The sequence below is a fragment of the Eumetopias jubatus genome, unplaced genomic scaffold, assembly GCF_037043125.1.
Source record: "Eumetopias jubatus isolate StellerSeaLion01/CBP00866 unplaced genomic scaffold, mEumJub1_p1.0 scaffold_7, whole genome shotgun sequence".
Classification (NCBI taxonomy): domain Eukaryota; kingdom Metazoa; phylum Chordata; class Mammalia; order Carnivora; family Otariidae; genus Eumetopias; species Eumetopias jubatus.
The window spans coordinates 121,015,968-121,088,056 of NW_028274813.1; the positions used below are offsets into that span (position 1 = coordinate 121,015,968).

At 45.1% G+C, this 72,089-nt stretch overlaps 1 protein-coding gene across 1 annotated transcript; it reads left to right on the forward strand.

Moving 5' to 3' along the window:
* The first annotated feature begins 8,310 nt into the window (after window positions 1–8,310).
* Window positions 8,311–33,837, forward strand: BNC1 (basonuclin zinc finger protein 1). Its single transcript, XM_028089383.1, is given in 5 exon segments — window positions 8,311–8,409; window positions 23,378–23,477; window positions 24,832–25,067; window positions 26,859–28,720; window positions 33,156–33,837. Coding segments are annotated over 5 exon segments (2,979 nt in total).
* Window positions 33,838–72,089: the final 38,252 nt, after the last annotated feature.

Below are 72,089 nucleotides of genomic sequence, written 5' to 3' on the forward strand. Positions count from 1 at the left end.
TCAGCAATGAGTGAAGGGGGTGACAGGAAGGGACAGTCCCGCTGAGGGGCTGTTCGTGAAGGCAGAGACTGGGTCTGTTGTGTCCTCGGGCACCAGTACAGTGCCTGGCACCTAGAAGGCACTCAGTACTAATAGTTAGCTGTGGGATAAACAAATGACTCTAATCCTCAATTTACGGGTAAGAAAACTGGGGCTCCCAAAGGTTGAATGTGTTGCTCCAAGTTGCACCACTAGGGTTCAGCTAGCCAGAACTTCCTACCTCCTTACCAAACCACACTGTGGATTTCCTCCTCAACCCTCCAAGAGGTGGCTCATGATTTTATTATCTCAAAACTATTCAAATGGCATTTGTCATTCCTTGGGCACTGGGATGGAATATCCTGAAGTTGAATGAATACAGGGAGTGGTTTCATAAAAAAAAAAAAAAAGAAATCTTCCTTGAGGCCTAGAGGGATTTACTCACTTATTGGAAATACATCACATGTATTTTCCAGGCACATCCAAGGAAGCTGGTCCTGTAACCATATCCTTGCCAGTGGGCCAACATTTCATTATTCTCTCTTCTTCTGCGGTCATGGTCTCATCTTCTTTGTTAAGACTCAGAAAATCAGGGAGAAATACATACACGCATGAGAGCTGTCCACCCATAGTCACCATAGCTTTTTCCACAGACTCTGTAGGATTAAAGAAATTAATTAGCCTTCAGCCAAGCAGATCTGAGGCTGTTCAAGCCTTCCTATCATCCTTAAAGAAAAATGAAAACATCTCCCCAAAGGCTATTGTCCGTTATGGAATCCAACTTAAGAAGGAGGGTGGTGACATGCTCCTCTTTCCCACTGGACCAAAATTTCAAAGCTTCAAATGTGTGGTAAATCTAACCAAAGATAAAGATTTGCAGGTGTTTTTTGCATAAAAGCAAGAAGGGCAGATGTATCTGGAACGTGCTTCTAACCAAATGGGACATCTGCAATCCATTAGGGGTGTCCCGAAGAGAGAAAGTGAGAGGAGAGGTTCAAGCAGAAAGCCTGCTCTGTAGAAACACGAGCATGAAGATGCGTGTGGACCCAGCCGTCAGGATCTGAAGATCCTGGGCTTCCACAAAACATTACTTTCTAGGGGTAAACTCACATCTCTGCCAAATACCCCAGTTCCTTTTTTTTTCTCTCCTCCTCTCAAGCTATCTTTGAAATGTCAGTGCCTTCTCTTTACTCAAGTACACCTACATGTTTTAGTGTTTAAGACTTGGCAGTCACCTCAGATAAAGAGAACATTCCCCTTGGAACGCGCAAGACTTTCCTTTCCCAACACTCATGAAGAACGACCCATGTCCTGACTCGGCTTCTTGCACTCCAGCAGAACAAAGCAAAATTGTCACCAGGGGCATTACTTGCGGGTTACTCACTGGCTGTTATACACCTTGCTTCAGACTCCCAAGGAAACCACTAGCTTTTATTAAAGTGTGTGTAGCAAAGCCTGTTGCAAAATACCCATGGCTGTGAACATGATGGGAAGGTGTGTAACTCCAGAATGGGCATGAAGAAAGTCACTGGATTTTGTTCATATCAAGGATCATTGCCCAGGGCTTGCTTTTGGCCTCCTTTTCACGGCCTGGCGTTGAACTTCAGTGACTGGGCCCAAACAGAGTGTCACGTGGAACAAGGGGGCTCTTTAAATACGTTCCTTCACTGAGCACAGCAGGTCTGCTTCCTGTGGAACGGCTCCTTCGTGCTTACTGGCCTTTTGATAAACCATTAGTGCTGGGGCCTTTTGTTAATGACTAAACTCCTGGTGACAGGGGAAAAAAAACAAAACAAAAAAAAAAAAAAACAAAACCCGGCCTGTTGAAACTTGTGTTGTAATTTGAGGATTAAAAGCCACACCTCTGGGAAACATCAGTATCAAAGCTGATTCGGTGTCGAAGACAAGGTGTTAGAAGCCACAGTTTGACAAAGTGGATTTCCAAGTGCAGTTAGCAATTACATTTGTAGAAGTCCTCAATTATGCCATTTACAAGAAAGTACTTTTAAGAAGCTACAAGTCAGGAATGTGTTTTTAAATCTCTTCATTTATACATTTATAGGTAAAGCCCATATTTATGAAGCACCTACTGGTAAAGAACCCTGTGCTAGCTACCGTGAAAAGCAACAGAACTTACTCTCCAAAATCTCAAAAGCCAAGGAAGAAAAGTCTCTTTGAAAATTAAAATATGTAGTCAGTGCATTTCTGGAAAATACTTAAGATCAAGGAGAAAATCATGACTCCAGCATCAACGTGCTCTGATTGGAAGAACCTCCTCACTTGGCCCAGGGTTTGTGGATTGAGGGCCTGTGTTAGAAGAGTGCCTCCTGACCCTCTTAATCACCAGTGTCATCTAAAAGTGAAAGAACAAAGTCTGTTATGCCAGAGGACACTTGGTATTTCATTTATCCTTCATCCCCAAATAATCTTACAGTAAAACTTAATGTAAGTTTCTGTATCAGTTGAGAACCTTTCTACTCACAAAATGAACAACAACAACAAAAATCTCACATTGGCTTAAATGGTAAAAATGATTTAATTGTTCACAGATTTAAAAGGCCAAAGGCTTCAGGCATGGTTTGATCAGGGCTTCAGCTGACTTTACCCGCAATTCTCTCAACTCTACTCAACTCCATGTGTCAGTTCCATTCCCTTTCTGATTTTCCTTTATCATCACAAGATGCTGCCAGGAACAATAGGGCTCACATGGCTTTTTTCTTCACAACTGTAGGAAAAGAACAACTTGGCTTCTCATGACCACCAAACAAAAGTCCTGAGCTTTGAGCTGATTGGGCCACTCTGGAGCCAATCTCTGTGGCCAGAAAATATCTGGGTGCTGATTAGTTTATGCATGGGTTACCTACACCAATCACCTGTGGGATTGAGGTTGGGTACCTCCCCAGAGGATGTGTGGCTTCTACCTGCTAGGGAAGGAATAGAACAGAGGTTTGAGGAGGCAATCCCAGCATAGTGTCTGCTACACACAGAGTCTGGATCACTAACTGATTTTTATTCACTATCAGATACAAGCTCTGTAAAGAGAAATCTATTTCCTCTATAAACTTGCTAAGTCAGATATTTAAAGATGGCTTTACTTTTTCAAAAACATAGCTAAATGGGTTAACTCTAAGTTTGTTTTTTCATAGCTCTCTTTCCCTGAAGAATACACTGAAAACCCCAAAGAAATGTTTTTGAAGTTTGATGTAAGTTAGTAATTGAGAATGATTTAAAATCTGTCCTCTAGCCCATCTTCCCTAGCCCTTTCTTCCCAATTTCCAAAAGCAACATGAAACCAAGTTGGAATTCTCTGTTACAGAAACCCAAATATTTTCTCCTAAGGTCCGGATAATGGGTCATTAAAGGTGCAGGAGGCGCCACGTTCCAAGGAATGACGAACCTGAAAATTTTCCTTCCGATGCATGTTCACCAGCCTCCCAAAACTTATCAAAGCAGCGCCTGTCCTGTCCTCATAAAACTCCCCCCAAATTCATCAGCTCCACATGCCAAGTGCCGGTTGCAGGGATGTTCAACAATACTTCTTCTACGCTTCAGTTGGAAATAGAGCCCCTTAAGTTCAGAGATGTAATTGGAGTAGTCTATCAAGTGTCCAGGGAGGAGTCCGTCTGTGACCATTTCCTCCCACCACCTTGGTGAGGAGAGAATGAGCTATTTAGAGGGAAGATCACAGCCTTGAGTGTAGAAAGACACGCCAAAACAACGGTAGCCAAACTTGCAATGCTTTCCCCCAAGCCTTCCAGTTGGAAGAAGCATCATGAGCTTTCACCTTGTCCAGGCGGGAAATGAGTATTCTTTCCTGGTTACAGAGGGCGCCCCAACCTGCATCCCGGGCACGGGCATTCAGGGAAGCCCCTTGGTAGAATCAGGCTTAGGTTTGTTTTGAGCTTGGAATTGACGATTGTATCTATCACTTCCTCACGGACATCCCCTCCTGGAGATCTGGCGGGCTGGGCTACCGTAAGCCACAGTGCAACGCGCGGTGCCTTCCTCTCTCTATTGCAGCAGGACGCGCAGGACACTTTGGTCCCTTCGACCCCTTCCACTGTGTGGAAGATGAAGGAGCAGGAACAGTCCTCTGCCACCAAAGTCCTGCACCACCTCTGGAATGGCTTCATCTCTCTCTCAGTAGGAGCTAAGCAGCCCTGGGGCCGGAGGGAAGAACTTGCACAGCTGAGCCAGACCTGAGGCAGGCCAGCCTGCCCCCCAGCAGGCGGCTGGGGCTGGGGGCGGGGGGGAGGGCAGCTTGGCCCCAACACTGCTTAGTCAGGCTCCCATGCTGAGCTGAGCTGCAGATGTGCCCAGACCTGCCACCACCAGGTGTCTGCGTCTGGGCCGGGAGGTGACGGCACAAATGAGACTCTTGCCTCCTGCTGTTTCCCAACACTGTCCCCAGAGGAATGTGGAAGACTCAGGCAAGGCCATCTTTCACGGCCTCTGACACAGCCATAGCTCTCCAGCCACCCTGCCACGTCCAAAGCCTTGGCCCATCCTGTCACTTTGACCTCACACAGTGCTGCCCACAGCCCCAGGGCTGGCTCCTCCCCGAGCCACGGGGCAGCTACCCACCTGCTCTGCTCCAATACGAGGCTTTCATCACTAGTGCCCAAACCTCCCAAGCTAAAGGTGTTTCTTTTCTTTTTAATACAATGCTCCCATGATTAAAAATGCCCGTTGTTGTTGTTGTTGTTGTTGTTGTTGTTGTTGTTAAAAAAATCTTTTTTGATATTCACTTGTCCCCACTGGGGAAAAATTTCACACTTCCCAAGGAGAAGCTATTCTGTATTTAACGGAATTATTAATGACTAGAACAAGTCTTCCCCGAGTGTAAATATTGGAAAAGCACACCAGCCCATTAGTGGACTTTCGATGCAACACAAAAAGGTCGTTATTAATCTCTGTGTGGCTTCTGAGAATTCCATTTTAAGCTCAGGCAGGCTGTGAGCCATTTACCATCAAGACGTAATAGACACTCTACAGAAGTTCATTGCACACCTACTATGCACTAAGCCCAGGCCTCAGGAAGACCTCCCTGTACATAGCAGAAGGTGCAAATCAACAGCACATTGGCCAGATTCAGCCTGCAACCATATTTTGTTTGACTCACACCATATCTATCAAAAATTTGAATTAGTTGCCAACTTCTAAATATCAGAATATTTCCAGCTTCTCTTGAAAACTCAGGAAATCTGGCAAAACCGAGCTCACATTCCTGGCTAACAACTGCCCACTTCAGACAGGCACAGGCTCTCGGGTCACACGGCCCCCACCTGCCCTGCTTCCCTCCGACTCAACCTGCGCAGAGCCTGCAGCGTATGTCAGGGTGGGCAGTCACAGCACACCCCTCTACCCACCCGGCGAAAGGCCTCACTCAGACACAGAGCAACCCAACCTGGTCTCTCAGTTAAGAAGAGCTTGCTTCATGCCTCCAAAGAACAGCTCCCACAGTTTTTTTCTGATTTTGTGTCTTCTCAGCTTTTCCTCTTTTTAATAAAGATTTTTTTTAAGTCCCTGGTAATGTAAAGTTCGGGGAAACATTCTGTTTTTAGTGCTAAGACAAGAATTGAACACAAAAGGAAAATGACAAGCTGGAAGCTCAGAAAGCAACAAGTGAGGGCTTCGAGAGCGATCTCTGCCAGCTCCCTCAGGGAGGCCCCCGTTGGCCAGATGAAGAGGCTGAGGCCTAGAGAAGGCGAAGGTCATGCCCAGGTCCCGCTACTGAGCGGTGGGAGAACAGAAGCTTGATCTGAACAGTCTTTACCCAGCCGGTGACATGTTCTTTTTACACGGAGGGGTGGTTTCTCTGTCCCAGCTTCTGCTTCTGTGTTTCCAAGGAATGGCAGAGAAGCCCACCAGATCTGGAAATAAATGTGAGGATTGATTTCACAAGTCGCACGGTAACCTCAGATACAGGATTCTAAATGAACCTGCAGGAAATTAATTGGCAATTTTCATCTAGACCTACCGATTCCCTAGATAGGGGTCAAAATTGTCATATTTGAAGAAACGTGTCTGTTGATCCTGATGGTGTGTGTTGGGAGAGGCAGCCTGTTTGGATGTTTTTCAAATTCCATATTGCCAAAATCTTCCTTGTGTTTTTAACCAGGAATAGAGTTAAACAGGTTCATCTTAATATTTGTTGCTAGTGGAAAATTTTGCTAAAGCAAATACAATAATACAGTTGCAACTGACACGAAGATGCTGACCAAAGCTCTTCTATTGGACATATTCAAGGTACTAAAAGTGGACCACTGCCTGGGACTTCAAACATTTTGGTATATTTCTGATAAGCATATATGGCCATTCAATAATACTGCAGCCGAGAACTCCTCTGTAACAAACTTAATTCAAAAGCCAGCTTTATGTCCAGCAGAAAGGAGGGGAAGAGAGCAGCCTCTGTAGAACAGAGACGATCCTCCGTAGCTCCACCAGTCTTGGCCGGGGACACGGTTTCATGCCTACTTTTGTAGACAAGGACAGTGAGCCAAGAAAGCCGACTTCCTCGGCCAGTTTCCAATTGCTGGGAACTGGCCACACCTGGGTCGTTCTAACTCCAAACCCTGAGCTTTGTCGGCTACAGTGGCTCAGAGCACGGAAGCCACTGAGAGGAGCAAGGGGTTGGCGGGGCTGGGGAGGCTTCTGAGAAGCCGTGACATTTGAGAAAGACCTTGAAGGATACTTTGTGTCACAATGGTTAGAGAAGAGAGGAGCACAAAGGCCTCAAGGCTGCACCCCGGCAGGGAGGGGGAAGTACACCGAAAAACGGAAGGTGAGGAGTTTAGGTTTGGAATTCACAAAGCAAAACTTCATAATAAAGTTTCCAGGTGAAAAAACATGAATCCTCCCCAACAACCTGAAAGACAGGCGGCCTCACACCTACAAGGAAGGGCCCCACACGGCAGACCAGGATACTTAGGTGGCCAGAAGCCCAGGAATGTGGGTCCAGCCTGTGGAGAGGCAGCAGGGCCCTCTGGACCCCAAAGAGCCGGCGGACCACACTTTCTTCCACGTTACACCCTGGCGGCCCCTTTCCCTGCGCTTCCCCTCAGAAGTCTGCGCCTTTCAGAGGCAGAACCAGGCGCCGCTGTCTGCCTGACTGCAATGCGTCTCTTCCTCCCAACTCACATCTTCTCCCCCAGCCCGAGATTAAGGACGGGTTTTGTTTCCTGCCCTAGGATCGACACCCGCAGCAAGGTAGGTAGAATAAACGGCAGCACGAGGAAGCAGGACCCCCCTCCCCCACCCAGTCGGGCCTTTAGAGAATCTTTTCAGGGAACTGAAAAGGGAAGGGAGAGAAGGCCTGATTCTGCTCAGGTTCCGTGTCTGCCCGCCCAGGGGCGTTAGAAGAGCCGCGTCCTGCCTCAGCAGCTGTGGGCGATCTCTGCCAGCTCCTCGGCGGGGTGAAGCCTCTGGGTTCTCAGGCCCAGGAAGCCGGTTCTCCCAAAGGCTCCGCCCCATCTGCTCCTGGGGGCCAAGCTCCTGTTCGGTTTTTCCAGGACATTTAATTTCCCTTTATCCTTAGCGCCCTATAGGAGAGGTAAAAATAGAACCCCATTTTACAACGGAAGCAACTGAGGCTCAGAGAGCAAAGTCACTTGTCCTGGGACAGCGGTACAGCTGGGACTGGAACTCCCAGCACAAAGGGAAAGGAGAGGGGGGGGCTTTCTGAGTTCTTAGAGCCTCCTGGGGACCCCCTTTCTCCACCTCCTGGGACACGTGCCCACACTTCCTCTGGAAATAAACTTTCTGGGGGCGAGGGTGGCGCAGCCCTCTCCTTGGCCGCGGTGGGACCCCGAGGGCGCCCCCAGGGTAGGTAGGGCGGCAGAATCATCCCCCGAGACCCGAGCCAGGGAACTTCAGAGCGTTTCGCCCTTCCCCGGGAGAGGCAAACACGGACACGTCTGTGTCTTTGCCGACAAGTGCCTTCAAGCCCGGCGGGGGCAGACACCTCCGCGCCGGCCGCCGGCGAGGTCTCCGCTGTCTGCGGGGGCACGGCCTCGCATCAGCTGCGCCGATTTAGTGCGTTCGCCGGCCGCCGGAGCAGGAGGCGCTTCCCGGGCGGCGCAGCAGCGCCCGCGGCCTCGGGCGACGCGGCGGCCCGGCGCGGGGTGGGGGGAGGGCGGGGCGGGGCGGAGGGGGCACCCCCCGGGGCGCCAGGGGGCGGGCGTGCGGGCACACGCGGTGCGCGGCGGGCGGGGGCGGTCACCGCGCCGCGCGGCCGGGGCGCCCGGGGAGCCGCCCACTTCGCCGCAGCGGGCCCCGACGGCCGAAGCTTGGATGCGGCGGCGCCGGCCGAGCCGGGGCGGACGCGGGGCGGCCGGGGCCGGGGACACGCGCCGGTAGTCCCGGCGCTGCAGCGGCCGCAGGATGGCCGAGGTAAGCGCGGCTCTCCCCCGGCGCGGGGGGCCCCCTCTGCGCGCTGGGCGGGGCGGGGGGTGGTCGGGGGCGCAGCTCTGGCCGGGCTCTGTCGGCAGCTGGGGGCGCGCCCCGGGCCAACCTCCCGAGGCCACCTGCGCGGCGGCGCGGCCTGGGGCGCTGGGACCCGTCGCCGCCCGACGTCCCTGAGCCGCAGGCGCGCGCGCGGACCAGGCGGGTTCCAGGCGTCCCCGGGACGGCCTGGGCGCGTCCGAGGCGCGGAGTCCGGGCGAGCCTCGGGGCGCCCTCCCGCCGGGACTCCGGGCTCGGGCGGCCGCGGCGAGCGCGCCTCCCCCGCACCCCTCCCGGCCCCTCGGCGCCTGCGGTGAAAGTCCGAGGTCGTTCGCACGGGCTTGAACAGCTGCTATTCACAACTGGCCGTCTTTCTCCCGGGGTTTTGTTTCTGGAGAACTAAGCGCGCGGTAACCTCCGGTCTGAGAGATGCGGAACGAGCGCGTAGTAGGGCCGGGGGCTCCGGATCTTTTGTGAAGCGCTGCGGAGCGCGGTGCGGACGGGTCGCTCGGAAAGCCCCCCGAGACGCGAGGGCGCGGAGAGTGCGCGGCCACAGGGATGCCAGCGCTGCAGCCGCCGAGCGCGCGGGTGGAAGCCAGACCGGCCCGCGGCCGGCCCCTCCGTCGTGTTCATTTACCTGCGAGTGCCCGGCGCCGCCCGGGGCGCCGGGCACCCGGGCCTACGCGCTCGGGGCTGGAACTCCGGCCGGGAAGGGGGCCGCGTCGGGTCGGCTCCCAGGGCCGGGGCTTGGGGGCTTGGGGGCTAGGGGGTGGGATGGGGGCGCCTCCTGTCCCCTGCCCCCTCGGGCGCCCCCCGCCAAACCCCAGCCCCGCGGTCGCCTGGCTTTGCATCAGCCCCTACGGATTTGTCAGCCAGATGTGACAAGATTGTGGAGAGGCGAGGGAAGGAGGAGATCTGATATTAATCAGTGCATAGCTCGGAGCCAAACTTTCTCAAATGCGGTGTAGGAACACGCTCTTCTCATTTAAGGCATCCCTTGTGGCTCTGGGGCTGCCACCGGTCCTAGTTTGACAGTTAAATGGAATGCCAACGAGCAGCCTTAATTGTAGGAGTAAAATTGTGTGTGTTGGGGGGGGGGTGTTAGACACTCTAAGGTTCAGTTATGCCCCTTAGTTTTATGGCCATGCTCACCGCAGTTCTCTGAAGACAGGGCATTTAAATCGGGCCAGACGCCTGGTCGCAGCCAGGCCTGTGCTGTTAACACTTAAGGGGCCTAGAAGAGGCCCAGTGTCCTGGGAATCCTTGTCAGTGAGTGAGTGTGAGAGTGTGTGTGCGCGTGTGTATGCAGGGGAAGACGTGCGTTCCTGCAGCTTTGGGCTGCTGACACAGCAGAGCTAGCAACATTTTTTTTTTTAATATATTCTCATCAAAGTGACAAAGATTTCAGCTTGAAAGTGAATTGAAAACCAGCATTTGGCAGATCACCTTATTCCTTTTTTTCTGGCGCCTTTTCATTCCCAGTTTATCGTTTTAATTTGCAGAGTTCGTGGAACCTTTCTCTTAGACTCTTCGCTTGCAAATGCGTGCTTATGTGTTAAAACTTTTGTTCAGTGGTAAATACCCTGGCTTCTCACAACTGAGAAGTTGTCCCTTCCCAAATCCGTTGATATATGTTATGAAAGCCTCATTTGTAGTGTTAATATGTCCAAATAGCATTTTCGTGTGGTGTGTAAAACAACACGACTTCACAAACACGACCAGTTGTCCAGGATTTGATTTTCGCTTTCAGTGGGTGTGGAAAGATAACCACCACGTCTGCTATGATAAGTCTTGATAAATAACTTTATCCTTTCTGGCAGACCTAAAAGAATAAGATGTGAGTCATCATTTGATTTCTCATCCGATAGGTTTGCTAACTTGAATTTCACCAAGAAAGCATGAGGATTTCAACTCAGCTGTTGGTTTGAACGTGTTGGTGTTGCAGTTCAATGCCGAGGAAAGGTGGTGCGCTCTTCACTGAACGCAGGCACGGCTCGTGCTTTGGGAACTCATAATTATGTTCAGACATCTGCGTAATTTAATTTGGAAAATCATCTGTACCTGTAAATGCTATTGCATTCAGAATAGTAAGGATTGAGCCACACACCCCTCCTCCACTCAGAAAGTGGTTAGCTGGGAGGGGTTATATAGCCCTTGATATTCGCTAGGATGAGCAGACCTCTGTCTGCTCTAGTTATAATTCACATTAGAAATATTAACCAACATGAAGTAATTCCCGTGGAAGCATAAGGTTTGCATAGAGCGTGATTTTTGTTTATTCGTTCATTTTTACATCTCTGTCCTGAAACAGGTAGGCCCGCATCCCAGGCCCATATTCCATATTTCAGAACCATTAGCTTGGAAAGAAGAAAGATCCACACCAGTGGGTGAGAAAAACCATACAAGTTTCCCCATGGAACAACTAATAATTGTCTTTTAAGCATACCGTTATCATTTATGAATGTCTAGGGATAAATATAAACATTTTAAAAGTTCAGTTTGTCGGTAAAATTAAACCGCAGCATACGGGGTGAGGGGCAGAAGTGTCTTTTAGCCTTTGTATATGGCTTTAGAAGTTATTTTGACAGTGGCCATTAAAAAAGTTGCCCCGAAGGTTCCACAGGTAAATTACTTGCAGGAGGAGCATGTTTTACCCCAGGGTGAATTTTCACCTCTACAGATGTCACTTAGAGTGAGTTACTTTTGTCAGAAACAGCCCTGTTTAAAAAGAACTAGAAGTACCCCAGGTAAGATGAAATCTCATTGCTGAGCCACTCATTTTTTTTTTATATATCTAAAATCAAGATTTAGAGAACCAAGAAATTTTCTTTAATTACCTTACTCCAAATATCCTACTGTGGATTTTTTTAAATTGTATTTATTTATTTACCTATTTTATTTTTGATGTCTTATCTGAGAGATGTTAAAAGATAACTGGGTTCGGTGCAGAAGAGACATCTGGAAAGTTTTGTGGGTTTTTTTTTTTTTCTTTTAAATTGGTTTCCACCTGAAAACCTTATTTCCTCTTATCTTGTCATTCTTTGAAGCACTTTTTCTTAATTCTGAAAATTCTCAGTTTCCGGTGTAGCCCCCTTTCTCTGCATAGACACATGCCTATTTTATCCCAAAAAGGGTAAATCAAAACAAAGAGCAGACCCGTTTTGCCTCAGTCTGATTTGGGGCCTTCTCAAACTTCATATACGTGTAGCAGGAAAAAGGGCTCTCGCCATTCTCGTCCACGCTTGGGTTCATTACTATAAAGCAGCCTAACACATCATAGGAGAAGTTTGCCTTGGGGGGATGATAATTTCACTCCGCTAACGTGGAAGGGAATGATTGTCTCAGTTAAGGAAAACTTTAATTCAGGCTACTAACTTTTTCTTGCATATGGTTGTATTTGCTTGTCTCCTCTTACAGATTACTGGTATGATCCTCCCACACACTCAAACAAACATCACAATTATTTTCCAGCCCTCCACCAGCTCCCAGAAGCCTTGTCCAGGTCTTGCAGCCCTCTGTTTCTTGCATTATTCATTACAAAGGTAAAGTTTTTATACGGACCCCTCAAACATTTCATGATGCAGCATGCCTTATTTTAAGGCAGGGATCAGGAGGGCATAACTCGCTAACTCTGGTCTTTTCTCTTTAAAAATTTCATTTTGAAAATCTAGGGCTGCTTTTATTTATTTATTTATTTATTTTTTACACTTAGTTCTTAAACTCTAGTTCTCCTTAAGTCCTTAAAAGAAACATCTGCAAAATTTTCCTTAGAAATGTTCACAATTTCATTATATTGCCGCGGTGGGCGCCATACGCAAAGTCGCATTGCCTGTGTGACTGGCCACCTTATCCTAAATTATCCTAAAGTATAAGTGTCTTTTTTTGTGTGTTGGTTTTTGTTTTTTATTCCCCCTGACTCTGTTGCGTTCAGAAGTTCCTGCACATTCAGTGAACATCCCTCCGTTTTTTGTTACCAAAGGTTTCTGAAGACTGCCTCTGAGGTCCTCCCAAATTTAGGTTATCAAGGAGGGAGAAAAAAATGTGTCCATGTCATTTATATTTTCGTATAGTTTTTTGTTATTGTTAGGTTGCCTTTTTTTTTTTTAATGAAGAAATATTGGTCTGGTTCGTAAGGTAACATTTGGATATTTTTCTACTTTTTGTGTTTTCTGTTTTCAGAACTAATAATTTTAAGAAAAAAGGGCACAGCTGTTAAATTATTTTGGCACAGAGTTTATACTTTGATTTATAGAGATCAAAAGAACAAGTATTTTCCCCCACCATCCTCTTTGAACTAAGCAACAAGAGAACAAGGCAAGGGTGTCCCGCATACTTTCTACTCACAGGTAGACTTGGCCCAACATCTGTGCCCTGGGTTCTACCTCCCCTCTGCTCCTCTTTCAGAACCAGACCTTTCTCCATGCTCTTTCTTCCTTAGCCTCTCTTCTCAGCCCCGTGCTTGCAGTGAGAAAGCAGACTCTGTTGTTTTTGTATTGCAAATGATGCCTACCTGGTTTGGGAGGCTTCCTGGGGCCCTTTTTTCAACTGTGCTCATGGTAAAGGGTGTCCCCTAGTTGTTGGGAATCCGGATGGTTCCATGAAGCCAACAGAGAGACGCCTGGCTGCCCATCTGGACAGCCCACGCCCATCTCACCCCATTGCCTCTCGAGGTGTGCTCCCCTGGCCCAGGGCAGAAACCTCTGGTCTGTGGCCGGGCCTCCTGGCCTTGACACACGGGGACGGGATGAGCCTAGGACCGTGGCATTTCCTGCACGCACTGAGGAGAGCACGCCTCCTCCGGCCTCATAGAGCGCCTAGAAAAATTAACCATAACTCTTTAATGTCATTAAATTCCCAATCCGTGTTCAAATGCCCTTGATTGTCTGGCAAGGCTTATTTAACCATTGATGGGTCCAAATCAAGATCCAGAGAAGATCCCTACAGCGTCTCTCTTCATCTGTCAGTTTACACTTTTTTCCCTGCAGTTTCTCTGTGGGAAAAGCTGGTCCATTTGTTCTGTAGAATGCTCCCCAGTCTGGATTAGCGATTGCTTCCTCACGGTATTGTTTACATTGTGGTTGTTCCTCTGTCCCTGTGTTTTCTGGACACCGGAGTTGACCGAGGGGCTTGATCTGATTCAGATTTGGATGCTTTCCACAAGAGCACACCGTCCACAGTAGTATATATCTTTCCATCCAGGGGCAAATAGCCTGGTCATCATCCTTTACATTAGGACTTGTGGAATTCTAATTCTTCATTCATTTATTCACTGGACGCTTCTGTAAAGGGAATCTCTGTCTCATCAGAGGTGTGGTTACCCTGAAATACAGTTGTGTAAAAAAGGTATATACTTGATTCTTTCCCTCTGTTTCCCAGTTTGGGGGACAATTCATTGGTTCCCTAAAGGCGGCCAATGAGCCTTTCTTTTGTCTTTAGTATCTTTTGAATTGCTAGATTTTAATATAGTGAGTGACTCACGCCAATTTTTGACGAGCCACATTCTCTGCTCTGCGCTTCTTGACCGGTCGAGTTGTATGGCTTTCTTCCCCAGTGAAGACACGAGCTCCCTTAGGGCAGACGCTGGGAGGCCCTCATCTTTGTGTCCCTAGGAGGCTCCCCACAATTACCAGTGCATAGTAGATGCTTTAAAAACAAAAACCACCAGCAACAACAAAAGCAATTTGTTAAATCAATTGGTACCGTTTTGTTGAACTGCTCGTGGAGGAAGATGGCATGAGGCCAGCGTCTGGTCTTGTGTCCCTCTCTAGGCCGCCTTCGGCCCGGCGCCACCTGCAGCCTCCCCCAAAAGGCCCTCATGGCTTCTCTCCTCTCCTCTTCCCCATTTTCCTTATTGCCCATCTGGCAAAGGGGGATGCTATTTTCAGAGTCCTAGTTAGACCTCTGTGGGTTTGTATATGTAAGGAAAACTTAAAAATTGAAAGAAGGCACAGAAAAATGAGAGAACAGGAGGTAGGGAGCAAAAAACATCCAATTCTCACAAAAGACATAAGAAGTTACAAAATGTGTGTGAGAGGTAGATGCCGAGCGGCCTGCAGAGCAGTCTGGTAGAGCCCTCCCTCCCTTGAATGATGCAGTGTCCTGAACCACGAAGCCTAGCCCTGCAGCCACAGTGAGAATGGGGTGAGGATTTCACTGTGGGAGAAACCAGGTCCTCACCCCGCAAGCTGAGGGTGGTCCTTTTAGAGGATGTTGTGTAGTATATATCCTGATTGGCAGTTTTTGATCTGCATTGTAGCCTTCCAAGACTCAAACATAATTAATGATTGTCTGTATCAACACTTAAAAATATAACTTGGAAAAACCTGAAGCAGCTTTATGCTAAAGGTTGGTGACTTAAAAAGTTATTTGTGATTTAGCAGATTGGCTCCTTTGATTTTAAGTCAGGGAATTATGATTCTTACCACTGAGAGTCTGGCACAGCCTTAGAATCTCACACTTAAGACATGACTACGGATTCTAAACTTGGCCTCAGTGATTTCTCCTCATTAGCCACTTTCCACATGAGTTTTTATGTGACCCTCTCCATGGCCAGCAGGGCAGTCGGTGTGTAAATTAGGAACTACATCCTGCTGCTACTATAAGCTCCTAACAGTCACCGTCCTTTCCGTGCGGCCTTCCTTAGGGCATGACCTCCGAGTTGCCTCATGGTCACAAAATGGCATCTACAGTCCAGCCATCATATTCTTGTTCCAAGAAGGAGGAAGGACGACAAGCAAAGAAGTCTCGCCACTGAGTCAGCTCCCATTTACAAGGAGCTTTCTGTAAAGCTCCACCTAGCAACTTCCACGTGCTTACCACTGGCCAGTGCTTAGTCACCCGGCCACCCACAGAGACTCAGAAAGGAAGATCCCACAAAAGGCTGTGGGGTGGGCATCTGTAATTAGTGAGCACAGCGCCACTGCCTCATTCTTTCACTCACTCTTCTCTCAGCTAGTCCCAGTGGAGGACCCACAGAGTATCAGGCCCCCTGCTAGCTGCTGGGTGCTAGTTTAGGGTTCATGGGTTCCTTGCCTCTTTTAGGAATGATTCATTGTGTCGCAACATTTATGGAGGATTTTATAACAGGTATTTTTGGTAGCTCTGTCTGTGTGGAGTCAGACCACCAGAGCCCAGAGGACCCAAGAACCTTGGTGTGGGCCTTATCCAGCAACACTCCCATCGTACGGATAGTTCTCTTCAGCTCTTACCTGTATATCCTCATTAATATGGGTAATAGGCCTCTGAGGTCAGCAGAAACAGATACCCAGCCCTTTGTAGGCAAAGGCTCCAAGGCATGGAGCTGAAGGTTCTATGGCTTAATGGAAAGGAAGACCTAAGCCAGCTAAAGCCAGTTGTAGGTTTTACTGCCTCCCGGTGGAAGATGCTCAGTGAGGAGCAAGGAGCACAGGCTCCCCACCTCTGCATCCAGAGGGATTCTTTTTAACACAGGCAGATCAAACTCATTTCATATTTTTTTATAAAGGATTACTTAGGGGGCACCTGGGTGGCTCAGTTGTTAAGCTCTGCCTTCAGCTCAGGTCATGATCCCAGGGTCCTGGGAACGAGTCCCGCATCGGGCTCCCTGCTTGGTGGGAAGCCTGCTTCTCCCTCTGCCAGTCCCCCTGTTTGTGTTCCCTCTCAGTCAAATAAATTAATTTTTTAAAAAAGGTTACTTAGAACAAAATCCAGACTCCTTGGCCTGTCCCACAAGATCCTATGCAGAGTGCTCTCTCCCACCTCTCTGACCCACATTTTCTACCATTGACCTTACTAACTCACTCCATCTACACTGACTCCTTTTCTGTTCCCTAGGCGCTCAGCCCCTTCGTGCCGCAGAGCCTTTGCACTGGCTATGCCCTCTGCCCTAAAACACTTCCTCCCTTCTCCGCTTCTTCCCCTGGCTCCTTGGTGTCCCTTGGATTCAGCTCAGCTCTTGCCTCTGCAAAAGTCTTCAACGATGACCTTATCTAAGGGGCACTTACTTATACCCTATCCCTCCATGCCACCCAGTAAAATTGCTAGCATAGCTTTTGGTTTAGTTTTTCATAGCACTACCTTACTCTGAACTGGTACTGTTTATTGTTTATTTTCTGTCTCCTCTAGATTGTAAGCCCCTGGAGGGCAGGGACCTCGTTGGTCTTGTTCAACACTTTAACCCCAGAGTTTAGAACAATGCCTGGCTCATTAACATTCGGTTTCTATGTATTCATGTATTATAAGTGAAGTTTCTTTGCAGTGTGAAACTTCAATGTCCTTATCTGCAGAATGTGGATGATAATGCTTGACTCCCAGAGTTGCTGTAGGAATTAAATGAAACCATAAATGGTTAGCGCCAAATATTTATATTTCAAGATAGAACCTACCTCCAGTATCTGGATTAGAGACCACCCTGACAGCCTGTGAGTTCCTCAGCTTCCTCATCCACAAAATGGGGACAGTCATACCTGCCTCCCGGGAGGTGGTGATGAAGAAACGAGACAGTAAAGGGGTCTGCTTAGTGCAGTACCTCACACGCAGTGAAACGCTCAGGAAAGCTCACCAACTGTGTGACTTTGGGAAAATTACGAATCTTCCATAAGATTCGCATCCTAAGAAGAATGCCCTCCTCACAGCCGCGTAGTGAGGGTCGAATGAGGACAGCTGTGAAGGCTTGCCACCACGTGAGAGGCCAGGTGCTGGAAGAACATCCAGTCTCACCATTGGACTCACAGTGTCCAGGAGAACTTTCTGTGATGGTGGGAGTGCTCTGTATGTCCACCGTCCAGTATGGTGGCCACGAAACCACGTGTGTCTGCTGAGCACTTGAAACGTGGCTGGTGTGACCAAAGAATTGAACTTTTCATTGTTTCATTTTTATTAATTTAAATTTAAATAGGCTGGGCGCCTGGGTGGCTCAGCCGGTTGAGCGTCGGCCTTCAGCTCAGGTCATGATCCCAGGGCCTATAATTTTTCTTCTTCCTCTTGCATTCTATCCCTGAGACTATCCCCCTGAATTTATCCTCAGGGATGGGAAAATATCTGCATGCGCTACAGATGAAATCAGCTTTAAAGTGGACAGTTTTTACTCTCAAGCTCAAGCATTCAAGTCCGGTCAGGCCTGCCCCACCCAGCCACGGATGTCTAGGCATTGACCCCGCTGTGTGTCTGGGCCGGCCACTGTCAGTATCTCCCCAAACGGAAGGTAGAGCAGGGGTGTCTGCAGAAGGAAGTGGGACCCTCGAGCCTACCTAAAAATGAGGTCATAACTTTCCATCCCACAGACTGCAAATCACGGACGCATCCCTCACATACTAGGTGTGTCAGTAACTTCTGGATGAATGAAGGAGCAGATGACAGCTACAAAAAAAGCAAACCAGAATTTTGAATGTTGATTCGTAGCACATCAAAGTGACTAATAACAATTCGGAAATAGTCTGATTAAAATGAGTGCGTAAAAAGCAATAATCATGTCTTGATGAGTTCAGAATGTTGTAAACATCTGCTTTATGTTTCTGAAGAATGGAACAAGTATTAGGATTCCAGGGGAAAGGATGGAAGTTTTAAGAGTTTTCCATATTGATTTGCATGAGTACTTTTCGTCCTGTAATTAGAATTTTTTGGTTTGATTTCATTTTAGAAGTTTTAATTTGTCTTTAGATAATGGTGCTATAATTTTTACCACATCGTGGAATTCTGATATGGGTAGAAAAACTCAAGGGCCTTAATATTGGAAGTTTTCTGAGGCACTGTAATTAGCTTTTTTAGCTCATAAATAATTCCTCTGAGATTTATTTCCATGGATGTTTAATGAGCTTTATTAAGCCTTATTCAAATAGGTTCATATAGAGCCACATGAATATTTCTAATAAGACAGCATTCATACATTGAATTTATACATAAAGCTGCTTAAAATTCCGTCCCCAAACTAAAAGCTACGAAAACTGAATAGTCAGGTTCTGCCAGTGGGTCTCAACTGGAGGCAGTTTTGCCCCACGGGCATTTGGCAATGTCTGGGGAGGTTTTTGGTTTTCACAACTGGAAGAGGGAGGGGCGTTTCTGTGTTGTCTGATGGGTAGAGACCAGGGATGCTGCTAGTCATCGTACAATGCACAGGACAAGCACCGCAAAGAATTATGTGACTCAAGATGTCGAACATCCTGGAGTTGAAGAACCCTGAGTCAGGTGTCAAAGAGATACAGAAAAAGTGAGTTTCAATCTTAGGCTATGAAATGTGCTTGGGATTGTTTCCTCTGTAGTTTCGTTGAGCTGGGCCTGAGACGGACTCACCCAGAGCTTCCTGGGGTTTTGCCCGAGCGAGAGCCTTTTAAGCAAAATCTTCAGGGAAGCAAGAAGTGTGTGCTCCAGGACATCTTTCTGTGCTTGAAGCGGGTCCTATTGTCTGAATAAATGAATGTGCATTTACTCTGTGTTGTTCCAGCGTCTTGCAAACAGTGAATGGCATCTTGAGGGACAGGGACCAAAATAAGAATTTTTTTCTTTTAAAAGTTTCCTTTAAAGCAGTCGTATTTATCAAAATGTAGGTTGTGAAAAATCCCAGAGGCTTAGTACGGAGTGTGCTGGGAGCTGTTGAGAATAGAGATAGCCGGTTCCTGGGTCAGCTAGCGTTGAGAGTCACAGGGTTGTTTGAGAATCTGGACAGCATGTTAGGTGTGCTACCAACAATGGGACGTTCCTCTGGGGACTGCGTGTAATAGAACTTAAGCCAGTACTCGTTTTTATCTTTCCAGTCAAAGGATATTATATCATCATGTGCATAGGAATCTCGATGTATGTGTTCAGTATATAGGAGTAGAATCTCTATAACCAAAAGGCGAAATAATTTCTGGCACAGTATTTCTCAATCTTTTCTTCATTAGGAGACTAGATTTGTTTTTTTTCCTAATTGTGCCTCCCCCAGTGAAATTTTAGTACATACCATATACTGTGTTTCTGTTCATGTATATGTATCTGTGTTTTGTACATAAAGTGAATATTTTTTTTACCTCCCCCAAGAACTAGTTTTCACCCCATTGGAATGATACCACCCCTGATGAGAGTGCATGCATTATTACAGTAAGCAGTGGTTGTGACCACAGGGAGTTCTTTGTAGGATATTGTATGGCTTTACAAAGAACAAACATGTTTTCTCTTTTCTGATCCTTCTGAAAGGGATCAGGAAACACCGTTAGATACCTCAGTTATGAGCAACCCTGTTCCTTCACCTGAAAATCTCATCTAGTTGCTCTGTTCAGGCCCATGGTAATCCGAAAGGAATCAGAAATAACCGTCACATCAGGGAGATTTTAGCCTGTATTTAAGCAGAGTCACTGATTGGGGTGGGGGACTTTATTTTTTAGAACACTTTTAGATACACAGCAAAACTGAAAGTAAAGATTTCCCATATACCCCTGTCCTCACACATGCATAGCCACCCATTCTCCACATCCCCCACCGGAGAGTTGTCACATGTGTGACAACTGATGAACCTACATGGACATGTTATCATCACCCAAAGTCCATGGTTTACCTTAGAATTCACTCTTGGTGTTGTACATCCTGTGGGTTTGGACAAATGTATAATGACACGTCTCTGTCATTATAGTATCATACGGAGTATTTTCACTGCCCTAAAAATCCTCTGTGTTCTACCTAACCCTGGCAAGCACTGTTCTTTTTACTGCCTCCATAGTTTTGCCTTTTCCAGAAGGTCCTATAGCTGCAATCATATAGTGTGTAGACTTTTTTCAGATTGACTTCTTCCACTTAGTAATATGTACTTAAGTTTCCTCCGTGTCTCTTCATGGCTTGGTGGCTCATGTCTTTTTAGCGCTGGGTAATATTCCAGTGTCTGGATGGACCACGGTGTACTTACCTATTCACCCACTGAAGGGCATGCTTCCAAGTTTTGGCAATCCTGAATAAAGCTGCTGGTATAAATATCCGCGAGCAGGTTTTTGCGTGGACATACGTTTTCAGCTCCTTTGGGTAAATACCAAGGAATGTGATTGCTGGGTTGTATGGTAAGAATATGTTTAGTTTTATAAGAAACCACCAAACTGTCTTCCAGAGTGGCTGCACCATTTTGCATTCCCACTACTAGTGAATGAGAGTCTCTGTTGCTCTCCTGATGAGCATTTGGTGTTATCAGGGTTCTGGGCTTTGGCCATTCTAATAGGTGTGTAGAGGACTGGTTGTTGTTGTTTTTTTTTTCTTTTTTCAGTAATATTTCTATTGAGATATAATTTACTGACTATAAAATTCACCCTTACAAAGTCTATAACTGAGTGGTTTCAGTATATTCACAGAGTTGTGCAACCATCACTACTATGTAATTTTAGAACATCTTCACCTTAAAAAGCAACTCTGGTCAAAATTGAAAACATCTGTGCTTCAAAGGACACCATGAAGAAAGTGAAAAGATAATCCAAGGGCAGGAGAAAACATTTGCAAATCATCTGTTGAGGGACTTGTACTAAGCATATATAAAGAACTCTTACAACTCAATGCTAAAAGACAAAACAACCCAATTAAAAAATGAGCAAAGCATCCGAACAGATGTGTCCCCAGGGAAGACCTACAAATGGCCAATGAGCTCATGAAAAGATGCTGATCGCCATTAGCCATTGAGGAAATGCACATCAAAACCACAGTAAGATACCACTTCTTACCCACTAGTCTAGCTGTTTCAGGACAGACAGACAACAACAGTGTTGGGAAGGACGTGGAGAAATTGGAACCATCCTACGTTGCTGATGTGGATGCAGAAGAGTGCGCCACTTTGGAAAAACCGTTTGATGGATTCTCAAGTTAAACAGAATTACTATACAATCCAGCAATTTTATTCCTAGGAAGACCTAGAAATGAATACCTATGCCCACCATAAACGTGTACACAGGGCTCCTTCTGCAGGTGATGGAAATGTTCTAAAATCAGATCGTGATGTTTGCACAACTCTGTGAATATACTAAAAATCATTGACTTGGATACTTTAAGTGGTTGAATTGTATGATATCTGAATTGTATCTCAATTTAAAGCTATTTTTTAAAAGATGAAAACAAAAATAATAATATTCTCCCCCCCCCGCCCTGCCCCGCACTGCCACCCATTAACCATCCCTCCTCACTCCTGCCCACTCCGCGCAGCCCTGGTAACTGCTAGGCTGCTTCCGGCCTCAGATTGACATCTTCTTGACATTTCATGCAAATGGAATCCTACCACCTGTGACTTTTTTTCCTTGGTTTATTTCACTGAGCGTGTTTTCAAGGTTCATACATGCTGTAGCATATGTCAGTACTTCATTCCTTTTTATGGCTAAGTAATATTCCATTACATGGATACGCCCCATTTTGTTTATCCATTCATCAGTTGGTGGACACTGGGGTTGTTTCCACTTTTTGACGACTATAAATAATGCAGCTATGCATTCGGGTACAAGCTTCTACGTGGGCCTGTGTTTTCATTCCTTTTGGGCGCATACCTAGGGGTGGAATTGCAGGGTCCTATGGTAACCCCATGTTTAACTTTTTGAGGAACTTCCAGACTGGTTTTCCAAAGTGAATGCACCATTTTACATTCCCACGGGCAACTGATTTTTAAGTGAAGACTAGTCACATACTCCTTAAAGTGAGTTTCCCAAGTCCTGGGACAGGGTGTACCCTTTCCTGTCCCCACACGAGGCCACAGAGTCCCTTAATTGACAGATGGAGGTCCCCCCCAAACACGCACACCCCAGTTCAGGGAGGCTCTTCTGGGAGCCTCCCTGATGCAGCTCCCAGGAGAGCTTTTTCTCAATAGTACATCACATTCTTCAGACCTCCATCCCCTTTGGGGGAATTCATCTTAAAAATATAGGGGAAGCTTTGTTCTCAATACCGGAACTCAGCCGACACGTACCTTTGTGTATTCTCTTCAGCCGTGTGAACGTGGACGTGCAGCTGGGCGTGCACACGGGTCCGCCCGCCTGGCCGGGCCTCGGCAGCCACGCCACGCAGCCCAGGGGGTGGAACCCGGGAGTCGTCCTGAGTGTGGTCGGCCTCGGCATGTCCTCCGTCTGTGTGGACTTTTAGCCTCAGCCCACGTGGGGGGATAACTGCGTCCACATTCGGATGATTCTCCGTTCAGATCATTCTCTCTCACTTGTTCCAGAATGGTCCCCGTGTAACTTTGGGGGGCGACTGCTTTGGCCAACTTAAGAGATTGGTGAAAATGTGACTGTTCACCCTTTCTGTGCTCTTAATAACAAGCAAGGGGGCGCCTGGGTGGCTCAGTCGGTTGAGCATCTGCCTTCGGCCCAGGTCATGATCCCGGAGTCCTGGGATCACGCCGGGAGTCAGGCTCCCTGCTCAGTGGGAGTCTGCTTGTCCCTCTGCTTCTCCCCGTCCCCCCCACTCGTGTGCTCTATTTTTTCTATAAATATTTCACTTTGTTAAAGATTTTTATTTAGTTGTCAGAGAAGGGGAGAGTACACGCACACAAGCAGGGGGAGTGGCAGGCAGAGGGAGAAGCAGGCTGCGCACTGAGCAAGGATCTCTACGTGGGGCTCCATCCCAGGACCCTGGGATCATGACCTGAGCCAAAGACAGACACTTAACCGACTGAGCCACCCATGCGCCCCCCCCTCTTTAATAAATGAATAACGTCTTTTTAAAAAAAATGAACAAGTAAGATACCTCCGTCCAGAATTTTCCCACGGAGCGTGGTGATGTTCCCTAGCCCCCCTGTCGCGCGCAGAGCCGCCGGGGGATGTGTTTGCCGTCCGCAGGCCCGGGGCCCGTTGCTCTTGGGTACGGGGTCCGGGGTCTCCCGCCTGCGTCTGGCACGGAGTGGGCGCACGTTGCCCCGTGGACGTTACCGAGCGGAGGCCCGCGCCCAGTCTTGCGAGCGCGGCCGGGCTTCCGCGCACCGCCCCGTGCTCGCGTGCCGCGTTCTCTCTTGCAGGCTATCGGCTGCACTCTGAACTGTAGCTGCCAGAGTTTCAAACCCGGGAAGATAAACCACCGCCAGTGTGAGCAGTGCAGACATGGATGGGTGGCCCATGGTAACTTTATTTTTCCTCCTCCTCCCTCGGCCTCTCGTGTCCCCTCTGAATGACTTAGAGTAATTCGGGAGCGGAGCTCATGCCTGAGAAGGACGGCCAACACGTGGGTGTCCCCGCTCTTGCCGGCTGACAGGCTGAGCGCTTTCGATATGGTCCCTTTTTGGAGCTTAACGGCGCTGCATGGTGGGTAGGGTCTTAGCCCCGCTCTGCAGACAGACAAACAGGTGCTTCAGGGTGCTCCTTCTGCAGCGACAGAAATGTCCTGCGTTGTCTAATGCAGTAGCCTCCAGGATTGCCGGGTAAAATGATTATTTTAGCCTGCGTATGTCCCAGTGAATATTTTTAGGATAAACCTATCCCACTTACTTCCTGTTTCTGTGAAATTCATGTTCACGTTTCACCGGGCATCCTGTATTTTTTTTTTTAATGGTTAAATAAGATACACTTTAAATTTCAGTCTAGAGAAATATCTTTTTTTTTTTTAGGTTTGGTTAATTCTTTTTTTTAATTTTATTTTATTATGTTATGTTAATCACCATACATTACATCATTAGTTTTTGATGTAGTGTTCCATGATTCATCGTTTGCTTATAACACCCAGTGCTCCATTCAATATGTGCCCTCTTTAATACCCATCACCAGGCTAACCCATCCCTCCACCCCCCTCCCCTCGAGAACCCTCAGTTTGTCCCCGTATTTTTATTTGCTGATCCCACACTTAGCCCCGTGTGGCTGCTGAATACTTGAAATGTGACTGGTGGGACTCTGAAGAACTGAATTTCTGATTTTGTTTAATTTAAGAAATAAAATAATTTAAGAAAGTAAAAATAATTCCATAAAATTAAAAATTTTCTAAATCTGCATAGCCGTGTGCACCTGAGGACTGTCGCATGGGATGGCATAGATTTTGGTGGCTTGACTGGCCAAGCCTGACAGCTAGGATGTGGCAGATGAGAGGGGACAAACCCAGATCCGTCCGATCCCCAGGCCCCAGCTCTTCACCAGCAGACCCCGTTCTGCCCGATTTTTCAGCCTTCTGATTAATGTGCCCTGCCACCTTTGTCTTTATCCCTTTTCCTTGCACCTGCCCTACATGGGGCTGTTTTTCACTCCTTAGGGACAGGGACGGGAGAAAAGAAGTCTCAGGCCAGTTCATTTTATTTTAGAAGTTCCTGTGAATAACGTAGAGCCTGATAGCTATTAGGATTGTGAACCATTTGCATATTCCTGTTTTGTTTTGTTTTTTTTTTCTATCGGAAAACATAACAGAGCTGGCGCTAGCCCACCCCCGGGCAGTGTTTCTCTGAGAAGTAAAAATCTTTATAAAGGGTGTTTCTTCGATTTGATTTTTCAGCTCTGAGCAAGCTGAGGATCCCCCCCGTGTATCCCACAAGCCAGGTGGAAATTGTCCAGTCCAATGTGGTGTTTGATATTAGCAGCCTCATGCTCTACGGGACCCAGGCCATCCCTGTTCGCCTGAAAATCCTACTGGACCGGCTCTTCAGTGTGCTGAAGCAAGATGAGGTGCTGCAGATCCTGCACGCCTTGGACTGGACCCTTCAGGATTACATCCGGGGATACGTGCTGCAGGTATGAGGAGCATGGCCACCGTTCTCCTGGAATGTCTTCTCCGATCCACGCGCATGTAACCAGCGTAACCCGGTTGCTCCAGCTGTGGGCGGGCATCCTTTCGTAATGGCTTAAACCCCCACCTGATGTTCTGGGAAGAATCTGGTGCTTTCCTCAATACCGGTGAAACTTCCAGACATGGGAGCATGGACATATTCTGTGATTTGGGTATCACTAAGCCGGCTCCTACTACAGTAAAGCCTTGGCCCTGGGTTACTATCCGCAGGCCACCTATGGACACAAGACTGAGGGTTTGGGGGTGAGAGGAGCGTATGTTCCAGAAGCACGTTGCAGAAGCTGGCCTTCCTTCCCGGGCTCCGTCACCTTCTGATGCGTCTGTGTTCTGGCTCCTGCTTGTTCTGTCACCCCTCGATTCCCCTCTGGTCTCTTCACGTGTTCTTGCATCTCTCCCTTGTGCCTTTCACTCCTTCTCCCTCTCTGTTACCTTGCAGAGTAGTCTTAGGTCCTTCTAGACCTTGTCATGGAGGTAGGCCCTCGTGTTTCATATCCACAGGCAAAGAACATAATTTCCTGGGACGAATTATATCATTTCTCTGACGTAGGGAGCGACGACAGCTTTTTTTTTTACCCCTTGACACTCTACTAGAAAATGCCAAAATTTCGGTGAAATGGGGGGATGAATATACTTCCAAGACTAACATACACTTAAGTCTTACCCCAGGTAGGCCATGTCATCATCAATGCAAGCACTTAGTCTTTTATCAACCTGGACACTCTTCCAGTAAATCTCTCAGGGTAGGTGAATTATCCCCATTTTCCAGTTGAAAAGCCAGAGGCTCAGAGTGCTTCTGAATCTTGGCCAACGTCATTCAGGTCGTAAGTGGCAGACCCAGGATTCGAACCTGTTTCTTTTTAACTCTGAAGCCCATGATCATCCTGTGGAGGCACGTTTGCTCACCTCGGGTGGATCCCCAGCAGGCTAGAAGCAACCTTTTATGTAGAGTAGCATTATGATCTTACATTATGACATAGATCAATATTTAATGATCCTAATAATCTTGCTTTCTAGCGTTAGGATTAAAAATATGGAATCAATTACCTTGAACCTCTAGTGCATCAAAAATTTATGACGTTACATCCCTCATCATCTTCAAAACTCTTCCATGCATTGTGAAAAATCTCAGTAGGCCATCAAATACATGTTCTGTGATAAAATATTTATTGTAGTTTTGGGAAAAGTTAGGCCTTGCTAGAGTTTGAAAGATCTCCAACACACCAGTGTAATTACGGCTCTGCTTTGTGAACACAGGCAGTAGATCGATAACGGGTTCATTTGTTTTCTGATGTTAGTTGCTGGGGAAGATTATTAACCTTGCAGCAAATAAATACTTGAGCTCTGTCTAGGTCTGACTGCTCCCTCCCTCCTTCTGAGATCAAGACGTGACTATTGTTCAAACGATAACAGATTTTCGTTTTATAGTGGGGAAAAGTATGACACCGGATGCAAGACCACCAATTGGTTTGAAATAAGATGGAAAATAATCACCCAATTTCCCTTCGGCCGGAGTCCTAGCATTTTACTGCTCTCTTTTAGAGCACTGTTTACATTTGTGCAGTTTGTTTTCTGTGTAGGGTTTCTGGCCCAGGAGAGTAGCGTGAGTGGGGGGCTGCCCAGAGGGGGTGTCACCTTCTGATATGCGCATGTGCTAGTGGAGGCCCCGACCGCGTGACTCTTTCTAGAGAAGAGGGTACAGAGTAGGAAATTAATTGCGCTTTACGATTCTGGTTTAGGATGCCTCAGGAAAGGTGCTGGATCACTGGAGCATCATGACCAGTGAGGAAGAGGTGGCCACCCTGCAGCAGTTCCTTCGCTTTGGGGAGACCAAGTCCATCGTGGAGCTCATGGCAATCCAAGAGAAAGAGGAGCAGTCCATCATCATCCCGCCGGCCGCGGCGAACGTGGACATCAGGGCGTTCATCGAGAGCTGCAGCCACAGGAGCGCCAGCCTCCCCGCCCCTGCGGACAAGGGGACCCCCAGCAGCCTGCACCCCTTTGAGAACCTCATAAACAACATGACTTTCATGCTGCCCTTCCAGTTCTTCAACCCCGTGCCCCCCACGCTGATAGGGTCGCTGCCCGAACACTACGTGCTGGAGCCGGGGCAGGACCAGAGTCAGGAGCCCAAACAGGAGATGCATGGACCCTTCGCTGGCGACGGCTTCTTAACCTCCAGTCCTGCGTCATTTCAGGCGGAAAAAGAGCCGTGTCTAAACTGCCCGGACACGGTTCCCAAAAAGGAAGATGGTGCCCCTTTAAGTGATTCCAGCTCCTACAACATTGTCACTAAGCTTGAAAGGACACAGTTGTCCCCCGAGGCCAAAGCGAGGCCCGAGAGGCACAGCCTGGGTGCCAAGAAGGGCCGCGTGTTCTGCACGGCGTGTGAGAAGACCTTCTACGACAAAGGCACGCTCAAGATCCACTACAACGCCGTCCACCTGAAGATCAAGCATAAGTGCACCATCGAAGGGTGTAACATGGTCTTCAGCTCCCTGAGGAGCCGGAACCGCCACAGCGCCAACCCCAACCCCCGGCTGCACATGCCCATGAACAGAAACAACAGGGACAGAGACCTGAGGAACAGCCTGCACCTGGCCGCCTCGGGGGGCTACGAGCGCCCGGGCTTCCCGGCCCCAGACTGCAGGCCCCTGCCTGGCTACGCGGCGTCCGGGGACGACCCGGGGGGCCAGCCGGCCTTCCCGAGCGTGGGGCAAAACGGGGTGCTTTTCCCCAACCTGAAGACGGTCCAGCCGGTCCTTCCTTTCTACCGCAGTCCGGCCACCCCCGCCGAGTTGGCCAACACCCCCGGCCTGCTCCCTTCCCTCCCTCTCTTGTCTTCTTCCATCCCGGAGCAGCTGGTTTCAAACGAAGGCCCGCTCGATGCCCTTCCCAAGAAGAAATCCCGCAAGTCCAGTATGCCCATCAAAATAGAGAAGGAGGCCACGGGGGTAGCCAATGACAAGAGGCACGCTCTCAGCTCAGACGAAGACGCGCCCCTGCGGGTGGCCAGCGATGACGAGCCCGAGGCCTACAGCCCCCGGTCATTGGACAGAGCACCTGGGGCGCGGCACGCACGGTCCGGGGGCCCGGGGGGGCCCCTCCCAGAGGGGGAGAGGGTCTGCCATCTAGACTCAGGGACGGAGTCAAGCGGAGCCATGAGCAGGACCCCCGAGCGGGCCACACGGCCCTCAGAGAGGGCGGCTGAGCAGAAGCCAGCCCTGACCGCGGTGCCACGGGAGCCGGAGGCTGGTGGCCGCGAGCCTCGCCTCACAGCCGGTACAGAGCCCTGTGTCCCCTTCCCTGACTACATCCACCTGCAGCAGCGCCTGCTGGCTGGCGGGCTTTTCAGCGCTCTGTCCGGCGGAGGAATGGCTTTTCCTTGTTTCGAGGACGTCAGGGAGCCGGAACCTGTGGGTCAGCACACGTTAGGGAGGCAGAAGGAAGACACTCGCTTCCAGTGTGACATCTGCAAGAAGACCTTCAAAAACGCTTGCGGTGTGAAAATGCACCACAAGAACATGCACGCCAAAGAAACACACGTGTGCACGGTGGAGGGCTGCAAAGCCACCTTCCCCTCACGCCGGAGCAGAGACAGGTAAGACACCTCTTGGCCATCATTTCTTCCAGAGCCATGATGCTGAAACTCCAGCACGCACCCGAATTACCGGGAGGGTTGTTAAGAACACATCCTTCTGAGCCCTGCCCATAGAATTTCTGCTTCTGCGGGTGTGGGATGAGGACTGAGGGTTTGTGTTTCTGGGTCCCCAGGCAATACTCTCCTGCCGTCCCAGGGACCACGGTTTGAGAAACACTGTTCTCTGCATCCGCATGCTTGAATTTTCAGTTCCAGACCTAAACTCGTTTGACCACAAAACCTGACCTGTGAAAGCACATGAGGCTATGGGTAGTCTTGTTTTTTGCTTTTTGTTTTTTTTTAAATCTCTCTTTGTGTGGATTTTTAAAATTATACATTCAGTGCAGAAATACTCGTTGGATTTATTACGGGGACATGAACAAAATATTAGAGCTTATGCGTCTCTCTGCCTCTCTAAAGTCTGAGAAACCCTGAATTCGGAAATGTATCTGGCGCAGATGATTTGGGATAAGGAATTATGAACTAGTCTCACATGAAGAGGGGGGTTAAAGCATCACGAAAGACAACAAAACTTGTCTGCTTTTCCATTTTATGATACGAAGCCCTTCAAATGAAACGTTTTCTCTCATGTCCGGTTCACCAGCTACATTCGAAAGGAAGAACAACTGTGTGGTTGGAGAATGCTTCTTTATTAAGATATCAGAGAAGGGAGGCACTCATTAGCAGGTTACTTCGGGGGTTGTGATCTTGGTTGAAAGCTTGAGAAGTCTTTGGGCTGGGGGTATTCATGAGCCCCACACAGCGTCTCGCTGTTTGCCGAGCGCCCAGGCAGAGAGAGTCTGTCATCACTCTGGGACACAGCACTGGCCCTACTGTCTTGTGCTTTTCTTCATGAACTCAAGTCCCATCACCCCAGCCTGGGAAGGGGAGGACACGTATAACCCAGAGGTGACCCCAGGAGGCTTTAGGGGAAGGACTAGCTCTTAGTCGAAATGCAAAGCGAAATATACCAAATGGTTTGCAGAACAGTAAAATGTTATATTTGCTCAAAGGATCTTGACTTGAAGCAGTTGGGCAAGAACATCCTCGCACTGAGCAAAGAGGGTAGAGCATGGGTGATATTAGTTAAAATTCCTGTTTCTGTTGCTGGCACATTGAACCAGACCACCAGGGTCCCCGGATTAGCAAAGCCGGCCTTCTCCTTCGTCCTCCAAGAGGAGGGTTTGTTCATGAATGAGCTCTATGTTGAAGAAGAGACAGTCCCATCAATCAGGTCATCCTTGATATTTACGATACTGTTCTGGCCTACGGTGTGCACTAAATTGGAAGGCATATTGAATTTAACATTCGCCTTTGTTTTATATTTATTTTTTCACATATTTAATATTTTCTTATATTCTGAGCTATTTGTAGACACAGGCCTCCTCACCCACCACAGGAAAGCATCTTGAATTCTAAATTTAGACTACTAATTCTGGTGGTGTAGAACTTGGAATGCATTTTACCTAGAACCTGATTGAAATGGCACCATTTTATTTTATTTTATTTTATTTTATATCTTTTTAAGATTTTATTTATTTATTTTGACAGAGAGCAGGAACACAAGCAGGGGGAGCTCAGGCAGAGGGAGAAGCAGGCTCCCTGGCAGAGCAGGGAGCCCGATGCGGGACTCAACCCCAGGACCCTGGGATCATGACCCGAGCTGAAGGCAGGCGCTTAACCCACTGAGCTGCACAGGCGCCCCAAAATGGCACCATTTTAAAAAGAGCTTTGTGGACAGGGCTGGGGCTACCACCCTTTCTCTGGGCCAGCGATGAGAACTGTGTTGTCAGGACAGGTGTCCTCCCCTCTTGAAGCTGATGCCAACAGTAGTCAGTAGGACCCCGCAGGAAGGGACTGGGACAACGCCTGGATGCTTATTTAGCCAAAAAATATTTAAAAACCTTCTGTTAGGTGCTGTGGACACAGTCCCTGCTGACAAAGGCCAGTGGGGGAGACAGAGCAGTAAACAGGCGTTGACGGTTGATTGCAGCAGCTGCTATAATGGGAGAGGGAGGCTGCTGTGGGCACGTAGTGGGGCCCCTGACTAGGTTCTTCTGAGAAGTTAGGGAGGGCTTCCTGGAGGAAGAGGCATGACTAAACCAGCAGCTCTCAGACGTTTTGGTCTCAGAACCCCTTTTACAAATTCTTAAAACCTCAGGGCCTTCAAGAACTTGTGTCTATTTGGGTTTATAAGTTATGTATGTTTACTGCATTAGACACCAAAACTGAGAAAAAAATTAATATTTATTTCATCATTTACAATAATAAACCTATTATATGTTAACATACATAACATGAGAAACAAGGGGAAAAAAAACGTACATAACATGTCATGAAAAATAACCCCCGTTTTCCAGCACAAAAACTCCGTGAGAAGAGTGGTTTTGTCTTACATTTTTGCCAATCTCTGTAACGTCTGGCTTAGCAGAAAACAGTTGGTTTCTCACATCGGCTTCTGCCTTCAACCTGTTCCAGTACCACATGTCACGTAGCCTCTGGAAAACCACAGTAGGCTCATGAAGGAACGACAGTGGAAAAGATCACGTCTGAGTATCACGATGATGAGATGAGTTTTAACTTCAGGGCACCCCTGAAAAAAAGCTCAGGGACCACAAGGGGTGCCCAGACCCTACTTTGAGAACCACTGGCCTGACAAGGCCGGAACAGAGGAGGAAGAGGGGGTGGGGATGGGGATGCTCGGCATCAGCAGTCCTGAAAGCAACAGGAAGCCTGGCATGTAGCCAAGATGGTTTTGCAGTTGTGGTCGTCACTGGTTTTAGGAGACGTGGCACCTCGGGAAATGCACCTAACCCTCCAGGTCTTAAGGAGAAGGTTGGAGGATCCCACAGGTCTGCTCCTGGTGTGTCTAGGGGACTCAGGCCCAGAGCTTTGCTTTGTTGCCTCAGGGACCTTCCTGTGCAAGGTTCCGGTAAACGTGTCTGTCTGACTTTTTTTCCTACCACTTATGTGCCAGGACCTGCGTGTCAATCCAGCGTCTGGTTTTCTGCCGACACATACCTGCCCCTTCTACCCAGAACGCTGACATAATCACAGGGCAGAGCTGCTGTTGATAAGAGTTGTTTGCAGAGTGGGTGATCTGGGAGCACGGTTCTGATTATGTCCAGAAAAAAAAAATGTGTAAGGGATAGAAGAGAGACGTCGAATAGCAGATTTGTTACGTTTTATGAAATAAGATTGAATTTCTGCCCACCCCACCCCCACGGTGTCTTTGGAGGTTTCAAAGAGAAAACTTGATTCTTAGTTATTTTGGTGGGGGTGTTTTTCACCTGGTGGTCCTGGCAGGCATTCTGATCTGTATGGGTGGTGGGGGAGGTATTTTCTCTGTTTGGAATCACTGTCCTATCACCTTTAAGCTCATACCCTTGCAGTAAGGGCTATTTTTGCCAGTCCGAAGTCAGCAGGGGATCTCTCAGTACGGCCAACATTGATTGACAAGTTACATCCAAATGATATTGTGTGAGCAAGAATGTGTCATAATGGATACTCATTATCTGCCCTTCAGGAATAATCATTGGGTAGAAGATTGGTGGTGGGTTCAGTGCTGCATTTGCAAAACTCCTGTCTGGTTTATTGTGAAACGTTGCAAATATGAACTGAACTTAAATTCTCTTTCTCTCTCTCTCTCTCTCTCACATACATACACACACACACACACACACACACACACACACACACACACGCAATGTAATAGCCAATCACATTTTCTCACCTGTAGCACTTCTGCGGTCATGTGAGTGTGAATGCTGTAGACCCTGATGCCACATAGAAAATTTTAAATTTTCTAGTAACCACATTAAAAAAGTGTAAAAAGACACAGGTGAAATAAGTCTTAATAATGTATTTTGTTTCAGTCAGTCTATCCAGAATATTACCATTACTGTGTATGACGCAGCCACGTTTCAGGTGCTCACTCGTCCTGTGGGAGTAGCTACCCTACTGGACAGTGCCGCTCTAGAAGTTATTTCTTGGTTTCATTGCAGTGAAGTCCTCTGCTTAACTTACGGGGACAGGTGTTCTCTGGGATCCCCTGGCTCCAGAGTCCCAGGGGAATTGACCTACTTGGAGTAGGCTGGCCGTCCTCAGTAGATGAGGTGCGGGAAGTTACGTGTCCGTCACATGGTAGAAATTAAGAAGAACTACATATTCCCAGCTTCCAGACGGCCGGCTTTCCTGGTCAGTGCTAACTTCTGACAGGCAGTGAACGGCCCTGGGCCAGTGTCCACTGGACACACATTTCATCCCATACCCCCTATGGTCACTCCTTCCATGCCACAAGATTTTTCTGGTATCTACCTAGTGTCTCCACTCGGAGTGATGACTGTTTTTACAACAACAGCCCAACCCACCGCTAACCATGTTTTCACTCTTGTAGACACAGTTCAAACCTAAACCTCCACCAAAAAGTGTTGACCCAGAAAGCACTCGAGAGCCCCGAAGACCATTTCCATGCAGCTTACCTTCTGAAGGACGTGGCAAAGGAGACCTTCCAGGACGTGGCTTTCACGCAGCAAGCCTCCCAGACGTCTGTGATCTTCAAGGGAGCGAGTCGGGTGGGCAGCCTGGTTTACCCGATAACCCAAGTCCACGGTGCCGGCCTGGAGAGCTACAACTCCGGTCTGCCAAGCGAGGGCACCATCTTGGATTTGAGCACTACCTCGAGCATGAAGTCAGAGAACAGCAACCATTCCTCTTGGGACTCAGACGGGGCCAGCGAGGAAGGCACCGTGCTCATGGAGGACAGCGATGGGAACTGTGACGGGCCGAACCTTGTGCCCGGGGAAGATGAGTACCCCATCTGTGTCCTGATGGAGAAGGCCGACCAGAGCCTCGCCAGCCTGCCTTCTGGGTTGCCCATCACGTGTCACCTCTGCCAAAAGACGTACAGTAATAAAGGGACCTTCAGGGCTCACTACAAAACCGTGCACCTCCGCCAGCCCCACAAATGCAAGATTCCGGGCTGCAACAGCACGTTCTCGTCTGTCCGCAGCCGGAACAGACACAGCCAGAATCCCAACCTGCATAAAAGCCTGGCCTCCTCTCCAAGTCACCTATAGTAACAAGGGGGTGGACCGAGTCTGTGAGGAGAAGCATTTACCCTAATTCAGGAATAATAAGGGCTCTAATTTTGTTTAATACCGTTTGAGGCAAGCCGGGCAAAAGGTCTTGGAGTAGACTTTCTCGGCTTGTGCGGCAGGATGAGGAAAGACAAGCCTTGTAGGAAGTCAACTTTAGGGGGCAGCCCTTCCTGTTATTTTTCTTAGCCCCAGGGGTTTTTCCCTGACATAACAAACACTGGCAGAAACACCAGTTTTTTTCCCACATTTGTTTACACATTCCCCGGGAGCGCGCCAGGTCTGCAAACTGACCAGGGGGCCCAGGACCTTTGGGCAGCTGGAAGTGCAGGGTCAGCTGAGTGTCCCGGGGAAGCAGGCAGCCACCGCGGGTGAGGAGCCAGGCCCCAAGATCACATTTTTTCAGTTCCTGCTTTTAACGAGTCTGAAATCCAGACTCAGGGTTGGGAGTAGGGCTTTTTGAGACTATGCCTCCGTTTGGAGAGGAGAGTTGCTCTTACTTTGTGTCTTCCCCTTCGGGGGTCTCATGGACCTTCCAGGAGCCCCCAGAGGAGGCAGGTGGGTTTCCAGCACACAGGAACGAGGATGTTACGAGGATGTCTGTGCTCGCTGTGTAGCAAGCGTTCAGGAAACATAGTGGTCTTCAATTTAATTTAAAATGACTTTGGTAATATTTAATTTGTGTTTGTTACGTGAGTCATTGGGGTGAGTGCAGACGCGTCACAGTGTGACCTCTGGGTCTCTGCTCGAGGGCAGAGCGAGGGCCGGCCTCAACTTGAGAGCGGCTGCCCGTTTCCATTCGGTGAACCTCGGAGTCTGGACATTTCGGTCCCCTGCGGAAGGAGTGCAGGACCATCTGTAAATACTCGGCCGAAGCGTTTAGAGAATGCGGTGCTGACCTTCAGTATCGCTGGGTCCCTCAGCCCTCATCCTTTTATACATGTGTAAGGTTAGGAGGAGTTTTTCCAATGTACCCGGTAGAAGAAAAGTAGGGCAAGACTGCCATACCATGCATCTTAATATTTAACTTATTCTGAAATATATTCCACACCATGGTACACATTTGCTATTGTGAAAAGGGAAGTTTCATCGGTCCTGTGAAAAGAGACCATCTCCTGAAATTCGGCATTTACGGTACTTGGGAGGGAGAAATTGACTTCTCGTCAAGACTTCAGGTGAACCGTCTTTTAAACTTACAGTGGATTTAAGTAATGAAAAACATCCTCAAAGAGAATTGGGGGTTATAAGAGAGATGATTCCTCCGGCCCCAGGGTAAAAAAAAAGCCAACAACCTGTTACGGATTGTTTCAGCGTTTGCTTTTTTTTTTTTTTTTTTTTTTTTTTAAATAAATGTGACGACACTTGGTCTTGGCTTAAAGTAAGGATGTATCTTTCCACTCTTTTGTTACCCAGCTGTTTATTATTCCAGTTTCCCCAAAGTGGAACGGTTTGTATACAAATGAGTTTTCTATGATTTAATAAAAATGTATGCCACACATTTCTGTTTAAAGAGGCAAACATTCGGAAGACCGGTTTTGTCAGATGCACGGCGTGTTGCGAGCACACTGCGGTCATTCACACACACACGAAGGCGCTCGCGTGAATTTAGGGAGCTGGAAACCCAGGGCGGGTGCCGAACAGCATCGGGAAGTGCGGCCACGTGGAAACAGGGAGGGCAGGTTTTAATACGTTCCAGAGATGGCGAGTGGCTGCTTGACGAGGAGGAGGGGCTGGCTATCAATTTATTATTAAGAAAAATACAAAACAAAGTGATTGTTGAAAAAATACCGTGCTGGCAAAGGTAAGTCTTCCAGGCAGTGCTGGAAGTCAAATGCAGTGAGCGATTTCTGCTGCTTTCTTTCTTAAACGTGCAGGGTTTGGGGTTTTGTTTTTTTTTTTTTAACATTTTATTGTATTTATTCGAGAGGGAGAGTGAGGGAGAGCACATGAGCATGGGGAGGGGTGGAGGGAGAGGGAGAAGCAGGCTCCCCGCCGAGTGGGGACCCTGATGCGGGACTCGATCCCAGGACCCTGAGATCATGACCTGAGCGGAAGGCAGATTAAGTAACTGACTGAGCCACCCAGGTGCCCAGTTGCAGGGGGTTTTTTTAAGCCAGTTTTTATAATTAATCTTTTAACTTCCTCACCTCTCTTATCTGCCCTTCCAATACACAGATAAAAGCATGATCCCCTTGAAGGAAAAATAAGAAGAAAACAGAGAGACAAACCATAAGAGACTCTAGGAAACAAAGTGAGGGTCACTGGAGAAAGGGGTCGGTGGGGGGATGGAGTCACTGGGTGATGGGCATTAAGGAGGCCACGTGATGACGGGCGCCTGGGTGGCTCAGTTGGTTAGGCGACTGCCTTCGGCTCAGGTCATGATCGTGGAGTCCCGGGATCGAGTCCCGCATCGGGCTCCCTGCTCAGCAGGGAGTCTGCTTCTCCCTCTGACCCTCTTCCCTCTCGTGCTCTCTATCTCTCATTCTCTCTCTCTCAGATGAATAAATAAAATCTTTAAAAAAAAAAAAGGAGGCCACGTGATGGAATGAGCACTGGGTGTTATATGTAACTGACGAATCCCTGAACTCTACTTCTGAAACTAATAATACACTATATGTTAATTAAATTGAATTTAAATAATTAAAAAGAAAAAGCATGATCCCCTGGACCCTCCAGCCCCCCTGTCAGGAGTGGTCCGTGTCCCTGCTTCTTGGTGGGTTGAGAAGAAGAGGCAACCAGAGGGGGACATTCTCAACCTCCGGCACCTGTGCATGCCTGCCTGCTCGAGGCCAGGTCGCCTCCTGCCCCTACGACCACTGTAGCCTCCTGCCTGGTCTGTCGTGTTCGCCTCCTAGAGCGGCCAGAGTGGTCCTTCCAAGATGTAACCAGACCACGTGGTGCCCCAGCTCAGAGCCCTGCAGCGGCTGCCGTTAGCAGTTAGGATAAAATCCAGAGACTCTCAAGGTCAACGAGGTCATACACTGCGCTCCCGCCCCTGCGACTTCTTCCTCCTCTTGCCCGCTCGCCTTTTTTTTTTTTTTTAAGATTTTATTTATTTAATTGACACAGAGAGAGAGAGACAGCGAGAGAGGGAACACAAGCAGGGGGAGGGTCAGGGGCAGAAGCAGGCTTCCCACCGAGCAGGGAGCCCGAGGCGGGGCTCGATCCCAGGACCCTGAGATCATGACCTGAGCTGAAGGCAGTCGCTTAACCAACTGAGCCACCTAGGCGCCCCTACCCCACTCGCCTTTCATGACAACCTTTGTGGGCTTTCTCTTCCCTCGTGGTAGCTACAGGAGCTGATTCACCTCCTGCTCTCAGAATTGGCTGGGAACCCTTCAGGGTCTCCCCCACTGGGCACCACCCCCCTGTCGATTTGTCTGCATGCCTGTCCCCCCGGGGTCTCCTCTGGCCCGACTCTGCTGTCGGACAACCCTCCCCCCCCCCCCCCCCGCGCCGTGGTCTCCTTAGGCTGCACACTTCTCCCTGAGGCATCTGAGGTCCCCTAGCTCAGCCTTTCTGATTTCACCCATTTGTGCCTGTAGGTGGCTGTGTTCGTCTGAATCCCCCAGGAAGCGGATGCCAAAAGGACTCAACGTGCAAGGGTTTTATTAAGAGAGAAAATACTATTGGAAACAGGAAGGGAGCTGGGGAAGGTGGGGGGAGCCGGCAGACGCAGGGCAGGTCTGACCCCCGAGGGAAGGACAGAGGGAGGGAAATTTGGGTGAAAGAATCCAAGACTGCCGTATAGTCTGCGCGGAAGGGTCAGCAAGGGCCCTGCGGCGGCTCTGACCGAGCTCAGCCATCAGAGCAGCCCCCCATCTCCCCGGAGTGGGTTCCCTGGGAATTAACCCCTGCCACACTCAGTCTGGCTGTGAGCAACCTGCGGGAAGCGTGGCCCAGAGCACAGTACCTGGAGCCCTGGGCCAGATCCTACCTTTGTGAAGTCCCTGTGTTCTGTTCAAGGTGGATTCAAACCTGTGTTTTTCTCTGGACTCAAAAGTAGTGTTCCTGCTCTCTCTGAAGGCTGGTGCCCTCAGTCAGCCCGCCGGCTGCCTCAAGGATGGCGTCCCTGCCGCTCTCCCGTCTCCCGCCCTTACCCACCCCGTCCTTTCTACCACTTCCGTCTCTAGCCTATGACTCTTGCAGGTCTCTCTCATTTTAATGATTGAAAGAAAGAAAAACGAGCTCTCTGGACCCCATGCCCCTGCTGGTGACTCTTTTTCCCTTCTCTCTGGAGAGCTGAGGTCCTTAGGATAGTAGATTGACCTCTCCCCAGATAGGCCTTGTCCACAGGACACGCGTGGCCCTGTGGTGTACCCTGGTCCCCCCTCACGCTCGTGCTCCCTGGGATGTCTCGTTCATCCCCACGACTCCAGCCATCTGTAGGCTGATGCCTCCTAAGTCTACACCTCCGGAGCTGCCCTCTTGACCAGCAGATGCCCACTGGGTATCACAGAACTATCCACAACACCCCTGTCCAGCTCCACTGGGGCTCAACCCAATTTGTCATCCCCCCACCAATCAAACATTTTCCTCCTTTCGTTTCCTTGGATTGAGGTTCGAGGGAGCAGTGCCCTTACCTGGCCGACCCACAACGAGGCTCAAAGGACACGATGCATGAAAAGCTCCCAGCACAGTGCCTGGCACGTAAGCGCCCACCACACGCTGGCTGTAAGCACCTTCACCATCATCATCATCATCACCACCACGACCCTGGACTTTTCCTTGATCCCACTCCTAGCAGCAACCACCAGTCGCCAAACTCCAGCGAGTCTGCCTGCCAGCAAATGCCCTCAGATCCGCCCCCTTTTTCACGCCAGTGGCCGGTGTCTGTCCAACAAGGCAGGTCCTCTACATCCCCCTTCCCCGAGGGCAGTGTAGCAGCCTCCCGCTGTTACTGATCCCTCAGACCCACCCTCCGCACAGCAGCCCCAGGGAGCTCCACCACAGCACAGGGCGGACTGCTCCCCGCCTCCAGGCGCTTCCCGCTGCCCCCGTGAGGATGGGACCCCGCCAGGCTGGCCTCAGCCCAGCTGACCCCTGGGGTTGCCCCACAGGCCCGGGCTTGTGTGTCCCCAAGGCCCTGTATCTGTCGCTTTCTTTCCAGGAGCCACCTCTGCAGTCTCTGACCCCTAACCCTCAGCCCTCCTCGGAGACCCGGGTCGCAGGCCCTCCCTTCCAGGAAGCCTCTGGTGACCTCCCTCTCCTCTGTCTCAGCGAGGAGTGAAGCGAGTCCTTCTGGGCACCCATGTGCTATGGGGGCTTTGCTCACAGATGTGCTTTACCCCACCCCCGGCCCTCATTTGGCAGCTTTGCTGTCAGCATTCACCCCTCACCAAGGGGCCTCCAGCTGCCGGTCAACAGATTGATCCAGAACCCACCTACTATGCGCCAGGTGCTGCTGAGCATACTGCGCTGAATGCAGTAGACACGGTGCATGCCCCTATGGGATTTAGAGCAACGGGGGCAGGTATTAAACCTAAATAAATAATGAATGAATGAATGAATTAATTAATTAATTAAATAAATAAAGGGTCAGGTATTAAACCTAAATTAATTAATTAATTAAAATAAAAATTATAGAAGCTTAATTTCCAGAAGAGAGAGGTGTCTATCTCCGATTTCTCTTGCTAGCACCCCTCCTGGTCAGGCCTGAGGGCACAGGGTCGTGACCTCCCCATGACCTCTCCCTCTCAAGATTGGGCACTCTGGGTCTCCCTTCCAGCAGGGTGGCTACATAAATGTAACTTAACTGTAACAACTGTCGACTGCCAGCACATTGCTAAACCTTCAGCCTTGTGGGGTCATCCTTCTGTTTATATTCAAATTAAATAACCTGAACCTTCCCCCTCCCCACCCCCCCACCCCCGGCTCTTAACAAAACTGACCTTAGCAATCACTTTCTCCATCAACCTCTGAACAAGAGAAAGGCATGAGCCTTCCCGATGCTGAGCGCATACTTGCAAATCAACACAAGTTCAGCTGACAGCTGAAAACTGGCTGTTTCGCCCTAATCACAGGGATCTGATAGCAAGCTCTCAAACACCCTTTACTCCCTAACCTAGCAGAGTTGACTCAAAGACCACGGAGAGGGCACATCCGTGGCCTTTTTGGTCTAGCGTAGGGTGTTTTTCCTAAGTGGCTAATCGACTCACACCCAGATTTTGTCTGATTTCTCAAAATCCCCCTCTGTTAGGAAAGTTTATGCATCCCTGATTCATTTTCTTTCTTTCCTTTTTTCACAGAGATAAAATTCACACAGCATAAAGCTTATTTAAAGTATACAATTCAGTAGGATTTCGTACACTCTGCTGTGTGCGCCTCTATCCAGTTCAGAACATTTCAGTCGCCCCAAAATAAAACCCCGTCCCCGGTCACAGTCACTCCCCATTTGTCTGCTAACTAATCTACCTTCCGCTCCGTGGATTTGGTTATTCTGGATATGTCCTGTAAATGGAATTGCACACCATGCGGTCTTCTTTCATTCAGCCGGATGTTCTCAAGGTTCGTCCGCCATGTAACATCCATCACTCCTTCTTGGGGCTCAGTAATAATCCACGGTATGGATATACCGCATCCATTTTAATTTGTCTTTCTGCTCAAATTGTTGATGTTGATGGCCAGGTGGGGTGTTTCCACTTTGGGGCCAATCATGAATAATGCCTCTATGGACATTGGTGTACAAGTTTTGGTATTGTGGACATATGTTTTCTGTTCACATGGGTATGTAAGAGTGGAATTTCTGGGTCATACGGTAATTCTGTTTGATGCCAGACTCTTCGAAGGTCACTGATTCTTTTTTTTTTTTAAGATTTTATTTATTTATTTGACAGAGACAGCGAGAGCAGGAACACAAGCAGGGGGAGTGGGTGAGGGAGAAGCAGGCTTCCTGCCGAGCAGGGAGCCCGATGTGGGGCTCGATCCCAGGACCCTGGGATCATGACCTGAGCCGAAGGCAGACGCTTAACGACGGAGCCACCCAGGCGCCCCTAAAGGTCACTGATTCCTAAGCACAGTTGCACATTGGAATCCCCGAGGCATCTTTTTAAAGAACTGCTTCCTAGTCGTACCCTCAGAGGGTCTGATATAATCGGTCTGCTCGGTGACCATGTACAGAGAGTTTCGAAGCTCCCTGGGGGTTTCTCCCAGCCCAGGATGAGAATTTCTACTGATAGACAAAGGGGACTCACAGATGACATCATTAATCAATGACTCCTGAACTTGCCCTCTGAAGTCAGTTTTTTCAGACCTGCTTGATCATGAGAATCTTCTCGGGGTACTCTTTTAAGATTCAGATTCCGAGACCCCTGCCCTGGAGATGTCCTAAGTACTTAGTGGGCCTCGGGGCGGGGGAGCCTGGGAATCTGAAATTTCAACAGACACTTCGGGTCTAATGATCTGGTAAGTTTTGGAACCAGTATCTTGGATTCTTCTCAAAATGTGGGCGCCCACCAGCAGCTGCGGCAGCAGGTAGAGCTTGTAAAAAATGCAAATTCTCACGATAGCTAAATCAGACTCTGCTTTTTCACCATCCCACGGTGACTGTAAGCACGCTAATATCTTAGAAGCACAGTGTTAGACTACTTATCTCAAGCAGTAGAGTCTGCAAGTAAGTGGCTCTCAAACTTGAGCATGCATTACATCATCTGAAAGGCTCATTAAAGCACGGGCTGTCCCTGGAGCTTGTGATTTGTAGGTCTGACGCAGGGCACCTGTCACAAGTCCCCTGGTGCCGCTGATGCACTTGGTCTGGGAACCACACTTTGAGCATCCCAGATCTAGAATCTAGACTAGCGTCTCTCGAACTTGGCACTGTTAACGTTCTGAGCCAGATAATTCTTTCTTGGGTAGGGCAGGGAGCTGTGCTGTGTATTACAAGATGTTCAGCTGCTTCTCAGACCCCCCCACCCACTAGATTCCAGGAGCACCCCCAAAATTGTGACAGCTAGTTATGTCTTCATACATTGCCAAATACCCCCCCAGTGGGGTGGGTGACCAAAGAGCCCCCAGTTGAGAACCACTGGTCTAGAACATTCCTAAAAGGGAGGGGTCCTGTCTGTCATTCCATTCATGGGGAGAGCAGACTTGAGCCCTAGCTTGGGCATCCTCTCTCAGCCTCTCCTCCCAGATCCTGGGGCATTACAGAGGAGCCCGAGACCCCGTGGGGCAACCCCCTCGAACCAGGATTTCCTCAGCTGGGGAAATGATGCCGTGTTCCCGCCTCCCTGGCAGTGGTGAGGCTACGACAGAAATGTCTGAACCTCTGAACACCGGGTGCCCCTGTCACCCTCCCCTCCTCGTCCGGAGCTCCTGCTTTGCAAGGTAGGCTTTGTCTATTCATAAAAAGCAGATTTTCCAAGAAATTTTAACAGTGGCTTGAGGCAAATTACATAAAGAACTGAATGTCTACTGGTCACCTGATGTTTTAAACCTACACCCTAGGAATCTGTGTGATTGGTAAGCTCTACTTAGTCTGAATGTTGTACTTTCTTTTTTTTATAAGTATTTTTTTTTAAGATTTTTTATTTATTTATTTGACAGAGAGACACAGCGAGAGAGGGAACACAAGCAGGGGGAGAGGGAGAGGGAGAAGCAGGCTTCCCGCGGAGCAGGGAGCCCGATGCGGGGCTCGATCCCAGGACCCTGGGATCATGACCTGAGCCGAAGGCAGACGATTAACGACCGAGCCACCCAGGCGCCCCTGAATGTTGTACTTTCTATATATTCTTTGCAGAGAGCTGGGAATATTGAAGGGGGAAAAAAAGACATTTTTTAAAGAAGTTTCTTGGCTCTAGCATCTTCCTTGACACCGCTTCCCATTTCGGATTGTTGGGGAACAGTGCCCTCTGCTGGAATGTTCTGGTTATTGCGATTGCCGCTGAGCGCTAGCCTCGAGTCCTGCGGGACCCAGACAACTGTGTTTGGAAATACCCCTGGTGACCCACTCATGTCCTCCAGCTCCAGGGCTAGCTGAAAAGAGGACGTGTTTCCTGGAGTTGAGTGCCTCGGGCTAGGACGCTGGTCAGGGTAGGGTTCACACCGCCCCCTGCCCCCCGGCACTCCCCATTAAAGAGAATGGTAGGGGTTGAGGGTGACCTCTTTCTTCACCCTGAACAGCACCCAGCGCAAAGTAAGTGCTCCGTGTGTGTCTGTGTGTGTGTGATCGTGGCTCCCTCTGAAAACAATCTTGTGGCAACAAGCCCCATACCTTGTCAGATTCCAGTTATCTTAGTTATCTAAGAAGAAATTGTGTTTGGTCGGTAAAAATAAGCTCACTGGAATTGGCCAGTAAGGTTGGTGCGTGGAGCCTCCTTGGCTGGCTCCATTGTACATTTTCCAAAGTTTAGCTTTTAAAATGTAAGCCTGGGGCGCCTGGATGGCTCCGTCGGTTAAGCAGCTGACTCTTGATTTCAGCTCAGGTCATGATCTCAGGGTGGTGGGATCAAGCCCTGTGTCAGGCTCTACGCTCAGCAAGGCATCTGCTTGGGATTATCCCCTCCCCCTTTTGCCCCTCCCCCTGCTCTCTCTCTCTTTCAAATAAATAAATATATCTTCAAAAATTTTTTAAAATAAAATGTAAGCCTAAGGAAACGGTAGATGCCAGAGCCTATGAAGTGTGATTTAGACCCTATAAAGGTATTTATAGGTATTTATACCTTTATCTCTATTTTTTAAAATATTTTTTATTTTTTGGCAAATAAAAATTATATGTATTTAAGGTATACAATATGTTTTGATGTATGTATATGTCGTGAAATGATTTCCACAAACCAATTAACATATCCATCACCTTCCATGCTGCTCTTTAGTGTGTATGTGATGAGAACACTTGATACCTACTCTTAGAGAATTTCAAATGTACAGGACATTATTACTAACTACAGTCACCACGCTTTACATTAGATTCCCAGAATGTATTCAACTTAAAACTGGAAGTCTGTGCCCTTTGATCAAAGTCTCCCTCTCCTCCGCCAACTCCAGTCCTCTGCTAACCATCGTTCTCCTCTGTTACTGTGAGTTCAGCTTTTGTTTTGTTTTGTTTTGTTTAGATTCCACAGATAAGTGAGCTCATAAAACATTTCTCTTTCTGTGTCTGATTTACTTCACTTTGTCCTTCAGTTTCATCCATGTTGTAAATGGCAGGATTTACTGCTTTTTAAAAAAGATTTTATTTATTTATTTATTTGAGAAAGAACACGCACACAGGGTTGGGGGGCAGAGGCAGAGGGAGAAGCAGGCTCCCCACTGACCAGGGAGCCCGATGTAGGGCTCAATCCCAGGACTCTGGGATCACAACCCGAGAAGGCAGACGCTTAACCGACTGAGCCACCCAGGTGCTCCTGATGTACTGCTTTTTTTGAGGCTGAGTGACAGTCCATTGTGTGTGTGCACCACATCTTCTTTATCCATTCCTCTGCCCATGGGCTCTTAGGTTGTTTCCAAGTCTTGGCTACTGTGAATGATGCTGCAGTGAACATGGGAGTGAAGATGCCTCTTTGAGATAGTGATTCTATCTCCCTCAGATCTATACCCAGAAGGAAGATTGCTAGATCACATGGTAATTGTATTCCTAACTTTTTGAGGAACCTCCATCCTGTTTTCTACAGGGGCTGCACCAGTTTGCATTCCCACCAACTGTGCACAAGTGTTCCCCTTTCTCCGCATCCTCAACGACTCTTGTTATCTTTTGAGTCTTTTTTTTTTTTATTTAAATTCAATTAAGCCAACATATCGTACATCATTCGGTTCGGATGTAGAGTTCAACAATGCATCAGTTGCATACAACACCCAGTGCTCTTCACATCGCGTGCCCTCCTTGGTGCCCATCCCCCAGTGAACCCGTCCCTCCACCACCCCCCCCTCCCCTCCAGCGACCCTCAGTTTGTTTCCCACAGTTAAGAGTCTCATGGTTTTTCTGCCTCTCTGATGACTTCGCATTCAGTTTTCCCTCCGTTCCCCTATGATCCTCTGTCCTGTTTTATATTCCACATAGGAGTGAATTTTTTGAGGCTTTGATTATAGCAATCCTAACAGGTGTGAGGTGGTTTTGATTTGCATTGCCCTGAGGAGGAGTGGTGTTGAGCACCTTTTCATATTCCTGCTGGCCATTTGTATGTCTGCTTTGGAAAAATGTCTGTTCAGGTCCTTGGCCCATTTTTTAATCAGGTTTTTCATTTGGTTTTTTGTTGCCATTGAATTAGGAGTTCCTTATATTTTTTAATACTAACCCCTTATCAGATAGATGGCTTACAAATATTTTTCTCCCATTTCCTAGGTGGCCTTTTAATTTTGTTGATTGTTTGCTGTGTAGAATCTGTTTAGTTTGATGTAGTCCCGCTTGTTTATTTTTGCTTCTGTTTCCTGTGCTTTTGGCATCTATTCCGAAAAATCCTTGCCAAAACCAATGTCAAGGACATTTTATCCTGTGCTTTGTTCTAGGAGCTTAATGGTTTCAGGCCTTTTATTTACGTATGTAATTCATTAATTGTGTATTGTATACGAGTCTAATTTCATTCTTTTGCATGTGGCTGTCCAGTTTCCCCAACACCATTTACTGAAGAGACTGTCCTTTCCCCAGTGCATATTCTTGGCACCTTTGTCAAAAATTAGTTAACTGTATATGTGTGTTTCTGGGCTCTCTCTTCTGTTCTGTTCTGTTGCTGTATGGGTCTGTTTTTATGCCAGCACCATGTGGTTTTTACTACTGTAGTTTTATAATGTAGTTTGAAGTCGGGAAATAGGATGCCTCCAGATTTTTTCTTCCCACTCAAGATTAGCTGTTTGGGGTCTTTTGCAAATTTTAGGATTGTTTTTCTATTTCTGTGAAAAACACCATTGGAATTTTGATAGGGATTGCATTGAATCTGTAGATCGCTTTGGGTAGCATGGATATTTTAACAATATTAATTCTTCCAGTCCGTGAACAAAGGATATGTCTCTATATTTCTAAGTCACATGCTTATAAAGCTATTACTTAATCATCCATTTTATTATTTTTTAAAGGTTTTATTTATTTATTTGACAGAGAGAGACACAGCGAGAGAGGGAACACAAGCAGGGGGAGTGGGAGAGGGAGAAGCAGGCTTCCCGCCGAGCAGGGAGCCCGATGTGGGGCTCCATCCCAGGACCCCGGGACCATGACCTGAGCCGAAGGCAGATGCATAACGCCTGAGCCACCCGGGTGCCCCTTAATCATCCATTTTAGACAGTAACTATTTTCTTCCCACTGTGGAAGATGGGGATTTAAGTCTGTTGCGTTTATAAACAAATAGCTTTCTAAAAGTTATCACTATACCTATTGAAATTCTTTAATTGAATCAATAGTAGCTGCTGGGGAAAAAATCCAATCGTCTTAGTCATGAAAGACCCAAACCTCAGTGTTCAATACATGAGAGGCTCCCAGGTGAAAAAAACAAAAACAACAAAACCTCAGAAGTAAACTGAGCTAACACCACTGTCTCATGATTATAATAAACTATATTGATTAATAATTAATAATCCCTTGTGGTTTTGAAAAGCACCATATCATTTACAAGATGATAACACAGTTAACTGTCACAACACCCCTGTAAGGGCTGCAAAGCAGCTCCATTTTACAGGTAAAGAGGAGCGCAAAGCCGGAGGGGCCTGAAGGCACGGAGCTGGAACAGCGCTCAGGCCTGGTGGTCCCCCCCTGACCCGCAGGACCCCCGGCCGGGGCAGGAAGGACACACAGGTGAGAGCGTTCAGCAGCCTGCTCTCCTGGCTCCGGGAGCCGGCCCTTCCTGTCCTCTCCTTCACTCTCTGTGCTCCCTCTTCCCCGACGTGGGTCGACAGGACCCGGGCTGAGGTCGGCATCCCGGGGGCAGGGCAGGAAAGCAGCTGCACAAAGCTTGCACAGAGCATGGATACATACAGAGGACAGCACGGCTCGTACTTTCCGACCTAAAACCCAAGCCACCAGAGGAGAGACCTGAGAATATAATGGTGTTAACTTTTCTTAAATACTGGGGCTTTTTTCAGAATGCGAAAGTAACCCAAACTCGTGTGGGGTGGGGGTGGGGACGTTGGAAACACACAAAAAGACAAAGATAGAGAAAAGCTCCCATATGATGCTACCACCCTGTCTGTTTCCTTCCTTTGCTTGAAGGGGGGAGTGTTTGTTTAAACATTGACTTTTCATTTGTATCTAAATAACATTTATTTTGCTATTATGTTTCTATTACTTTGGATACTACCCCTAAGAGCTCCCTGTGTCAAAGGAGTAATTCTTGAGGGGCGCCTGGGTTAAGCAACTGCCTTCGGCTCAGGTCATGATCCCAGGGTCCTGGGATGGAGCCCCGCATCGGGCTCCCTGCTCCGCGGGGCGTCTGCTTCTCCCTCTGCCTCTGTGCTCTCTCTCTCGATCTTGCTCTATCTCAAGTATATAAATAAAATCTTAAAAAAAAAAAAAAAGAGTAATTCTTGAGATGCAGGTTTTCCAACTGCCTATGATTCCTCCCTCCTTTGCTTTTGCTGCTCTCATGAACAAAACCTGTACGACTTTGTTTCTGAGGCCTTATCTGTGAATGGGGCCGGCTACATGCTGCAGAATAGGTGGGGATGAGTGATGCTGGGTGGGGGCAGGAAATGGTCTGTGATTTTATTCTATAATGTGGGTGTCCTGCTGCATCTGGGAATGCTTTAAAGCATAGAACAGGAAAAAAAAAAAACACAAAAACTAGTGTCAAACAAACAGAATTTATTCCAAATAACATTCTTGTTATCTGGGCACAAGTAATTGCTGGTGTTTGTTCACGGGCCCAACCTGTGGGGGTCAGCATCTGTGGACGTCACTTGACTTTTCCCTCCATATTGTCAGGGAACAACGAGGCTGCTGTGACTCCAGCCATCACACCAGAACCAAGGGTAGGAAGAAGGAGTAGAGAAGTGGCAGTAATTATGTGGTTTTCTGTATTATCAGGAAGAGCAAAGGTTTTCCCAAAAGGCCCTAGCAGAAATCTACTTGTGTATCCTTGACCAGAATCATGTCAAAAGCAGAAAAAGCAATTATTTCAGTTTCCCTTCCCTCTACAGCGGGGTTGATGGAAAAGAAAGAGTTTGTAACTGTCTATTGAGTTAGCCAAATAACAGTGGCTCCCATGTCTTTCCTTTGTCCTGGGCATACGTCTCCCCTCCTATTCCACTTTCAAGTGGGTGGTTGGCTCAGAGTCTGAGTCACAAGTCCCTGTGCTGTGGTCTGGAGATACTGCCTCCCCTCAGGAGCCATCCTTAGCCATGCAAACCAGGTCACGAGCTCAATGTTCAGCCATCCAGGGTAGCTTCTCCGTTAGGTCCACTTCTGCTGCCTTTGCAGTGTCCCATCGGTCACGCATCCCAGATCTCGCTGCTCCCAGCCAGTCTCCGGGGGGGGGGGGGGCACTCACTTCCCAGGGGGTGCCCAAGACAACCTGCGGGGCTCCAAGAAGGAAAGAGGGAGCTCCAGGTGATGGTATTTTTATCTTAACTAAAGAAAATACACAGTTGAAGAAGGACACCCCCCTTCAGCTGGTATACCAGGTGGACGCGTGGTGCATATGGGGAAGGCTGGAGCTGCACAAGGAGAGTTGCTGGCAGTGGCTTCTACCCTGTTCGTCCCCTCCCAGGGTATGACGAGATAGCGTGGCTACGTGTGCCTAGCTTAGAGGATTAGCAATTATTACACTACTTAGTTTTAAAGCCTAGCCAGTGCAAAGTGAACAAAAATCGTTACAAAAATCCCTGCCAAAACAAAACAAAGCAACACAAAAAAACACCCCCCCCCAAAAAAAGGCTATGGACTGAAGATAATATGAAAGCCAGCGCAAGCAAGACAATAAGACCAAAAGGGCAGACATTTTACTGCTGGAAATGAACTTTTCATCAGCCACGTTACAAAGTGGAAACTACAGCAATCTCATCAGATCTGAAAGTCAGTCCAAAAAAAAAGCGCTAGATTTTGTCAAGAAAATTATTTGGAGCGTGGGTTTTCTATCAGTAAAGATGTGCTGTTAATAAATAAAATAAAAATGAGTTGGTTTTAAGTACTGTTTACTTCTGTCTCATCAGATTAAAACTTATACTTGAAGGGTGCCTGGGGTGGCTCAGTGGGTTAAGCGTCCGACTCTTGGTTTTGGCTGAGGTCATGGTCTCAGGGTCCTGGGATTGAGCCCCCCGTTGCGCTCCATCCTCAGCAGGGAGTCTGCTTGAGATTCTCTCTCTCTTTCTCTTCCTCTCTTCCTCTCTCTAATAAATAAATCTTAAAAAAATAAAACTTGAATCTATTTTATCATTTATACGATTCATGAACATATCATTATCTGTGTATAAGCTATAGGGTAATAAGTGTATGTTCAGGTATAGCTAGTTTATTCTGATAATGGGTGGCCATTAAAAAAAAAAAAAAGTTTGGAGAAGACTGACCCAATCAATGGACCTTCAGGACTCTGACTTTCTTCCTATCAGTAAGGGTCCTTGGTCATTAAGTACAAAACTCACTGTAGTGATTTTAATTAAAAAAAAAAAAAAGTATCTTATCAAGGGACATTAAGTAGCTCACAAAACCTTTAGGTAAGTCACTCAGATTTGGAGGCTACACAGCCAGAAGCACGATTACCTGTCCCACAGCAGGACTCACCCAGCAAAGACCTTGCTTCTTCCCCTGAAGACCCTGCTCCCCCTGGGACCTTGGTCACTGGGTCTGGATGCTCTGAAACTCCACCACACTGCACCCAAAGCCAGCCGCCCACCCCAGTCAACCTTCCAGAAAATGGAATTCACTACTTCACCCTGGGCTCTCTTCCAGATCAAAGAAAGTCTCGTCCTATTGCAGAGCCTCAATTACATTCTCTTTGGTGAGTTTTGAGAGAGGGGGTAGTAAGAGGATGAAAAACTACTTGATTTTGCCAATTCTAATAATAATGCTCCAATTTTGGCAATTTATTTTTTTATTTGAGCATAGTTTATCTATTCATCTATTATCTATTAATAGACACTTAGGTTGCTTCTGTGTCTTGGCTATTGTAAATGCTGCAATAAACATAGGGGTGCGTATATCTTTTTTAATTAGTGTTTTCATTTTCTCTGGGTCAGTACCCAGAAGTAGAATTATTGGGTCATATGGTAGTTCTATTTCTAATTTTCTGGTGAACCTCCATACTGTTTTCCACAGTGGCTGCACCAGTTTGCATTCTCACCAAAAGTGCATGAGGGTTCCTTTTTCTCTACATCCTCACCAACACTTGTTGTTTCTTGTGTTTTTTATTTTATCCATTCTATCAAGCATGAGGTGATATCTCATTGTGGTTTTTATTTGCATTTCCCTGATGATGAGTGATGTTGAGCATCTTTTCATGTGTCTGTTGGGGCATCTGTATGTCTTCTTTGGAAAAATGTCTATTCAGGTCCTCTGCCCATTTTTAATCAGATTATTTGTTTTTTGATGTTGGATTTTATAATTTCTTTATATATTTTGGCTACTAATGCCTTATCAGATATGTCATTTGCAAATATCTTCTCCCGTTCAGTAGGTCTTTTGTTTTGTTGATTGTTTTCTTTGCTGTACACATATTTTTTCATTTTGATGTAGTCCCATAAATTTATTTTTGCTTTTCTTTCTCTTTCCCTAGGAGATGTATCTAGAAAAATGTTGCTATGGCTGATGTCAGAGAAATTACTATCTGTGTTTTCCTCTAGGATTTTTATGGTCTCGGGTCTTGGGTTTATATCTTTAATACATTTTTTAGTTTATTTTTACGTATGGTGTTAGAAAGTAGTCCAGTTTCATTCTTTTGCATGTAGCTGTCCAGTTTTCCCGACACTATTTATTGAAAAGACTGTCTTTCCCCATGGTATATTCTTGCCTCCTTTGTCATAAATTAATTGACCACATATGTGTGAGTTTATTTCTGGGGTCTCTATCTTGTTCTATTGATCTGTGTGTCTATTTTTGTGCCAGTACCATACTGTTTTGATTACTACAGCTTTGTGGTGTATTTTGAAATCTGGAATTGTGATACCTCTGGCTTTGTTCTTCTTTCTCAGGATTGCTTTGGCTATTTGGGATCTTCTGTGTTTCCACACGAATTTTAGTATTATTCTACTTTTGTGAAAAAATGCTGCCGGTATTTTGATAGAGATTGCACTGAATCTGTAGATTGCTTTGGGTAGTATGGACATTTTGACAATATTAATTCTTCCAATCCATGAGCATGGAATATCTCTTTCCATTTGTTTGTGTCTTCTTCAATTTCTTTCATCAGTGTTCTGCAATTTTCAGAATACAGATCTTTCACCTCTTTGGTTAAGTTTATTCCTACGTATGTTATTATCTTTGGTGTAATTCTATGTGGTGATTTTTTTTTTCAATTTCTCTTTCTGCAACTTCACTGTTAGTGTATAGAAACACTATCAATTTCTGGGTATTAATTTTGTATCCTGCCACTTTACTGAATTCATTTATAACTTCTAGCAGTTTTTCAGTGGAATCCTGAGGGTTTTCTGTGTATAATATCATGCTGTCAGCAAATAGTGACAGTTTAAGTTCTTCTTTACCAATTTGGATGCCTCTCACTTCTTTTTCTTGTCTGACTGCCATGGCTAAGACTTCTAGTACTAGGTTGAATAAAAGTGGCAAGAGTGAACATCCTTGTTTTGTTCCTGACCTTAGAGGGAAAGCTCTGTTTTTCACCGTTGAGGATAAATAACGTTAGCTGTGGCTTTTTTATATATGGCCTTTATTATGTTGAGGTATGTTTCCTCTAACCCCATTTTGTTGAGAGTTTTTATCATAAATTGATGTTGAATCTTGTCACATGCTCTTTCTGCCTCTGTTGAGATGATCATCTGACTTTTACCCTTCATTTTGCTGATATGGTGTATGACATTTATTGATTTGCAAATATTGAATCATTCCTTGCATCCCAGGAATAAATCCCACCTAATCATGATAAATGATCTGTTTAATGTATTGCTGTGTATGCTTTACTAGTATTTTGTTGAGGATTTTTGCATCTATGTCCATCAGGGGTATTGGCCTGTAGTTTTCTTTTTTTTGTGGTGTCTTTGTCTGGTTTTGGTGACAGGGTAATGCTGGCCTTGTAGAATGTATTTGGAAGCTTTCCTTCCTCTTCTATTTTTTGGAATAGTTTGAGGAGAACAGGTGTTAACCCTTCTTTGAGGGTCTGGTACCCATCACTTGTGAATCCGTCTGGTTTTGGACTTCTATTTTTTGGTAGTTTTTTGATTCCCCATTCAATTTCATTACTTGTAAATTAGTCTCAGATTTTCTATTTCTTCCTGTTGTTTTGGAAGACTGTATGATTCTAGGAATTTATCCATTTCTTCCAGGTTGTGCAGTTTGTTGGCATGTAATTTTTCATAGTATTCTCTTATAATCCTTCATATTTCTGTGGTATCCATTTTTACTTTCTCTCTCTCATTTCTGATTTTACTTATTTGGGTCCTTTCTCTTTTCTTGATGGGTCTGGCTAAGGGTTTGTCGATTTAGTTTATCTTTTCAAAGAACCAGCTCTTAGTTCCATTGATTTTTTTTTCTGTTGTTATTTTAGTCTCTATGTCATTTATTTCTGCTCTGATCTTTATTATGTTCTTTCTCCTACTCACCCTGGGCTTTCTCCATTCTTCTTTTTCTAGTCCCTTTATGTGTAAGATTAGATTGTTTATTTGAGCAATTTTGTTAATTTAAATATGTGTTTTCTTTACTCTTTCTTGGTGAGTCTGGCCAGAAGTCTATGTTATTTTTTTCCTTCAATTTGTTTATCAATAACCTGCTTCATTTTTCTCTTCACTAATACCCTACCTTTATCCTTACTAATTCCTTATTCCTGCCTTTCTTGAGCTTGTTTTCTGTTTTTTCATGAATTGAATGCTCAATCTTTTATTCTCATACCAAGAATCTACCTCATATTATGGAGGTTTTGAAATGTAATGTCATCATTATTATTATTACTATTATTATTTTCTGTGTCCTATAATTTTAACTTTTATTTTCTCTTTGATCCAAGATTTAATAAAAAGCATTTTGTTTAGTTTTTATTTCAAGTTTTACAAGATCTTTGTTTGCTTAATCTTGGGTTTTTACTCTCTGACTTCATTACATGGTGTTAAGGTAGTGTGATCTGTACATTTTCAGCTTTGAAGAATTAATCAGGGTTTCCTGTGTAGCCTAATATACAATCAATTTTTGTAGATGTTCCATAGATATTGGAAAAATTAAGCCTAATCTAATATTTTTAAATTTCTAAGTGGAAGGGTCTTTTAAATTGTTTTTTTAATTTTTAGTTTAATTTCATAATCAGAGAGTACTATTAGTAATTTTCTACTTTATGAAGTTTAATAATATTTTCTTTGTGACCTTATATATGGCCAGTGTTTGCTAGTGACTCATGTATGCTTGAGAAAATGTATTTCCCATAATCAGGGTGTAAAACTTTTATATATGCATAAAATCTACCTTACTGGTTATGTTAAGTCATTATTTTTGCTTGTTTTTTCTCCATTTGATCTGTCTCATACTTACAGTGATGTGTTAAAGTCTCCTATCATTAGTGTGTTTCCATCTGTAGCTCCTTGCCTCTCCATACTTTCTCATTTTATAGCTGGTTGCTGGGTTATTTGGTGCATAGCTATTCATTATTATATCTTAACTGTAAGTTGTAATTTTAAAATCTTTATTTGTTATGCTTAATGTCTTTTGACTTAAATACTACTTTGTTTGACATGAGGATCACAATTTCAGCTTTCTTTTCATTTCCATTTACCTGATTTATTTTGCCTTTTTATTTTTTTATTTTTTTTTAAAGATTTTATTTATTTATTAGAGAGAGAGAATGAGAGATAGAGAGCACAAGAGGGAAGAGGGTCAGAGGGAGAAGCAGACTCCCCGCCGAGCAGGGAGCCCGATGTGGGACTCGATCCCGGGACTCCAGGATCATGACCTGAGCCGAAGGCAGTCGCTTAACCAACTGAGCCACCCAGGCGCCCCTATTTTGCCTTTTTAAAAAAACTTTTCTGAAAAACTTTGTTTTAGGTATGTCTCTTGTATATATATTGACTTTATGAGCCAACTTGAAAATCCTTCTATGAGGTGAGTTAAGTCCACTAACATTTATTGATACGGCTTATATGTTTGGCCTCAATTCTGCCTTATTACTCTATAATTACTACATATGTGATTTATTATATTTCTATATTTGATATATTTTCTTTGTTCTAATATTTAAATTTTGTTTTGATATTTAGGAAGGTTGGCCAACTCATAGAATATTTGTTTCGTTACCTTTATAGTTAAACCTTTTACAATACTCTTTGTCCTATATTTTTTATTCCTTTGGTTTCTCAGTTCTGAAAAGTATTCACTGACTCCTCCCTATTGCCTATACAGCAATCTATAAACTTAATGTCCCTGTACATATTTTTCTTCCACCCCTCTCCTCCCCTTTGTTTTAGTCTTAGAGCTACAATTAATATGTTAAATTATTTGCATTTATAATATTCTTTGTCTTCTAGGATGCTAAAGGTATGGGTTGATGGTAGTTTTATTTGTTCTTGTTGTTCTGTACAGTGTTTTGAAGGAAATGTGGAGAGATACAAATTTAAGGACCCACCCATACCATGGATACCTGGTAGTTCTCTTGCACTTTCAGAACCCAAAACAACAAAATGTCTGCTGCAAACATGTGCTTTTCTGGCTCACGAGCATTTTGCTAGACTCCCTTCAAGTCATAGGATATTGCTTCTCTGTGTATGCAGATGTATTTATTTAGACTTGGATGCTGAGAGTTCCATCCATGCCTGTCTTTGCCCCTGATATTCTCCTTAGATCATCGCATGCATGACTCAGGTGCTGATGGCATTCTTCCTTCATATCTTAAGATCAAGACCTTGTAATGGTTCTGTGATCAAGACCTCAAAGGGAACAAGGAGGGGGCCAGAGCTGTGGGCCAAGGTCTCTATCTTCTTTGTATCTATTAGAGACTCTGCACCATGAACCAAGACTCATAAATGTTACTGATATTTATAGGCGAGAAGGTACTGGGTTGAGTGCTGCCAGTGTGTCTTATAACCCGCCCTATTTCCTCCTGACCTTAAAAAAAAAAGAGAAGAAAAGAGGGGTGCCTGGGTGGCTCGGTTGGTTGAGCATTTGACTCTTGGTTTCAGCTCAGGTCATGATCTCATGGGTCATGAGATTGAGCCCCAGGTTGGGCTCCGCACTCAGTGAGGAGTCTGCTTAAAGATTTTCTCCTCTGCCCCTCCCCTGCTCATGCAGGCTCACTTGCAGGCACTCTCTCTCTGTCACTCTCTCAAATAAATAAATCTGAAAAGAAAAGAAAAAACCTAGGGAATATTCTTGGATTCAAGAATGCACAAGTTCAGGCTGCTGTCTTGGAAAGAGAATTACAGATTAATTCTTGGTATTCTTGGTCATGTCCCAGCTCACTGTGACTTCCAGAAATTCATTTTCTGTCATGTGACAGTCCTCTTCCACAGAAAGGGATAAGACAATTTCCAGTGCTTTTATTCCCTTGTTTATTTCCATTGGGATTTAGATAGGAGTAGGTTGCCTTTACTCAAGTCCACATTTAGCCCTGAAATCTTATATAAGGATATTATACTTTTACAACAACATCTAAATACAATGTTAAGAAAAAATGTACAGTGTCGTTCTTTTTTATTTTTTTTAGGATTTTATTTATTTATTCATGAAAGACAGAGAGAGAGAGAGAGGCAGAGGGAGAAGCAGGCTCCCAAGGAGCAGGGAGCCCGACACGGGACTCGATCCCAGGACCCTGGGATCATGACCTGAGCCGAAGGCAGACGCTTAACCATCTGAGCCACCCTGGCGCCCTACAGTGTCATTCTTAACAGAAGTTAACAGCTCATTAACTGCCCACGTTGTGTGCTGGACTCCAGAGATAACACTCCTCAAGAAACTTATACTTTTGTGCATTAGGGGAAGGATGAATATGTAGGATAAATAACAGGCAGTAATAAAATGCCTGGTATGGACACCAAATGCTACAGCATTTGAGAGGGGCCTAAATCATAGAGGGGAGTTTTGGTGCAAGAGAAATGAACAAAATTGGGGCCCAAAGGGAGAGAACCCTCAACCAAAAGGAACTTGGGGAAGAGAGAAAGTGAACAAAGGTGATAATAGGACGTCTGGTGTGGTCTGGGTGAGCTATAAAAGTGCTTTACTTTAATCACTAGCTGATGCAAGTTACCTTCTTTCTCTGAATGCTTGGAAGAAATTCTGGTCTTCCCAAAGCTGTGAGTACAATTATTGACTCATCATCCCTAACTGTTGTTGCCATCCTCTTGAATGAATAAAATGCCACCTACTAGATCAGCCTATATTAAAGAGTACAGGTGTTTACCTCAGTTGGCTGATGATATCCATTTTACATGTCTGAAGATAAATATTAGCATAGTACTATGATGGTTAACTTTATGTGTCAACTTGGCTGGGACACAGTGTTCAGATACTTGGTCAACCATGATTCTGGCTGCTTCTGTGAAGGTTTTTTGTTTTGTTTTGTTTTTTGTTTTTGGATGAGATTAACATTTTTTAGTGTTTATTATTTTAGTTGACAAATGTTATGTTAGCTTCAGGTGCACAACACTTTTATTCAACAGTTCTATATTTATAACGCTCACCAAGATAAGCATAGTCACCATCTGTCACCAGATGACGTTATTACACTATTATTGACTATATTCCCTTTCCTGTACTTTTCATCTCTGTGACTTATTTTATAACTGGAAGTTTGTACCTCTTAATCCCCTTCATCTATTTCACCCATCTCCCCAACCCCCTACCCTCTGGCAATACTAGTTTGTTCTCTGTATTTATGAGTCTGTTTCTGTTCATTTTGTTTTTTAGGTTCCACATATAAATGAAATTATATGGTATTTGTCTTTCTCATTCTGACTTTTTTCACTTAGCATAATACCCTCTAGGTCCGTTCCTGTTGTCACAAATGGCAAGATCTCATTCATTTTTATAGCTGAGTAATATTCCTTTGTATATGTATTTTATATAAATATATATGTATAATATACACACACTCACGCACACCCCACATCTTCTTTATCCACTCACCTACCGATGGGCACTTGGGTTGCTTCCATATCTTAACTATTGCAAATAATGCTACAATAAACATAGAGGTGCATATATCTTTTCAAATTAGTGTTTTCTTTGTGTAACTATGTGGTAGTATAATTACTGGATCATAGGGTATTTCTACTTTTAATTTTTTGAGGAACCTCCATACTGTTTTCCACAGTGGCTGCACCAGTTTGCATTCCCACCAATAGTGCAAGAGGGTTCCTCTTTCTTCATATCCTTGCCAATACTTGTTATTTCTTGTCTTTTTAATTCAAGCCATTCTGACATGTGTGAGGTGATTTCTCATTGTGGTTTTGATTTGCATTTCCCTGATGATGAGTGATGCTGAGCATCTTCTCATGTGTCTGCTGGCCATCTGGTTGTCTTCTTTGGAAAAATGTCTATTCAGGTCCTCCTCTGCCCATTTTAATAGGATTATTTGTTTTTTGATGTTAGATTTTATAAGTTCTTTGTATATTTTGGATATTAATCCCTTTATCACACATGTCATTTATAAATATTCTCTCCGACTCAGTAGGTTACCTTTTTGTTTTATTGACAATTTCCATTGCTGTGTAAAACCTTTTTATTTTGATGTAGTCCCAGTAGTTTATTTTTGCTTTTGTTTCCCTTGCCTGAGGAGACATATCCATAAATATGTTGCTAAGGCTGATGTCGAAGAGATTTCTGCCTTCTTTTTAGAATTCTGTTTTCTTTTAGGGGTTTTGTGGCTTCAGTCTCCCATTTAGGCCTTCAATCCATTTTGAGTTTATTTTTGTGTCTGGTGTAAGAAAGCGGTGAGGTTAACATTTTTATTTATTTATTTATTTATTTGAGAGAGAGTGCACATAAGCGGGGGAGGGGGCAGCAGGAGAGGGAGAAGCAGGCTCCCCGCTGAACAAGGAGCCCGATGCGGGGCTCCATCGCAGGCCCCCGAGATCACGATCTGAGCCGAAGGCAGACGCTTCACCGACTGAGCCACCCAGGTGCCCCAGTAACGTTTAAATGGGTGACCTTGCAGTAAAGCAGATTACCATCCATAATGTGGATGGGCTTCCTCCAGTCAGCTGAAGGCCTTCGTAGAACAAAGACTGACCTCACCTGAGGAAGAGGGAATTCTGCCAGCAGATGGCCTTTGGCCTCAAACTGCAGCCCTTCCCTGAGTCTCCAGCCTGCTATCCCAAGCCGTCAGATACACACATACACACATGCTGTTTGGTTCTTCTTCTTTGGGGAACTCTGACTACGACCAGTACCTGGGTAACTTCTTTGTGAGAACGAACAAGTGTAATCATGGCTAGGGCTGTTCACGAACGACGGACTGGCCCTCCTTAGAGAAATGATTCCAGACCTTTAAACAAGTGAAAAGTCCTGTTTTCAGGCAACAGAGGTACACTGGGTGGGGGGAAGGAAATATCAGGAATAAATGTGTTGTGCCCTCAAAGTGACAGACCATGAAATGTCTGAAAGAAAAGTTTAAATGTGCAAACATAACTCAGTAGACTAAGAAGAATAATAGGAAGGTTTCAGAGGCAAGGAAAGAAACTGAAGACGCAAAAAAGGCCTGTGTAGAACTAATTCATAAATGATGGGGCGCCTGGGTGGCTCAGTCGTTAAGCGTCTGCCTTCGGCTCAGGTCGTGATCCCGGGGTCCTGGGATCGAGTCCCACATCTGGCTCCCTGCTCAGCAGGAAGCCTGCTTCTCCCTCTCCCACTCCCCCTGCTTGTGTTCCCTCTCTCGCTGTGTCTCTCTCTGTCAAATAAATAAATAAAATCTTAAAAAAACTAATTAATACATGAGAATAAAATTCAAGGAAGATAATGCATTACACACACAAATCCCACAGAAAGGAAAAAAGCAAACAAATGAAAGTAATTAGAGATAAAATGAAGACTATGGGAGACACACATAGATAAATGATGTCCCTAAATCAAGAATAAACAAACGGGATGCAAAAAAAAGTATCCAAAATTAGGACAGATGAAAACACTCCTGAAATGAAGAAAGAACTATTATCTTCAAAGTCAGACCACTGAAAGTGACCATGTTGGTGGGGGGAAATATGATATACTAACATCAATGCTGAGACATACCCTGAAGATGTTTCTCAGCTCTAAAGATGAAGAACAGTGTTGCCACATGGGCAAGCACCTGTTTTGGGGAACAAAGTCTCCAAAAGGACAAAGCCAGAAGTCAGGGGTGTAAGACAAGAACAACAGCTCCACGCTTCCACCAAACGGGAGGTGACCATTTCTTGTACATCAAAGCCCTCTGCCTTTTCCAAAAAAATGGAGACACAAAATCCTAACTGTCCCCATACACATCTCTGGGTGAGGCTGATTTCTCTTCTAATTCAGTTGGAATCCATGTGAACCATTTGGAACCTAAAGACTAACAGCAAGCCTTATATAAAATAACAAGGAGAGTGGGGTGCCTGGGTGGCTCAGTTGGTTAAGCGACTGCCTTCGGCTCAGGTCATGATCCTGGAGTCCCGGGATCGAGTCCCACATCGGGCTCCCTGCTCAGCGGGGAGCCTGCTTCTCCCTCTGCTGCTTCCCCTGCTTGTGCTCTCTCTCTCTGACAAATAAATAAACAAAATCTTAAAAAAAAAAAAAAAAAAAAGAATTTACCTGGCCCTGAGGCAAGTGTACCATTATCTCTGCTACGGAGAGATATGCTTCAGGAGGCCTTGCAAACTGATATAGGAGGAAAAGCATTTGCCACATCAATAGCTGTGTACTAAGTATGAGGAGCTGAGTTGATTTGCTCCAGGAAAGATATTATATCTGCAACAGCAACTGCAATCGGTATCTCTGCCTGATTATCTGATAATCACCTGTGACCCTCCAAGATCCAACCACCTCTGTGCAGGCCAACTAGGCAAGGTAAATGGACATGCAGTAGGGGCACCTGGGTGACTCAGTCGTTAAGCATCTGCCTTTGGCTCAGGTCATGGTCCCAGAGTCCTGGGATCAAGCCCCTCATTGGGCTCCCTGCTTGGCGGGAAGCCTGCTTCTCCCTCTCCCACTCTCCCTGCTTGTGTTTCTGCTCTCTCTCTCTCCCTCTGTCAAATAAATAAATAAATAAATAAAATCTTTTTAAAAAAATGGACATGCAGTAGAATTAACATCCCTGTAGCTTTTAACTCTTTGAGGTGGCACTGACCTCAGAAATTCCTTCAGATATGTTTTTGGCTTACATCTTGGAAGGGGAGGAAGGTTCCAAGGCCTTCTACTTGGGTCTTCCTATCATAATAGTCCTCACAAAATAGATCAGGGAGCCAATGTAGGGATCTTGCAGCTGCTAAATATGTCCATTTCAATTATACATTAAAGAACTATGGAAATAGCCTGGTTTATTTTGTTAATCTCAAAATGTATTGATGAAAAAAACTTAACTCATGTATCTAAAACAAAACATCTCTGAAAGGTTAAAAGGCGAACTATGTACATAGACATAGCAGGAAAGTGAAAACATAAGGAACACAGTGCTTAGCACCCAATTTATGATCTCTAAATATCTTTACCCGCTAAAGAGAGTCAGAGCTTCTTGGGGAAATGACTGATTTTATATCTGGGACAAGAAAATTCAATCTGGGACATCTTATCATACCAGAAAGCAAGGAACATATCAAAGACTGCTATGGTTGTCATATCAAAGGGATTCGTGATGTAAATTGAAGAGCTCCCAAAGTCCAAAGATGAGACAACTCCAACATCAATAAAAATGACAATTTCCAATGAATTGCAGCACATCAAATATTTTTAAATCTATGAGTTCATAATAACACTAAAAAAGAAAAAAAGAAAAGGAGAAATTAATAGATTACCTTTGGTGAATGCTAGAGAACCAAGTCATTATTTTGAAAATTTAAGGAAACGGAACTGACTTTCCCATGTGAACTGTACCTCAGAGTAACGAAATAGTTGATTAGAAGGTCTCTTCTTAGGGGCGCCCGGGTGGCTCAGTTGTTAAGCGTCTGCCTTCAGCTCGGGTCATGATCCCAGGGTCCTGGGATCGAGCCCCACATCGGGCTCCCTGCTCCGCGGGAGGCCTGCTTCTCCCTCTCCCACTCCCCCTGCTTGTGTTCCCTCTCTTGCTGTCTCTTTCTCTGTCAAATAAATAAAATCTTTAAAAAAAACAAACAAAAAAAAGAAGGTCTCTTCTTAGAGAAACAATCCAGTTAACAAATGAAGAAAAAATTATAGGATATGATGTTGCACCATTTTATTACCCAGAATGAATTAATGGATCTTTTAAAAATGAGATATTATTAAAATGAGAAAAGTAGACATCATGGGCTGATTGATGAAAGTACAGAACACCTGTGAAGTATTCTTGCCAAAATGTTGAACCTGAATCCGATCAAGCCTCTAGATCTAAATACTGGTTTGTAGGAAATACAAGGATTGAGGAACACGCTAAGTACCATAGAGGAGAACTCTTCAAAATCAAGGCTCTAGGAAATGCTACAGAGGAAAAAAAAAATCTAGTATTTCTGACAAATATATTACAAGGAAGAGAAAGAGATGGAGCAGAAAACTTAGAGCCTAAAAGATACAATTGTAATATGTGGACTTTATCTGGCTTCTGATTTGGATAGACTATAAAATTAGGAAACCATTAGGTGAGTTTGAATGCTATGATGTTATTTCATAATGATATCAGAGAATGTCAATTGTTTAAAGAATGACAATCATATTATGGTTATTTTTAAAGAGTCCTTATCTTTTGGAGATACACATTGAGATATTCACAGATGAAGTTATATAATATTGGGGACTGGCTTCAAAATAATCCAGGTATAGAGGGAGTTTTCTGAGTATGGACAAGATGGGCCATCAGTTGATAATTGTTGGAACTGGATACTAGATACAATGTGGGTTCATTATACTATTTTTTCATGATTCTGCAGATGTTTGAAAATTTCCACAGTCAAAAGCTTTAAGGATTTAATAAAAATTATATACAGGGTAATAATTTAAAATCAGGTAAGGTTAAATTAAGTGAAAAAGTAGTTTATAAAACAAGGAGACTTTAGAATGTTAAAGGGAACAATCCACAATGAAGTTACAGCAGTTGTAAATCTTTTTGCTATAAATAAACTGCATAATACAAAACAGCAAAGAAATAATAAGAAATTGGTAAAAGCATAATAGCAGTAAGAGACGAAAATTCATTTCTCTGAGCAAATGATGGATGCAATAGACACAAAAATAGGTAGGGCTATAAAAGTTCTGGATTATATAATCAATAAGGTTGCATTCCATATCCTGAGCACAGGGAACACTCTCTGCTTAAGTACCAACACAACATTTATAAAAATCAATCTTTTGTAATGCCATAAAGAATACCTACATTAATTCAAAAAAAGTAGAATAAAATCAGACCCCATTCTGTTTTAATAATGCAATAAAACCAGAAATTAATGAAAAAAAAAATAAGATCCGGGCGCCTGGGTGGTTCAGTTGTGAGGCGTCTGGCTTCGGTTCAGGTCATGATCCCAGGGTCCTGGGATTGAGCCCCGCATCGGGTCCCTGCTCAGCGGAGAGTCTGCTTCTCCCTCTCCCACTCCCCCTGCTTGTGTTCCCTCTCTTGCTGTCTGTCTCTCTGTCAAGTAAATAAATAAAATCTTTAAAAAAAATTTTTTTTCAAATTAAAAAAAATAAAAAATAAGATCCAAAATACTCTTCAGCATTGCTAGTGGGAATGTCAAGTGGTTATAGCCACTTTGCAATACAGCCTGGCAGTTTCTTAGTAAATTAAACATACATTTATCATATGGCCCAAACACCTCACTCCTCCATATTCACCAAAGAAAAAAGAAAGCAAGCACATGTCTATAAAAAGATTTGTACACAAGTATTCATAGCAGCTTTATCTGTAATAACGAAATACTGGCAACCACCCTAACACCCTTCAGCAACTGAATGGTTAGACAACTTATGGTGTATTCATACAATGGAATAGTACTCAGCAATAAAGAAGACAAACTATGGATACATGGAACAATGTGAATGAATCTCAAAATAATGATGCTGAGTAAAAGAAGCCAGACATAAAAGAGTATATATTGCACGAGTCCATTTATATAGAATCCTAGAAAATGCCAACTAGTCTGTAGTGACTGAAAGCAGATCAGTAGTTATTTGGGGAAGTGATGATGACAAAGGGGCACGGGGGAATTTTGAGAATTACAGATGTATTCATTGTCTTGATTGCAGTGGTGTTTTCATGATTACAAACATTTGTCGAAACCTATCAAGTGGGCGCCTGGGTGGCTCAGTCGTTAAGCGTCTGCCTTCGGCTCAGGTCATGATCCCAGGGTCCTGGGATCGAGTCCCACATCGGGCTCCCTGCTCTGCGGGAAGCCTGCTTCTCCCTCTCCCACTCCCCCTGCTTGTGTTCCTGCTCTCGCTGTCTCTCTCTCTGTCAAATAAATAAATAAAATCTTTAAAAAAAAAAAAAGAAACCTATCAGGTTGTGTGCCTTAAAAATGTGCAGTTTACCATATATCAATTGTACTTCAATTTTTTAAAATCCTAGGAATAAACTTAATAAGTATGTAGGACCTAAATGAAGAAAGTCTTAAAAGTTTATCAAAACACATAATATAGATGTGAACCAGTGGAAAGGCAGATTTACTCTCATAGGGATACTCGATTTCATAAATTCGGTGCAATAAAGATATCAAGGGATATTGATTTACTTAATTATTTGAAGTTGAAAAATGATTCCAAAATTATTCTAGAAAAATGAAACCCAAGAAAATATCCAGGCTATCCAGAAATAGAAGAGTAACATTGGTGCAGGAATAGACAAATCAATGGAAGAGAATTGGGAGTACAGAAATAAACCCCAAAATAGACAGGTGTCTGGGATGTGAATAAGATGGTATTTCAGATCAGTGGGGAGAGGATTATTTAATAATTGAAATTATTTAATTAGCTAACTATTGTGAAGTGGTGAAATTGGATTTCTCTTTTCTCTGTCTCTGTCACACACACACTCCCCCACCAAAAAAAAAATTGTTTTAAATGATCAAAAATTTTAATGTAAATGAAATCATCAAAGTACTAAAAGAAGGCATGGATAAACATTTTTATAACTGTGAATTGAGAAAAACCTTTAGTAAGTTTGAATCAAAATCTAAAAGGCACAATGGAAAAAATCGGTCAATTAAGCCACAATAAAAATTTAAAACTCCTGTAATGGAAATATAGTAAAAAAAAAATTATAAACTGTGAAAAATGTGGTGTAATACATGTGACCAACAAAGGGCTGACTTCCTTGGTGTACCTCTTTATATATTAGTAAGATAAAGATAATCCAATAAAAATAAATGAGCAAGTCAAAGATGAAAGAAAATAAGTAGCCATCAAACATGCAAAAAGATGCCAAATCTTATTAAAATTAAAGTAAATGTGAATCAAAGCACTGTTTTAGTTATCTATTGCTATGTGACAAATTACCCAATGCTTAGTAACTAAAAACAATAGATATATAGATACAGATTTTTTTTTTTAAGAGGATGCGAGAGAGCGGATAGTGAGGGGCAGAGAGAGAGGGAAAGAAAATCTCAAGCAGACTGCCCACTGAGCCCAGAGCTCAACCTGGGCTCTCACAATCCCACAACCCTGAGATCATGTCCTGAGCTAAGATCATGAGTTGGATGCTTAACCAACTGAGCCACCCAGACGTCCCCAATAGATATTTATTGTCTCTACTATTTTTGTAGATGAGAATTCAGAGTGGCTAAGCTGGGAAATTCTGTCTTGGGTTCTTTCCTGAGGCTGTAGTCAAGATGTTCCCTGGGGCTGAATTCATCTGAAGGCAAGAATAGAGCCAGAGGCCATTTGCAAGGCGGCTTATTCATATGGCTAGCAAGTTTGTGCTAGCTATCGGCAAAAAGGCTTCCATTCCTCCCTAAGTAGGCCTTTCTGCAGTTCTGTTTGCGTGTTCCCACCATGTGGCAACCGACTTCCCTAGGGCAAGCAATCCAAGAGAACAAAGCAGAAGCTACAGGGACATATATGACCTGGCCTTGGCAGTCATACGTATGTATCACTACTACCTGGGGCTGGCTTCATGGACACGCAACCTGCTCAGTCACACAGGATCTCTGCTATTGCCATATTGATGTTCTTCATAATTTTCTCTTTGGACCTTTGTAAGGGAGGTCCATAGGACCACGGGGATGACATGTGAGCAGAGGCGATACACACGGTATGTGTGTGCACCACTATTTTTTGCCACCTCTTTGCATATAGTGTTAGCAATGCTCAGAATTTTGGTGGGAATTCAGTGAGACTCAAAGCATGGACAAGGTCAGCATGTTTAGGAAGTACCCAGCTTCCAGAGTACTGGGAAAATGTGCATATATTAAGAAGTAAAATAAGGGGCGCCTGGGTGGCTCAGTTGTTAAGCTCTGCCTTCGGCTCAGGTCATGATCCCAGGGTCCTGGGATCGAGCCCCGCATCGGGGTCCCTGCTCGGCGGGAAGCCTGCTTCTCCCTCTCCCACTCCCCCTGCTTGTGTTCCCTCTCTCGCTGTGTCTCTCTCTGTCAAATAAATAAATAAAATATTTTTTAAAAAAAAGAAGAAGAAGAAGAAGTAAAATAAAAAGAGGCACCTGGGTGGCTTGGTCAGTTGAGCATCCGACTCCTGATTGCGGCTCAGGTCATGGTCTTGGGGTTGTGAGACCAAGCCCTGTTTTGGGCTCCACACTGGGCATGGAGCCTGCTTAAGATTCTCTCTCTCTCCCTCTGCCCTTTCTCCTGGCTTGCCGCGTGCATGCTCTCTCTCTCTCTCAAAAAAAAGTGAAATAAAAAGAGTTAAGTTAATTTTGTACATCACTTCCACTGTTCTGGTAAGAAAAAATTACATATGCATATACAAGCTATGAAATATGAATTGTGTGATTTGGGTGATTCTGCATGAGTTAAATGCTCTCATATTTGCATTTAAAACTGGCCTTGCACATATAAAGATGAAGGGTAAAACTTGCTAACATTTTAACATTTTGATTTTTCTTTACTTAAGATGACATTAAATAGCAAATAAAAAAACACTATGAGAAGTTGAGAGAGAGATTGCAGAAGAAAAAGAAAACCTTTATTTATAGCATCCTTAACCCTGCATCGTTCAAGGGTCAGGTAGAGCTTTAGTTTTAGGAATTTTGTTCAAAAGCACTTCCAAAATTATGGAGAAGTATATGCACAAGGATATTCACCATAGCATTGTTAGTGAAACATTGGAAACAATATATTAGTGGAAATTTGGAAACAATGTAAAGATACATCTTTATCTCCTGACACCAAAAGATGTCTGCAATTCATTGCTAAATGAAAGAAGCAAGTTATAGACCAATATGTTTAGTAGGATATACTATTCTTGATTTTTGTAAATAGAAGATGTTAACAGTGAACTAGAGAGTGAAAGTGGATAAGGACTAGTGGAATGGGGTAGCAGGGCGTATTTTGCTTTTATGTATTTCTCTCTGTGTTAAAATTAACACAAGGATATTACTTAACATTTTAAACTAAATTTTAAGATCTATTTTTTGTTCGATTCCAAGGTGTTACCGATGTTTTCAAATTACACAATCTAAAAAAAACATAAAGGGGTGCCTGTCTAGTTCGGTCAGTGGAGCATGCAATTCTTGATCTTGGGGTTGTGAGTTCGAGCTCCACATTGGGTGTAGAGCTTACTTAAAAATGAAACCTAAATAGGGGTGCCTGGGTGGCTCAGTGGGTAAAGCATCTGCCTTCGGCTCAGGTCATGATCCCGGGGTCCTGGGATGGAGCCCCGCATCGGGCTCCCCCTGCTCAGCGGGGAGCCTGCTTCTCCCTCTGCCTCTGCCACTCCCCCTGCTTGTGCTGGTGCTCTCTCTCTCTCTCTCTCTCTCTCTCTGTGTGTGTCAAATAAATAAAAATAAAACCTTTTAAAAAAATGAAATCTAAATAAATAAATAATCAGATCATTAATTCACATGTTCAAATCATGTCTAGTTGCTGATCAGAACAAGGCCAAAAACAGAGACCAGGTAACTTATCACCAGAGCCTTTCCCCAGATTTCCAGGAATCCATTAATCAATACTCTTTTGAAAAGATTACTTTTTAATCAGGTCCAATTTATTACTTTAATATAAAAGCGCATCAGTTGTCTTTGTAAGACATTGGACGCAGAATGCCTTCAGCATTCTCCTCAAAGCGGGTCTAGCACACCTATCTTAAAAGAAAGTCTTCTTGAACCCCCTTTTCCCTTTTTAAGCAGTCACAAACCATTTCCAGTTGGTTTTGCATTGATGCGCACCAAAACCTCGCTCCTAACAGGTAGGGTCCGCCTGGCTCAGGTGACTGCCAAATGCAAATTAGCAGCCCATGAACCACATTCAGCTCGTGCATATATTTCTTTGTCCCACACAGTGGTGGTGTTTTTTAAAAAAAACGAAAACAAAAACAAAATCAGAAGCCATAGAAATACTTGGATCTCATTCCCTTGTGGTCACAATCAGCTGCAGTTAAGCATAGCTGTCTCCCTTTACAAGTGCCCCCTTCCCGCCCCCCCCCGCCCCGGTTTGCCGAGGCCCCCACTGTTCCTTTTCTCATGTTTAATTTTTTCAACCACTTACACTTCTTGCCTTGCCCTGTAGCCATTTGAGTATAACTGGTTTGTTAAAAAATCCAACTTATTTTATTTTTACTTAAACAAAATTTACTCTGTACCTCACCCATTCCTAAGTGTTTACAGATAGTAGTAACTCATGCCCAAAATAACCTTACGAAATAGATACTCTTATCAGGCCCATTTTATAGAGGAGATAACTGAGTCCTGGAGAAATTAAGTAACATGCCAAAGGTCACTCAGCTAATGAAAGGAGGAGCCAACATTTCAGTATAGGTAGTCTGGCTCCAAAAAACTATGCTTTTAACGACACCACTACGAGAAATAGTTCTATTTATTTCTTCTTCTCTGGAGAAACCCCTTTCCTACTGGGTAGAGGGCTCTTTCTCAAACTAATTCCCTAAATTCAGGGAATTTTTGGTTTTTTAAAGATTCAGTCTGGTTGACTATTGTGTCAATCACAAATCTGACTTCAAGCTTCAAGCTTCAATCCCTCTCCACCTCATCTCCCTGACTAAAGTGGAGGGAAGAGCTTTTTCACAAACACTGCACTGCCCTACAAGATGGCTTCCTGATCCTGCCCAGTCCTTGTAGAGAGGAAACTTTGTACACTAAGGTATAGCAACATTTCCCAAATTCTGCTCCCTGCAGCACACCAGTCCTATGAATTGTTCCAAGAATAAAGGACCCCGTGGGTGAATTTGTTTGGGATGAGCTGCATCCTTTGTCCCGCTCTTGAAGATTCCCAATTTTGTTAGATTTACAGCCCTTTTGTTAGATTCCCTAACATAATTAGAAGCTCTAAGAATGCCCACAGTAAAGATGACTTAGCTGTGCATTAACTTAACATTTACCAAACTTATAGGACTATGAGATTCATTTTGCCCTACACGTATTACTGTACCAGTCACAGACCCAGGGAACAGGAAACGTTGCCCTGGGCCCTGCCTATCACAAAGAGTATTCAGGACTCAGAGCAAAGCTTCTGTCTATCAGTTTCCCTGCAACCTCAAAATCAAAGGTGACTGTGTCAAAACACAGAGGTTTGTGGGTGTCTCAGCTCCAGAGTGAATGGTAAACACTGGCTGAGAGTGTGGAGAACATCTGAGTGGGAGAAGTACTTAAGTTAGGAGAAGAGAAAAAATAAACTTGTCAAATCCTCTGATAGCTTGAATACAATACGTTTTTGCATAACAAAATATCTTTTCCAGGTAGAACTAAGCTTCCTGTTTTTCCTTTCTTCATATTCCCATTCATCATTTTCCTGTGCATTAGCAAAGTTATCAGCCAACAATTGCAGGGGGTGGCTGAAGAACATTTTGCAATACTAAACAATTAAAATGAATCTTTTTTAGATTTTGCACAGCAAAGGAAACAGTCCACAAAACCAAAAGACAACCGACAGAATGGGAGAAGATATTTGCAAATGACATATCAGATAAAGGGCTAGTATCCAAAATCTATAAAGAACTTATCAAACTCGACACCCAAAGAACAAATAATCCAATCACGAAATGGGCAGAAGACATGAACAGACATTTCTCCAAAGACATCCAAATGACCAAAAGACACAGGAAAAAGTGCTCAACATCACTTGGCATCAGGGAAATCCAAATCAAAACCTCAATGAGATACCACCTCACACCAGTCAGAATGGCTAAAATTAACAAGTCAGGAAATGACAGATGTTGACGGGGATGTGGAGAAAGGGGAACCCTCCTACACTGTTGGTGGGAATGCAAGCTGGTGCAGCCACTCTGAAAAACAGTATGGAGGTTCCTCAAGAAGTTGAAAATAGGGGTTCCTGGGTGGCTCAGTCGTTAAGTGTCTGCCTTCAGCTCAGGTCATGATCCCAGGGTCCTGGGATCGAGCCCTGCATCGGGCTCCCTGCTCCACGGGAGGCCTGCTTCTCCCTCTCCCACTCCCCCTGCTTGTGTTCCCTCTCTCGTTGTCTCTCTCTCTCTCTCTCTGTCAATAAATAAATAAATAAATAAATAAATAAATTTAATAAATAATAAATAAATAAATAAAATCTTAAAAAAAAAAAAGTTGAAAACAGAGCTACCTTACAACCCAGAAATTGCACTACTGGGTATTTACCTCAAAGATACAAATGTAGGGATCTGAAGGGGCACGTGCACCCCAATGTTTATAGCAGCAATGTCCACAATAGCCAAACTGTGGAAAGAGCCAAGATGTCCAACAACAGATGAATGGATAAAGAAGATGTGGTATGTGTAGATATAGATAGATAGATAGATAGATAGATAGATAGATAGATAGATACACACACAATGAAATATTTTGCAGCCATCAAAAAAAATGAAATCTTGCCATTTGCAATGACGTTAATGGAACTAGAGGGTATTATGCCAAGTGAAATAAGTCAATCAGAGAAAGACAAGTATCATATGATCTCACTGATATGAGGAATTTCGGAAACAAGACAGAGGATCATAGGGGAAGGGAGGGAAAAATGAAACAAGAGGAAACCAGAGAGGGAGACAAACCATAAGAGACTCTTAGGAAACAAACTGAGGGTTGCTGGAGTGGAGGGGGGTGGGAGGGATGGGGTGGCTGGGTGATAGACACTGGGGAGGGTATGTGCTATGGTGAGCGCTGTGAATTGTGTAAGACTGATGAATCACCGACCTGTACCCCTGCAACTAATAATACATTATATGTTAATAAAAAAAATCTAAATTAAATCTTTAAAAAAATAAAATAAAGTAAAACAAATCTTTTTTTAAAAATTCAATTTAGTTAGCATATAGTATATTATTAGTTTCAGGGGTAGAATTTAGTGATTCATCAGTTGCAGATAACACACAGTGCTCATAACATCAAGTGCCTTCCTTACTGCCCAACACCCAGTTACCGCATCCCCGCAACCACCTCCCCTCCAGCAACCCTCAGTTTCTTCTCTATAGTTAAGAGTCTCTTATGGTTGCCTCCCTCTCAAACTAATCGTAAATGTGTATATATCCTTACATTTGTTCTTTATCTTAGCATAAAATAGACATGTTATGCTTGAATGGGAAATTGTTTTATCTTCATGAAAATATTTTATAAAGATTAATTAAAGTTCAAATTAAAACATTTGGTTTTATAGAAATAAGTAAGTCATATCAAAAATTGTGGAGGCTGTTTTTCAAAAAAAAATATACGGAGGACCAACAGATACTTGAAAAGGTGCTCAATATCATTAATCATTAGAGAAACGCAAACCACAGTGAGAGAGAACCTCACCTGTCAGAATGGCTAATACCAAAAAGACAAGAAATGACAAGGGATGGTGAGGATGTGGGGAAAATGGAACCCTCCTGTACTGTTGGCAGAATACAAACTGGGACAGCCATTGTGGAAAAGAGTATAGCGATTCCTCAAAAAATTAAAAATTAAAAATAGAATTACCCTATAATCTACTAATTCCACCCAATAATTCCACCTAGTAATTACCCAGTAATTCTGGGTATTTCTCTGAAGAAAACAGAATCACTCTCTCAAAGAGATACTTGTACTCCCATGTTCATTGCAGCATTATTCACACTAGCCAAGATGTGAAAACCACCTAAGTGCCCGCCAACGGATGGATGGATGAAGAAAATGTGCAGGATGTTTGTGTACACAATAGAATATAATTCAGCCATAAAAAAGAAGGAAATTCTGCCATTTGCAACATGGATGAAACGTAAAGACATTATGTTAAGTGAAATAAGCCAGGCAAAGAAAGGCAAATGCTGTATAATCTCATATGTGGAATCTAAAAAAAAACTGAACTCCAAGAAACAGAGAGTAGATTGGCATTTGCCAGGAGCCGGGTGGGGGTGGGGAATGGGTGATGGTCAGAGGGTCCAAACTTCTAGTTATAAGATGAATAAGGTCTGAGGATCTACAGCATGGTAGCTGTAATTAACAATACTGAATTATATACTTGAAAGTTGCTGAGAGAGTAAATCTTCAAAGTTCCTACTACACACAAGAAGATGGTAGCTACGGGAGGTCATGGATGCGTTAACTAACCTCATTGTGGTAGTCATATTACAACATATACGTGTTTCAAATCATCATGTTACACACCTAAACTTTCACAACATTATATGTCAATGATATCTCAATAAAGCTGGAAAACAAATTGTCGAGGGCACTAACAGTTAATAAACAAAAGAATGTCTAAGCCAGAAATTTGGCCCCAGATCCAGAAGCATTCTTTGCACAGTATATGGTGTGTTGTGTGAATCTGGTATTAGATGTGGCCTCATCTGTTCTGATAGAGACATTGTTTGAATCAGTTCCAAGGTTATACCTGATATTGAAGGACATCAGAACATACCATCTCAAAATATGCCTCTGTGACATAAGGATTATCTTGAGCTGAATGCAATAAAGCAGCAAATGCAAAAAATAAAACAAACAAAAAAACCGGCCTTTACCCTCCCCCTATCCTCCTAAAAGCAAGACATCAATTTCCCTTTG